The sequence below is a fragment of the Pyrgilauda ruficollis genome, unplaced genomic scaffold, assembly GCF_017590135.1.
Source record: "Pyrgilauda ruficollis isolate IOZ18807 unplaced genomic scaffold, ASM1759013v1 scaffold4, whole genome shotgun sequence".
Taxonomy (NCBI): domain Eukaryota; kingdom Metazoa; phylum Chordata; class Aves; order Passeriformes; family Passeridae; genus Pyrgilauda; species Pyrgilauda ruficollis.
In genome coordinates, this window is record NW_024525489.1 from 21,915,882 (window position 1) to 21,973,529 (window position 57,648).

A 57,648-nucleotide genomic window follows, 5' to 3' on the forward strand; every position below is an offset into this window, starting at 1 on the left:
ATCTGTTTCTCACCATGTATAAGAAAAAAATTGAAGATCACATCAAGGCTGTGCTTTCTCATAACTATGGAAAATGTAGAGCAAAATCAATTAGCATAGTATTTCTTTATGTGGCTAGAAAGGTCTTTCAGTTTAAATATATATATATACACATACATATACGGGCATATACACATACATATATTTTTTTATACATCCGTATGTATGTATGTATACACACACATGCAGACATGGAATTGTAGAATTGAAGAATGTTAAGGATTTGGAAAGGACCTAAAAGATCATCTAGTTCCAACACCCTGCCCTGGGCAGGGACACCCTCCTTTAGACCAGGTCTTGTCCAACCCAGCTTTGAACACTGTCAGGGCTTCCACAACTTCCCTGGGCAGCCTGCTCCAGTGTCTCACCACTCTCACACCAAAAAAATTCTTCCTAATATCCAACCTAAATTTCCTCTTTCAGTTTGTATCCCTTACTCTTTGTCCTATTGCTACAGCTTCTCTGGCTCCTCTGAAGTCTCCCCTTCAGGTACTGGAAGGTTGCTATGAGTTCTCCACACGATCTTCTCTGGGCTGAGCAGCCCCATCTTTCTCAACTTGTCTTCGTGTGGGAGGCACTCCAGTCCTCTTATCAGCTTCAAAGCCCTTCTCTGGACTTGCTCCAACAGTTCCGTGTCCTTCTTATATTGGGGACACCAGTATTCCAGGTGGGGTCTCACAGTATTCCACAGGCAGTATTCGAGGTGGGGTCTCACAAGAGCAGAATGGTGGGGGGAAACCTGCTGGCCACACTCCTTTTGAGGCAGCCCGGGACTCTGTGGGCTTTCAGCGCTGTGCAGCACAAAGCACAGGTAAGTGGGCACAGACACAAACCGGCACACAGACACACCTGCACACGGACACACACATACCTGTACACGGACACACACACACTTGCACACGGACACACACACACACCTGTACACGGACACACACACCTGCACATGGACACACACACCTGTACATGGACACACACACCTGCACACGGACACACACACCTGTACACGGACACACACACACACCTGCACACAGGTGAGCGGGCACAGGGGCTCAGCGCGGGGCGGGGGGACGGGACTACAACTCCCACCATGCCCCGGGGCGGGTAGGGGGCGGGGCCCATCTTGGCCCCGCCCCGCCGGTGTGGCGCGCGGTGAGGCGGGGCGGGGGGCGGCGCGCGGCAGTCGGTGTGAGGGCGGCGGAGCCGGCGGCGTCCATCAGCATCGTCTTCTGCTCCCCAGCTGCTTCTCGGCAGCTGCTCCCGCTGCTCCCCGCCTGTGGCTCGCAGCACCGGCCCGCCGCAGCCCTGCCGGTCGGAGGTGAGCGCTCTGAGGCTTCTTCCCTTGTCGCCTAGTCGGAACTATCGTCCTCCGCGCGGCCGTGAGGAGGCTGAGGCTGCCCCTTCCCCCCGCTCCCGGCCTGCCGGCGTGGGGTGCCTCTCCTGCCCGTTTCCTTCCTCCCCGCGGTGAGTATCGCGCCTGTCGCGACACAGCCCCATCCGCGCCGTCGGAGGGGTGGGGGGCCTGCCCGGGGCCTGCCCCTTCCCTGCCTTCCTCGGGCTCCTTCCTCCCCTCCCGCCGCCCTGCGCGCTTTGTACTGCGCCTCGCAGGGCTCCCTTGTTGTGGTTGTTTCTAAAATAATTCTCCGTTCTTTTTTTTTTTTTTTTTTCCCCCGGGGTTTTGGGAGTTTTTTTTTTTTGTTTTCTTTTATTTTATTTTGTCCTTTTTTTGTGTCGTTTGGGAAGTTTTTTTGTTTTCTTTTATTTTATTTTGTCCTTTTTTTTGTGTCTTTTTTTTTTTTCTGCTTAATTTTTTTTTTTTTTTTGCTTCCCACCCACCCGGAGTTGGCCCCGCTCTGGGGCTGAATGTGCTGGGGAAGCTCTTTGTCATGGAGCGGCTGCCGAGCCGTCTGCCCTCGGGAAAAACATCGCTACAAAAAAAAAAAAAAAGGAAAAAAAAAAAAAAAATCGCCCCCTACTTTAACACCCGGGTTTTTTTTAATTCGGGGGGGGATTTTTTTTTTTTTTTTTTGGCGGCGGTGGTGGTATATGTGTATTTTTTGGGGGTAAGAACGAGTTCTCCCCCCGCCTCCCCCGCCAAGTCCATTGATCGCAGCCTCCCGTGCCGGAGCGCGGAATGGGAGCAGCACGCAGGCGGGTGACAACAAAACAAAGGGGGATTTTGTTTGGCTGTTGTTAACCTGAAAGATCTTGGTGGGAAAGCTTGCTTCTTTTCCTTTGGTTTTTTTTTAATCCCTAGCTCTTCCAAATTTGATGATGTTTTACCCTGGAAAAATCTAGCTGGGCGGTGGGTAAGTTGTGTCTTTAATTTTAAGATTCTTGGGGGAATTGCAGGGTTTCTCTCCCATCCCCTCAGCCCTGGCTCTTTTGTGAACAGCCCGCCGTCCAGCGCAACTCGTGTCCGGTTTTTCTTTTCACTCTTGTTTTCACCTCGTTAAATAATAACGTTTTCAGGACGATCTAGTCCAGAAACGAGGGGGACATTTCTGCCTGCAACAGCTGTAGAGAAGATATTCAAAAGGCAGGGGAGAGAAGGAGCAGTTGTGTTTTTAGCTGAATAATTTTCCTCTGATAAAGGGTTTATTTTAAAGCAGTTAGGTTTTTATACCGGAATAATTTTTCTTGCCCCCACCTCCCTTGTTTTTGTTTTAACTGCCACCTCGAAAACTGCAGCTACTTCACCTCTGCAAAATGCAGCTTCTGGAATACATGCGAGCAAAAAGCAGTCTGGCTGTAACGCTGGTGTTTCTGGCCTTACAGGCCACCCCTTGTTGGTATTTTTTTCTGGGACTCCTCTGCCTTGAAAAAACACTACTTGGTAAGGAAAATTACAAAGCCTTTCAGCTAGCTAGAAGCTGGCGGTTTTACATCTGAAGGACGATAGGTTTATTTTTTATTTTTTTTTCATTTTGAACGCGTATGGGAGGCGGGGGGAGACCCGGGGGAAAAAAAGGCCGTTTCCGGTTTCTGTTCAGCAGCGTTTCGAATTTTTTTTCCCACAAAGAAGCAGCCAGATGACCTGTTGATGATACATCTTCAGTTGCTTTTTGTTCCAGAAGGCGCCTGTAGGTTAGTGGAGATGAACAGGCTGCCCAGATCTTCGTTTGCATGTGTTGTTTCGTGGTCTGTGTAGCTTTGTAATGTTTTAGGCCGACAATTTTGGAGTGAGTAATGTGGAGTCAAAGTTCAGACGTCTGCCCGGGACCCTTCCCCCTTTCCTCTCCACCACAGTCCTTTCCCCCATGAAAACGCATGGTTTGTTGAAAATTGAGCATTGGTAATTGGAAAATTGGGCTCTCTTGGTGCTGTGTAAGAGAAGTGTCCTAACTCTTTGAAGTCGTGTGAATGGCCTGTCAGGAAGCTTTAGGAATGCATATCGGTTGTATGTAGGTTGCTACTGGGTACCTTAAGCTTCAACATCTCCTATTTCAAATGAATTAAACATGTAGGAGCACCTACTGCTATGCTGAGTGAAGTCGTGTAACATGTGCCTCGTGAATGTTTCCATTCTTACTAAACACTGGAATGCATTTCTCAACACAGCAGGTCACTGTGCTAGTGTTCATCTTAGAAATTAACATTTTGAGTAACTACTAGTGTAATTTCAGTTAAAGAAGAATTTAATATACTGCCTTTGCTACAACCATTTTGTATTTTGGAGGCAATCTTGGTTTCTATTAAGAAATTAGGCTTGGAAAACAGGATCCTTTCACTTCAGGATTTATAGCTAGTGGCTGAGTTTGTAGTTACAAAATAGAGGATCATGTGCTTGGAGCCAGTGGTATTTACAACTCTTATTAAGCTGTAAGGAGCTAATTACAAGTATTTTTTGATATAAAATGTCTTTTTAGACAGGAGCTCTGGAATACAGGAAAGTGGAAAACCCAAAGCTGTTTGTAGATGCTAATCCATGCCCTGAGCTAAAAAAGGGAGAATGAGGGTGTTTCATAAGAAATCAGTCACCTTTAAGTGCATGCTAGTAAGTGAAATTACACAGCTGATTAGCAATTCCTGCTGGGTGCCAGTAACTGGAGGTACTTGTTGCTGCCTGGTCACTGTGCGCCTTGCTGGTTAGATTGTAAAAGTTTTGACTGAACATCAGGATGAAAAAGTCCAGCTCCTTTACCTCCTAGATATTCATTCCTTAATCTCCAGATTCACAAGCGTGCTGACAAACTGTCAAAGGAAGTGACAGCAAAGACATGGGATAGGAAGTAGGTCGAGCGCCGCTGAACGCTGCTGTGTTTCAGTGGAAAAAAAGTGAGCGTGTTTCCATCTGATCTTGTCTCTGCTCCCTTTCAGTCTACCGGTTAGCAGGATGCACCAGGAAGTGTCACACTGCTACTGTAGTTCCCCAGTCCTACTGAAATTAATATTGCATCTCCAGTCAGGCCCAGTTAGTCTACCTGGGTGAAAAGATTCATGGGGAAGAAGGTCAAATAGCAATTTAGTTATGAAAAATCGTGTCAGGCAAAACTTTAGTGGCTCTGTGCCTCTCAGGAGGTGGTGGGCAGGTCGTGGGATGCATTTCCCTGACTCTGTGCTGCTGTAGGCTCTCCAGTGGTTGCTTGAGGGTGGGCTGGGGCAATAGGGCAGCATCATGGCACGTTTTTTATGGCCTTAATGTTTTGTAATGGCAATTAGTAGTTACAAGTGGTTGTGTTTCTTCTTTAAAGTGTTTGAATGTATGTATTCAAAAGCCTGCCTTTCAAGTTAAAAAAGATGGAAGTTCTTTTTCCTGCTAGAAATCCTGAAATAAAAAAAAAGGAAGCTCTACCTGCTTCTGCCTTCTGCTAAAAGTAATAAAAACTCTTTGACAATAACTTGATTTACAGAAAAATGACAGTCTTGCACACTATGAGTGTGTTCTTTTACACGTATCCTGTATTTATATTGGTTTGAAAAGAAGCTTTTTCTTCAAGTAGGCAGAGGTTCTTGAGTGCTTTGCACGAATGAGTGCACAGCTTTTGGGCTACCTAGGTGAGCCCTATTGTGTGGCCTTCCTTTGCTGACCCATGTGACATGATTTGGAGCACCAAATGTTCCTGGCTGCTCAAAGTAACCTTTCTGGAATAACCCTGTAGTGATGAGTGATTGTGAAATAGTTGACTGAAAACTACAGGCTTTGCAGGAAAAAGCTGTTGTCCTCTGCTGGCACCCTGTGCTGGAGGTAGGTGCTCATCAGTACCAGTCCTTCTCCAGCAATGTCTCCTGGCTGGCGTGTGAGGTGAAATCTGGGGACGTGGGCTCAAGTGTGAACGAGTCAGCAGCTTGTTTGGTTGAGGCTGAGTGCAGTGCCTGAGTGGGAGTGTTTGGTTAAGGATTGATGGTATCCTCTGGAGCCTGTCATGCAGGAGCACGGCTCAGTTCAGGAACAGGTAATAAAAGTTAATCTGCTGACCTTGGTTTTAATCCATGCTGCTGGATTTAATCACAGTGACTTGAATGCCACCGATGGTACTTATGTAAATGCTGAATTTTGGGCTTGAATCTCATACTTGAGAGCAGAGTGGACTAAATCTTGCAGTGAATTTCTGGCTGTGGTTTCAGGCTTGGGAGTATCCTATAATTTTACTCTTCTAATTAAAGCTATATTGCAGTTTTTAGATTAAAAGTGGTCAAAACCTCTTACTCTGGTCCAGTAATTATATTCCTGTCAGGAAGAGGATTTGTTCAATTCACACTCACTTTCCTTGTTCACCTGAATATGTTGTAGAAGACTTGGGATATGTGTCAATGTTGGCTCAAAATGCTCTTGTTCTGCCTTGATGTTGGCTAGACAGCCATGCCAACCAGATGTTTTTCTGTGCCAGCCTTGTTTGTAAAAGTTAATTGCATAAATGTGTTTTTAGAAGGGAGAAAAGCATTCCTTGTGAGAAGTTTTTTTTAGATAGTACAGAGATATTTGGGGCAGGGAAATGCTGGTCTGGCTACATCAGGGTGTGTGCATATGTGTGAACAGCAAGGAGGGTAGTGAAAGGCTATGGTTAAAAAGGCCCAAACCAGAAATGATCTCTGGAATTATTTTTTCTTGTTATTATTAAGGGTGGTTGATAATATGAATAGCTACTAGATAATATTTTGTGGATTTATTGAGGTTTTGTGTGACTGGGATATTTGAATGTGTAGGTACTTGCAGGTTATGAGTTTGGAGTAGGTTAGTCAAGTAGGATTCTCTGGGGGATAGTTTGTTGGAGCTAGGACTTGAAGATACAAAACCAAAAAAAATACCTCAAAGCAACCAAAACCCAGAAGAGTAATAAAGCTCAAATCCCTGCCGAGCCAGAATTTTCTTTTAAGTAGACCACCATCAATGGTTTTTTTCCTTCCATTGCCAATTGATTCATCTGTCTGGATGTGCTTAGCTGCTTGTGTGTAAAGTTTGTAGTGTTTTTGTAACTATATAACCCTTTGGGTTTCATTATAAATGCTTAAAAATACTATTTTCTGAGCTGGGGTACCTCTTTTCCTTACTTTATGGACAAGGTAGGGAACAGAGATTGAATTTGAGGGCACTGATTTGGTTTTTTTGAGAAGACTGTTGAGATTTGACATTGGTGGAGCTCAAGGCCTGCAAGAATTTGTGAAGGCATAGTGAGAAGAAACTTGATGATATGATTTGTACATCTCACACTGTCCCTATTGTCTCTTCAGTGTTTCTGCTTAATTAGCTGAACCATGCAGTGAGCAACTGGAATTGTGCAGCTGTTGGGTTAGTTTGCTCCTGCCAGCTTATCCCCATGGATGGTAACCCCTTGATCTGGGCCAAAACCTTTGATATTGGCCATTGTTCTTTGGGTCAGAGCAGTCAAACTGGCATCTCTGGGTTAGGTCTAGCTTGAAACATTGCACCCAGCTGGTCATCTTTGCCCAGGAATTCATCATGATGTCTGGAACAGCTTGCAAGGCACCTGGTAGAACTGTGGGCTTTAGGAAAGGCAGCTCGTGTGCCTGTGCAGCCTGCACATGGGGCCCCCTTAAACATTAGGTCCTTTGGGACACTGTAGGACAAGGTTTAACTAGTCACAAAGTTAGACTTGGGGTTCCATATGTTTGTAGCTCCTTTCCTTGTGTCAAGATCATGCCTTTACAAAATGCCCACTTTTTCTGTTCCCAGATCCTTCTGCTTGTAGTAGTCTGGCAGTATTAAACAGTAAGGACTTGATTTTTAAAATCATACAAGCTTGGGTACTGCATCTGTATTTTCTTTGTCCTAAGACAAATCGTTCATGTTAAATGATAAGTGGTCCCTGAAGAATTTCTACTAAGAAATCTCAAGGCTCCTCTTCTCTTTAAGTGTTAGTATATATACTGAGATTTTTGTCTCATGCTACCTTGATATCCTTTCTACTTATCTGAAGCAATTGTAGTTCCATGCAATATTTTTACAAGAATAATTATTGTCTTAATCATGATTTAACACAAGTTTCAACAGGGAAAATAAGCAGTGATCCTTATGTCAGATCATGGAGCTGAACTGTTTATTTGGTATGAGGTTAGAGATAAAAATGCACAATTCATCATATATGTAGGCTTACTGTAAGTAATTTACTTACTTTTAAAGAACTTGTTGCTCATTTTGCTTTTTTAATGCACCTCTTGGGATAAACTGCTATATTCTAAAAATGTCAGTTCTGTCATTTCCCACTATTTTTTTTTCTTTGTTTGGTTTGGTTTACTTTTTTCCTGAGCCACTTCAAATACTCTGAGGAGTTCTCAATGTGGAAGAAAATAAATGCAGGTAGATATTGAGTTGCTGTGTTTAGATTGCTGTTGTACTTTAAGGTTAGCAGAAGATGACCTTGCTCTCTTGCACGGCAGTCCAGAAGTTTAAAGTGGCTTCAGCCCTTACTGATATTGGAGGTAGGGTGTGTGCTCCCTCTTGGATTTGGATCTGACTCCTTTTTGCTGGGCAACTGCCATCTTTTGAATTTAGGAATATGCTACAAAATCTTCTGATAGAAATTGGGAGAGTTTCTCCTTGTGTCGGAAACCAGAGTAGTTTACTTAATATTTGCAAAGCCAGAGTTATGTCAGTTCAGTCAATACTGCTATTTTCATCGTCATAATCAAGCTTTCATGGTAATTTGGTTTCAGATTTAGGATCTGCTTTCAGGAGTCCACAAAAAACTGTATCATGCCCACAAGTGGCATGAGCACACTGTATGTGCAGTTGAATAGTTACAAGGGGAGAAGGTAATAGTCCAGCTGTAAAACAAGTCATTGTGGTAACACCTAATTTCAGCACCCACTAATTGTTGGGGTATGTATTTATTGTACTTTCAATAAAGAGCTGGGAGACAACCAGCTTGAATGGCTTGAAACTTAGAGACAGTCAGTTAAGAACTGCTTTTTACAGGGCAAAGGTATGACAGTTCTTCAGTAGGTAGTGAAGAAAGCCAGAAGGCCCAAGAGCAGACACTTAATGTTTCATTTGTTCTTTTTCTCATGTGATGATGTTGAGACAGATTTGTGATGGTAGTGTTGACACTTCAGATAGACACTGCTTCCTGCTCCAGTCTGCTGTCCTTGTGTGTCTTAAAGTTAAAAGATTGTGTTTTAATATACATGCATACATATATATAGAAAGATATGTATAGATATGTATACATATCATATATATTTATAACTGCACTTCATACCCTGGGATTAGCAGACCAAGCCTTAGACAAATTACATTGTAATGCATATTAGTCTGAGGACAGGTGATCACCCCTTGGTGCTTAGATGACTTTCATGGCCAGCTCATCATCTCTTGACTCCTGTGGTAGGTGGATCCATCATACTGAATCTTGTTGCTTGTTTGTTTGGTTTTTTGTTTTTTTTTCTTTATTAATAAGGTAATTGCTATGCTGCTGGTAGCCCACATCAATTGTTTTAGTATTTATTAGGTGCTGCATTTGGTGGATGTGAAATACATTCCGGTTGAACTTTCTCCTTTGGTTCAGCATGAGCTGTTGCCTGTTGGGTGAGGTTTCTGTAAACTGCTCAAGGTTTTTCCTGAGAGCTGGAGTGTACCATGGTGAGAGAAACAGCTTGGTGAGGTTTTTTCTCTTGTCTATTTTGAAAGAAGTGATGTATTACTGTATTAAGACTGTCAGCCACCTGCTGAAGCTGAGGAACTCAACTTGATCATGCAGGCAAATTAATGCACAAATAGCTTTTATTTTTATCCATTTTTTTTTCTTGCACGTGTGCATATTTATGCAGTCAGTGTTGTGGCCAGTATTTTAACTTTGGCAGAGGGTTTATGAGCAGCAGATGTGAAAATAGGGTAGGTTCTTGTACCTCTTACTGCTGGCTGAGAAAGGTCAGGGTGCCCTAGTAGAAAGTGTGGGCTTATAAACCATTTGTGACTTAGATACGGCAACTACTTTTGAATTTCTGTGCCAATATATATGGGCTATTTAATTTTTTCCTCACTGAAATAAGCATTCATATATCACTCTTCTGACATGTGCACAGACAGCAAGGGGAGCCTCTGTCTCAAGAGGAGAAACGTTACAAAAAGGTTTGTTGTCTTTCCCTTACTCCCCCAACTTTGGGGAGGGGCTCATTCAAGTTGCCAATGTATAAACAGGAGCAGAGGAGCCTGATCCAAAAGGTGAGGGAAGAGTTAATGCTTATGTTAAAGCCAAGAGAGATCAGTCATAGGGAGGAGTGAACATTATCATGTTAATAATCACATGTCCGGTGTCTTTCAGTCTCTTGAGTCTTACAGTCTCCACAATAACAAGTATTGTAGGCATTCTGCTATTGTTTTACAGCTGTTAATGAGGAGGAGTAAAAGCCAGATTTATCTGGCTGCTTTATATAGTTCATAACCTCAATCACCGAGAAATAACAGCTTTAAAGATTCAGATAGTGCTTGGCTAACATGTAGAGTGAGATGGCATGAGAAGTTTCTTGCCTCACTTTGGGCCAGTGTCAAGTGTAGCATTGCCTATTTCTTCTCTTGCTGCTCCAGTTTCCCAAGGCAGGGCTGCGGCTGAGGCATAACAAAGCTGGAATTGTGCTCTGCTCTCCTGTTCAGTTAGGAAAGAGAGCAGGACTCAGGAGATGGCAGGGAGATGGTGCAGGATGTCTCCAAAGCCCCAAATGGATGTTAGGCTTGTCTCTTGTTTTTTGTCCTTATTTTAAGAAAGGTAAGGAACTCACAGGTGTGTTGATTCTTAATTTGTTATAGTTTAGAGTCTGCTACAGAAATGCAAGTAACTATTCAGCTACTAATCAAACCTCGCTCTGCTTTGAGGCATGCAAACTAATGAAGTACCAACAAATGGGAGGATGAGTGAAAAAAATGATAGTGCCGTTTCGTGAGTTTCCCGAGTTCAGGCTTCCCATTTTTCTTCTGCTTTCACTGTGTCAGATGTTCAGAAGTGTCAGCATGACTGAGGACTAGCTAGAAAGCTTACGTGAGGCAAAAACCTGATGCTGAGCAGGAAAGCACAGTGTTTTGGAATGTGGGGAGGTCTAACATCTGTTTGTAACCTTTTGTCACAAGTGGAAGGGATTATAGAATGACAAATAGTGATTCTTTGCCAATGGGCATGGGTTCCATTCAGCATTGCACAAAGCATGCCAATTAGATTTAATACAAATGTTCTCCCAGAAAGATCACCTTAATTTAATTTTTTTTCAGATGCATAAAGTAGAAATGAACTGAGGCTCTCTGTTTGTTCTTTAAAGACTAAGTACTTTATTTCTGGCTCTTGGCAGACATTGTCCACAAGTACTTCATGTTCCATTGGGCTTATGCCAAATTTAATGTACCGTGTGTACTGAAAGCATCAAAACCAGACTTACTTTAATTTTAGATTTTACAGTTACTGTTATTGATTTTTCTTAGAGATGTTCCATCCAATCTGCTATCATCTTAATTTTTTCCCCTGCATGGTTCTTTGGGGAAGAACCATGACAGTCTTTATTTGTGTGGCTAGGGAGTGTTCATGTCAGTGAGAGCTGTAGATCAGACATCTCTGCAGTGGCCAGACTCTCCATTTGTAGAAGCTAAATCAGCACACTGCGTTATTTGTGAGCTCTTTCCTGCAGTACTGGCTGATATGTTGTGACTGAGGACAGCATTAAAAGCTCTCAACCGTCTTTCAAGAAACTTGATTTTAATAAAATCCTGAGACAGGAAGCTGAACATACCAAAAATTGTGAACTTTGATTTTTCAGCACTTCCATGTTGTAGGAATAGAAAGAAGCCTGACAGAAAGACCTTGGACCCCAAAAAGACAAAAAAGGGATGAGATAGGGGAGAGAAGCAGAGCACAAGTAGGAATTGTGGTAGGTAGACAAAGAGAGGAAGGAAATAACTGAGGGAAAGAATAGGATCAAGTGCAAAACTGCCAACCAGTATGGGCTGGAGCATTTGTAGTGCTACAGTCCTTAGGTCTCTGGTCTTAGGTCTGCTGATCCCTGCCTGACAGCTGTGTCTGCTGGCCTCAAATTTTGGCTGTTCATCTTTTTATTTTCAACCCTCAAGGCCAAGTAGCTATGCATAAGCATGGCTTCTGGCCAGGTGGCTCACAGCACTGAGTGGAACAGGATTCCTCTCCATTGTGTTGATGTGGAGCAGCATGGCATTTCGTGAAGCCTGGGTTTTCCCTTTTACTCCTCCTGCTGAGGCTGCTTTTATTAAGTGGCAGTCTGGTCTGGTTTCTGCTTTGCAACTTTTAACAACTCTAGCAGAGGGTAAAGCTGCTCAGTGCTTCAGAGACCTACATCTGAGTGGGGAGTCTCTCTTGATAGAGACTTAAAATTGCAATGCATTCTGCATTCCCTGTTAATAATCCTTGTAGTTAAAGTATGTGGGAATTCCAAGTTAGTTTGTATTGTAAGCTTAACCATGGCAGTTGGTGGTTTTCTTAGACCTCACTCTTATGCTGAAGTACTGAGCATGGTTTTAAGTCAGGTGTCTAGTTCTCCAGCCATAGTTTGTATTTCAGACTTCACTTCATCTCAGAGATGCTGATTAGTCTTTGGGAATGTTACTAAAGCTTTGACAATCTTCAGATATTATCTCAGGATCTTCAAACACTGTATTTTGTGACCTATACCTGTCTTCTCATTCCACTCCATGTACTGGAGTCTCTGTTGGGAGCTGTTCAGTTTCTGCAGGTTATCTTTGCCAGGCAGTGTCAGAAGATGCTTTCTCATCATGCAACCAAGGACCAATTCGGAAGAATTGCTGGTGGAAGAGTTTTCCAACTGGACCATAACCTGTGTTAATGTTGGTGTATCCCAGGTTGTATTGTAGCAACTGATTATGGAGGTACCTTGCATTAATGTGAGCAGACAAAATACTGCCCTGTGAAAAAGAGTACAGGAAATGACTAAGCCTTGGTGAAGACAGAACTATAGGTTGTTCCAAGTGTGTTTTTGTAACTGAGGCAGAATCTTAATTTTTTTTCATTTGTTGCTCTTACTGTACTTGTTTTCAAGCTTAGTTTTACAACATCCTTCATATAAGCTTAGTTTTAACTCCATATGCATGCTAATAAGATTATTGCTGTACTAAGCAGTCTTTTACTGATGAATATAGCTTCTGCTGCTTAAAAGAACAAAAGTTGAATAGGAGTATACAGAAAACAATGTTAGCTCTAGTTATAAAAGGGAGTAAATTTTCCTTGTTTTTAAAGATTTAACACAGCTTTTAAGTACTGCTCAGAAATAAATTCTCATTTCCTGTTACCTCACTATTAATTCGTCCATGCATTTAAAAATACACAATTTTACTATTTTTATGGAAATGAACACAGTCATATGGAAGGTGGTCCCAACTCTTGGTTCCTGTCATCTGTTCAGGTGCAGTCCTCCCTGAATAAATCCAGTTGAGAAGTAGTTTGGAGGGTGGGTTTGTGGAAATCATGGTTGTGCAGAACCTTGTGCCATGTAGCTGCCGGGCCACAGGCAGGCCTGCTGCTTTTGCAGGCAGCAGTGCTTTATGCCACCTTAAAATTGTTTAACTGCAGAATGTGCTCCTGCTATATGTTAGCAACTGAGTTCAGGCATTCCTGCAGTCATGGAAATAGGTGATAAATAACAGCTCTGTGATGCAAGGCTTCTGTCTTTGCATGCAAAGCTCATGCCTCTGTGCTAGTGGCCAGGTTTGTCAATGAAGAGAAGAATTTGGAAGGGAACTCTGGAGTTTATCTGGTCCAACTCCCCTTACTCTAAGTAGTTTGAAGTTAAAGCCAGCCCTTTCATCCCTTTATTTTGCATGGTTTTGAATAACACACAGCCAGGGTGTCTGCTGACAGCACTTGTCTAATGCTTACCTGCAACTGGCAGTCTTCTGTAAATGTAAAACTGTGACTTATCCAATGTAATTCCATAACATTCTTAAATTTCAGTAAATTGTGAGCGCACCAACTGGCAACTGAATTCCATCAATGTTGAAGAACTGAGCGTTTGAGTTGCTTTGCTCTAGGAGTACTGACTGGAGAGAAGGGTGTATGCTGTGTTCAAAGACAGGTTTATTCCAGGAGACACTGAGCCAGCCTCTAGGAAACCAATCTTTACAGTGGCTGTGAGTGACAGGTAGATCTCCTACCTGTGCCTCTGCCAGCTGACAGTTCTCAATTGCTGATGTGGATGGGGCTTAACCATGTGGTCTCACTCTGGCTTTCTCTCGCAGTGTTGAAAATCGTTGTCCTGTCTGCACTAGCAGCTAACTGAGCTCAGCTCATTGCTGACAGCCACCATCATCAACAGGTCCCTTTCCCTCTGCGCGTGAGGCTTTTGATTATGTATCGTAAATCCAAGTGGAAGCGCGGGTACAATCTCGAGGGGCTTGGACACGGTGAGTTTGCATCTGCACAGTTGTTCTACAAGAACAAACTTTTTTACTTGCACATGAACTTCTTTTTAAATTTTTTATCTAGAGAATTTGGTAGCTACTTCTAGAATTTCTTTCAAATAGCTTTTATTTACTTCTGGGAGATTTTGATTGAGATAAGCTGCTAAAAGTACAAGTGTAGAACAATACAAACTACTTCTATTGTCTTGCTGTAACTGTCTGTAAAGGTATTTGTTCTCTAATCACTATATTTTTTTAAAAGAAGTGGAAAAGAGTGCTTTAAGTAGTTCATTGGATAATATCTCTCTAGCGCAACCATAGCTTTTATAAAAGGCAGGTAATTATGTTAGTGACATGCCTTCTAAACTGTGCCAAATTTACTTTCTCATGCCCTAATGTTGGATTTCCACCTAAGGATATTTCCAGAGGCTCTGATACAATATTTAGTGCCTGATGAGAGTGATGCCTTCTCATCTCTCTGGACTGTGCACACACATAGCTCCCCCTCCCCAGATCTGAGCTATGCAGTCCTTGGCCTGTCTTTACTCCAGACCTGCTGACCAGAGTTTTTCCATGAGCTGAGTTTTCTCACTAACTCAAGAGAAACAAATTAATTGTGGGAGTTTCCTTAGAGGTTCAGGGAGCAGTGCCTTAAGTTTTGTTATTAGACTGACTGTAGATCCTTCTGATGTGGTAGACTTAAAATTCTTGCATTGCTTTCTGTACCTTTGTATCTGTGGCTTGTTCTTTTTCCTTGGCCCTCTGGTTTGAGGACAACAGCTGCTGCCTTCTCTCAGTATTGCTTGAACCAAAGTAGTAATGTGTTGTGAGAACATCAGCTTCACCTTGCTTAGACCAGTTTTCAAGTGGAGTTAATGTTAGTGAAATTGAGAGTACAAAGGCTGTGATTAATAGTGAGAGGACTTTTGGCATATAACTTTGAAAGTGTTTATAGTTTTATTTTACATCTCAGGGGATTGGTGCAAATAGGCATGAGATGCTAATCATAATATTTTTCATGATCAAAGCTATCAGTACTTCAGTGGCTGCTATTTCTGTTTCAACTGCCAAAGTCCTGAAACTAGTTATGAGCAGTCAGTATTGGTGGTTAACAGCCTGAAACATTTGAGGTATGGGAAATACCACTTCATTATTCAACATGAGTTTGCTGACTTGAATTCATGCTGCATATTTATTTTAGTTTCTGATCAGCCCTGTATTTAACTGTGCCTCTTGATTTTCTGTCAAGTTTCTATCATGAGTGAATTCTCAGTCCAAAATTCCTTAACTCTGTCAGTATGTTTCAAGGGGAATCTCAAGAGGTAGTGCAGTATGGTCTAGACCTTTAAAAGTAATGTAGCTGTTACAGCTTTGTTTTATAAACTTGAGAGTCTTGTTGGAAAATGCATTAGGAAGAAGTTTCTATCTAATGAAACATGGTGGTCAGAGAGGACTTGCTGTGTTCAAGTACTTGTACATAGGCCAAAAACACTCAGAAAAACTCTAGGAAGAGCTGTGAAAGAGTGTTGAAGCTGGAGGGTACCTGGCATTTAAGTGCTTCATCTCTTCAGAGAAGCAGTACACAAATACTGTACCTGACAGTGAACATTGTCTCTGATGGCAGTGTAATTATTTTAAAGGTCTGGGGCTTATCCAGAATCAGAGTGGTGAATTAAATTACATGTCCAGCCAAGATTTGCTCTAGTACAGTCTTGCATAGGTAAGCTGATAGTGATCTTGCTTATGCTGCTGAATTCAGTTGCCTTCAGTGCAGCTGAATCCACTTAGCTGCATAATTGGACTCAAGTATCAGGTTTGGTGAAGCGACCTCTTCAATTTCTTAATTTCTTTTCCTTACTTAGCATGCCTTTTCTTTTTTTTTTTTTTTTTGGGAACAGTGTGCTTAGAAACAAAGTCAGTCAGTACAATTGATCATCTGCTAATCAAATGAGCTACAAATCTCAGTTTTATTTTTGTGAAACATTGGGAAGGTTTAATATAGTAATGAAAACAGAGAGCTAAGTCTGCTGCTTTGTTACTATGACGGGCAATAATCCTTCCTTGCTCACCAGTACCTTGCCTGTTCCAGCCATGCCATGATGTAGTTTTATTTTTTTAACAATGGCTTTATTTAGATTATCCTTTTAACTAATGGTTTTGGCACGCTTTAAAAAGGCACTTAAGGAAGAGTATCTTATTGCAAAATTCTAATCTGGGCTAAACTTACAGGCTGCAAGTATTTTTACTTTTAAAAATTTAATTAGAGAATCTTCATTTGTGACAATAAAAATCATGTTTGGAGCATGTTGAGTTTGCAGGCAGTTACCTGAAAGGCTGAATTTCTGTCAAAGGATTTGGTCTTCTGTATGCTGGAGCTGGTTTAGATTACTCTGTGCATTTGTGGTCGAGCAGAGATTTCATGTTGCTTTCAATTAACAAGAAAGCTTTTCTTATGATCTTTGATTTCAGTTGGCTGCAACTTCTCTGGGAGTTTTGACTGTAGTATTTCAATGCTCCTTTGTGTTAGGCCTTCTGTTATCTCTACTTAACTTTTGTGTTCTGGACCTTTTATCTTGCTGCTCGTAGTGGTATTGTTTTGGGGGTGAGAATTGCAGCCTTTCTTTTTCTTATACAATTTTTATGGTTTAGGTAGACTTCTGTATTAAAAGTTCAGGAATAAGCACTGTGCTATGTCTTTGGAAAACAAATCAAATGTATTAATAGTATTATTAAAATAATTAGTAAGTAATGTGTGAGGGTTTTCATATTGCTGAATGAGGGAGGATGACTGGAAGACACAGGACAAGCTATGAAAAGAAATCCTAAACTTGCACCCCCTTGTGTTAGGCTCAGTCCTCTTTCTAAAAAGAAGGACCTAGAACAAGTAGAACATACAGTCAGTCCTGCAGCTGGGCTTTGGCAAATCCTAGTGCAGCAAATGTGAGGATGCTTAGTTGTAAGTTTTAATAGCAGAAGGAGTAAAATTCAGGTCTCTGTCACAAAATGGGGAATGTGCAGTTGTTCCCAGAAGTGGTGCTTTGCTCCAGGGGCACCAAGCTCTAACTCACAGTTCTTGTTGGGCAAGTTTCAGGGCTGAAACTTTGTGTCAACAGGTACACGTCTGCATTTTGTCCATAATATTTACATCAGTCTTTTGAGTAAATGAAAAAAGTATATCTTATTTCTGATATGAGAGAGCTGCCATAACTGTTAGATTTTAAGCTTAGGCCACAAATTGGTTTTGAAGTGAATACTCTTATAGAAAATATGTTTTTTGTTCTTACCTATTTTTATTGTTGTTGGGTTTTTAAAAATTTTTATGCAATTTAAATTAAGTGCCTCCCTTCTTACAAGGAAAAAAAGCCTCAGCTTGGAAGTGATTACTAAAATAAAAACGCTTTACCTCAGAAACTAATAAAATTACTGCAGCTGGTATACTCCTCATGTTGGTTTTGTAACATTGTACAGTGTTGATAACATGTCAGAGCGGCTGACCTTGCATCTTTTTGTTCTAGCAGTCATGTTTGCGCGCAAGGAAAACTATTGTAAAATTGAGCAGAGCAAGCTTCTGACAGTGCTCTAGTTATTTGTATGGTTCAGGGTTTATTTTGGGGACATTTAATCCACATGCTTCCATCAGTGAAATGCTAAAAGTGCAGAATGACTTCAGTGTGCTAAAAAGTTGTCCTACAACAGTGGCTGCTAATCCAGAGAAAGTGTTTTCTTTCCTTTATGTTTAGAGAATATCTGTTCTGCACCTGGGGTTGGTGGTGTTGGAGGGAGACTGAGCATGTTTGAAAACTTGTTCTGCCACTAAGTTGCATTGAGGCAACACACAGTAAGTGCTAAAGGCAGCTCTGATCAGCCTGACTAACTTGTAGTTTTCATCAAAACTCACCTGACACTTCATAGAGTCATGCTGGGTGTCTGGTGTTGAATTGGCTCCAGTGACTTTGCCGTATTTGAAGTTCTTTAGATTTTTTTAGTATTTCTGTTGAGTAGTTAATTACATAGATGATATTCCTTAAATGTTTGAGGGGTTTTTTGGTTGTTTTGTTTTACTTTGAATTGGCGTTGGTCCAGAAGCTTGAATGTATCAGACATCTCTGACGAATCTGGGTAGTGTTTTCTTAACTTGTGTTAAGGTAGTCCATGACATTTCATTACCTCTGAGTCTTCTGTCCTACAAAGGGCTGGCAGGAGGCGTCACTAAGCACAAGAGTAACAGATGACATGCAGCAAATTGAATTTCTACAAACCTCTATGAATAGGTGTGAACGAGGCACCGCTGAGCTGTGAGTTGCTATTAGCAGTTGAAACAATGTTCACAAACAATATCAGTCCAGACAGGCCAATCTACCCCGAAAAGCGGAACGAATCGGTCTGCACTGAATGGCTGACTGAAAAGGGGCAAGTGAAATGGCTCCTCCAGACTAGACTGTTACTGTTAGCTCTCCTGTGCTGGAAAAACAGGGCCTAAGGTTTCCTAACATACAGGCAGTGTTAAAGTGGAGGCTTCTCTTAATCTCTTTCCCAAGGTTCAGAAAGGAATAAATCTGTCCTATATTAACCAGTCAATGTGGTTAATAAATAAGTGGTGCTGTAAATCATGTGAAATTTATTTCCAAACTCTTTAAAGTTAGTGCTGTGTTATGAATCGTCTGGTACTGTTCAAAAGTCACTTGGTTGTGGTGCTGTCAAAACTGCTGCTTTTTGTGGCTATGCTCTTTTCAGTGTATTTGCCCAACAGTGTTTCCTATTTCCTGAATGGAAAAATTCTTCTTTGAGAGAAAACAAGTAATTCTTTGCACAAAGCCTGCTTCTCAAGGCATGCAGGTACAAAGTGCAAACCAGAGGTCATTACTAGAAGTGAGTTTGCAAGTGTGAAGATATTTCTGCATGTCAGAAAAATGCCTGAATGAGAAAGAAATGTAGATTTTATTTCATGCTTGTGTAACTTCAAATCTAGCACCATCTTTAACTGTTCAACCTTTTTTTTTTTTGCTTTGGAGGCTTCTCCAGGTAGCTTTGAAATATGAGCTGGTAAGTACAGAGAGCCAGAGTCCTGGCCAAGATAGAGCTTTAAGCATGGGGTTTTTTTAGTGTTTTGGGGGATTTTTTGTTTTTTGGGGTTTTTTTCCAGAAGGAATTGTTGAGCTGTTTTGCTTGAACATTTTAAGTCAAGTAAATAAACTGTCATTAGCTGGTGAGAAATATGCTGAACTTGTGTTCTCAAACCTCAGTTTTAAGAGTCTTAATTTCTAGGCCAAATTTTGAAGGTTTATATTCACACAGAATTCTGTTGTAGAATTCTTTTGGATCAAGGAAGAACATTTTTTGCCTTCAGGAACACTTTCTTTGCTGGTAGAATTACAGAGTCAAAGTGCTGCCTTGCTAATATAATTGCATTAGAGTTTGCTATGTGATGTAGCATCACTGAGAATGCTGGGGCAGTCCATGAAACTACAGCTGAACTTTTTAACACTGCCTCACAATGGGTGCATCACTTTGGCAGTTGCTGGAAAAATGTTCTGCCACAGTGCCTGTCACTACGCCTGTTCTCGACCAATCTACAGTTACTTTTTCTTCATCTGCTAAATTTTGTCTGACATATGCTGAGTAGACAAGAAGCAATACAGATTCCAAATGACTGGCTCTTTTGAAAACAAGCAGACCACTCTCTTAGTACCAAAATGCCTTTGCTTATCTTTTATGACCCACACTCTTGGGAACATTTCTTCTTCCAGTTGTAATTGAAGGCTGTACTAGCTTAAAGTTCCCATATTGAGCTAGATACCTTCCCTTATGTAAAAGTAACATTTTTCTTTGGACATAGAACATTGAAAATTTGAAAATAGTGATAACCTTGAAAACCTGCAACTGTAAGTCAAATGTGAAACATGATGATTTCCTTAGCTCTTAATTAAAACCTGACCTTATGGTCAGACCAAAGTCCCTTGGGTCCCTATAGAAATAATACATCTCAGTCTCCATGGTTGAGGTATTCTGTCCTGGGCTTTTTTTGCTGGGAATATACTTGGCACAATAATAATAAACATTGCATGTGACAAGAGTCAAGTTCTCCCAGTAACTCTAAAGAAGTAACTGTATTTCTATCTCGGCCAAGGAGTAGAATTTAGGGATGGTATCTCTAGCACTGAACTGCTACTATTTGGGAATGACCTTTTTTTTTGTTAGGTGTTAGTGCCTGCATAGAGGTAAAGTGCAGCTGCCTGTTTATTTTTATAAGCAATAAACCTCTTACCCAAATTGGATTAGAAGTGTAGGAAGTAAAGTATTGTGCCTGTATGTGCTAAATCATGCATTGCCTGTGAGATTAGAAAGGAAAGAAAAAGATCTGATCAGCTGGCATGGGATTTTTTTTCACTGAGCAGTAACAAACTGTGAACAGGCGGGGGGTCCGACACCAGAAGGTACTGGAACTGTACTGTTTGAATTCCTGGCTGTAAGAGGTGATGCACATGAGAACTAAAGTGTGCAGAAAGTTTTGTGTTTATGTATAAATGCAAGTTGTATTAGCATAAGAGTTGGTTCACCTTAGCTTTTAAGGGGCAGCTTTTAATGTATCAGGACATATTTCATTATTCCTCTATTAGAAACCTATTGCATGTGACAAGTAATCAATTCTTGCTCTCTTGGGTTACTGCCTAAAGTAACATTTGTTCTGTACCTGAGCTCATAAAACAGTATTTAAAGTATTCCTAAAAAGATGTCCTTGACAGTCAGAAGTACAGGAAGCAGAGGTGCTGAACCCCCTGTGTTTGTACCGAGCTCTGACCTCTCCTAGCAGGCCACTGTGCAAACCTGACCCTTGGCTTGCAGAGAGGAGGCAGCCCTCTGACTGCTCTCCCGAGGAATACAGGTCATATGCTTTCATGTGCACATGCTGGAGGTGATGTGTTTAGAAAGGACCAAGTTTTTTACCTTGTGTAAAGACTGTCTAAAGTTTGAAGTGTGGGGGAAGAATATAGTAAGATGGCTATGCTTAATAGCAGTGATTTGCAAAATATTCAGGTATGAACTACAGACTTGGAACATTGTTGTGCAGAAGTGAGGGGAGCTGTTTTGAAGTTGTCCAGCCCTTTTTTTACCAGAATCACACAGGGACTGCAGTCAAAATGGGGAGTGTCAAGAGTTTAGTAAGTGTGGTTAGGAATTTAGGATAAATCAGAGGGCTGTTGGATAGATTTGACTTTTTGCTTCATGATCTCTTTGAGGGTAAATATGTTTGTCTTCTTGTAAGAGATCCATTTATGTGATGCAGACATCGATTAGAAACTGTACTGAATAGTTTTTAAACTTTGTCTCTTTTAAGATAATTTTGTGAGTGTGGGGATACAGCTAGTTATAGCTGAATTTCTGTAACTGAATACTTTTCCTGGTTTTTTTGCTAATCTGAATGAATAATCTAACATGACATGTTTTTCATCACTGAGATAAAGGTGCTTTTCAGAACTGATGGTGTTACTACTTCTAGCAACTGTCTTAGAATTCTCTGTACAAGTCCATGCTCAAATGATCTGGCTTTGTGGGAATGAAAAATTTCAGGTAATGCAGGTTCAGCTAGTTCTGCTATAACCTTAAAGGCTTTGCAAGTATAAAAATTGTGTCTTGGAAATTAATTCAAATTGGGACTCCCTTTTTTTATTTAGAGGAAACCATAATACCTGAAGCTCAGTGAATCTGTGTTCTGATGCTGAAAGTTTGCTGAACAACATCTAAAAAATTCTTTAAGAAAGTGATTGTGCATAGCCAAGATTAATTGAACCAGAAATGATCCTAGAGAACTTAAAGAGAAATCTCTTACAATAGCTTTTTCCAGGTACCTGGGAAATTAAAGTTTACTGTCTTGGAAAGAAGCCTGGTGCAGCTACATCTCTATGGCTCTGACTTGGCAGATGACTTGCATCAGTTTGACCTTTTGGAAACAAATGTTCTTTCTTCAGAATGAGGCTTTGTCTGTCATTCTTTCAGTCTTGAATTTTTAGGAATTCGGCGCATCTTCAGGTGGTACTTGAAGCCAGGTGAAGAACCATCTGTCCTGGTTTCAGCTGGAATTGAGTTAATTATTGTAGCAGCTGGTACAGTGCTGTGTTGTGTTTAGGGTGAGAATAGTTTTAATGCACTGATGTTTTGCTGAGCAGTGCTTACTTTGAATCAAGGACTTTACAGGGTTCCGTGTTCTGCCAGCCAGGAGCTGCTCAAGAAGCTGGGAGGGAGCATGGCCAAGACAGGTGACCCAAACTGGCAAAGAGATTTCCATAGTGGACATCATGCCCAGGATTATAAACTTGGGGGAGTTGGCTGGGAGGGGCTGGCTGCTGCTCATGGATGATCTGGCATCAATCAGTGGAGTGGTGAGCAATTGTGCATCACTTTCTTGGGTTTCCTTTATTTCTCCTTTTATGGTGTCTCCCTTTTCCTTACTATGTTTTGTTTTAATTTATTTCAGTTACTTAATTGTTGTTATTGCAACCTGAGTGTTTTACCTTTTTCCCCCTGACTCTCCTGCGTTTCTCACAAGCCAGGGGAGGTGTGAGCAAGCTGCAGGGTACTTGGTGACTGGCTGGGGTTGGTTAAACCACAGTATTGTTTTAAGAGCAGCTTAATTCCCAGACGTCTTACTTGGGCAACAGTTGCTGTGTTGAATTGCTCATTGGGACCCATTTCTCTTGCGGAGTACTTTCCTGGTGTAGTTGAGGAACAGGCTCACAAAAATGTAAGGGTGGAACAGGACTTCATAAGAAATACTCATTAGGTTTGTCTGATGGCAAAGTGTGACTCCTGTGATGTGAAATGCCTCTGTGCAGTGTGGTGACTTGTTGCCACGCTGTAACTAGGCTACTTCGGTCACAAATTGCTCCACAGTTGCTTAAGGATCACCGTGGCTGGATGAGCAACATTTTACAGTTGACAAATCTGTTTGAAGGAGAATTTGTTGTGCCTTAAGAATTCAAGATTCTATTTAGATCTTTTACCCAGCTGTCCTGCAATTCTAATTAACCTCTCCTACCCCTTCTAGACGTTGTCAGTGTAAAAGAGTTCATAAAGTACCATCTACCCTTCATGTCACAGAAACTTGAGATGCAGAAAAGGGTTCTTATCTGGAAGCTGTAGCTATAACAATGAACCTTTGTTTTCTTGGCCCTTGTAAGAACTTTCTTACTTCTTGCCATAAGCCACCACATAGTAGTGCAGGGGATTAGGTCACTTCCTTCCCTTCTCCTCTTCCTGCAGATTATTTGATTAGCATTTCTATTGTATACTCTAAATAGCATGTTCTTGGCTTCAGGCTGGTCCCCCCCTCTATAATCTCTTTAAAACACTGTAGTATGACTTTTTATTAGCAGCGTGACATGGGAACTCCTTGCACAGAGATTACATGTGACGTAACACAATAAAAGATTAATGAGGCTGGTAAGTCAGTAATCTCTTCCCTGCTTTCTTCCCTCATGCACCTGAGATTAGGCTTCTGGGAACCCCCTAATAGTGCTAATGCCTTAGAATACGTGAAATATTTTTCTTATTTGGATATCATTGGCTTTGATCAGAGTTCAGCCCCTGACTTCATGGGATACTGAGTTCAGGTTGTGTATAGTGTATGTTCAACATTCAGCATTGAGTGTACAAATATACCTCCCCCATGGGATCATTACATGTCCTGGTCTTCCACCAGGTGTTTTGCTCCCTTTTCTCAGTGCTTCCTTTCCTTCAGTCTGTTTTTATATAGCCTGTGTGCAGTAATTTCAAGCTCTTATGCTGTGTGGGGTTTTTAGTTCACTCCTTGCCTATTTTATTGAATAAAATTATCAAGAGGTTGTTCAGAATGTCAGTCTGGAAACATAGTAGTAATATACTGATAAGGTTAACTCCAGCAGGAAGAGTTTGCCATTCAGGCTTCTTGCCAGTCTGGACACCAGTGTTGCCTGCTGCCCCTATGTGTAAGGCTGTCTTTTTAGCTGGAACAGCTAGAAATGCATTCCTCATCAGAGCTCATGTTGAATGTCATGTGAAATCACGTAATTGTATCAAACTGTACAGCAACTGTTTGTGAGTCAGATAGAAGAACATGACGATAGAGCCCTTTATTTCTTTAACAACTTCAAAGAAAGAACCTCCCCTGCAGTTCAGCATCACTTCATGAAATTAGCAGTGATATCTTGGGCTACAGATTGCATTGTTTTAGTCTGGCATGGTATCTGTACTCCAGGAGAAATCAGATAGCTTGCCTAGCGACAGCATGCTCTAGGCATTTCATTTCAGTCCTCAAGGCATGGTGTAGTTCTTGTGATTCTGTGAAAATCATTAAACCCTCCTCATTATAAAAGTGAGGGGCAGTGCTGACACAAGAACAGCTGAGTAGAGCATGGCTGTGAGTAAACACAGTCAGTGAGACAAAGTGGTTCAAGCTCTGTTGGGTGAGATTCAGAGGCAGCCGCATAGAAGTGTGCCTAGGGGCAAAATAAACCCTCAAAAAACCTGGATTAAGATGGGGCAGGAGTAGCTATAAAAAGGCCATTGTGTGGTGTTGCCTGATTGCTCCAGAGGGTCTCTAATATGAAGACAAGTAAGGATTGTTATCTGCAGGATCTTGTTGGGGTGGTAGAAAGCAAATCCACCTGCAGCTGCTTCTTAGGTAACTGCAGCATAAAGTAATCTACAGATTTATTAACCTGAACACTGAACAGCTGCATATGTAAAAGAATGTCTGGGAATAAAGGAGTTCTAGAAGCAAATTAGTCTTCAAATACGGCTTTTCAGGATGTTTTGAAACAGTACAACTCCAGTTTTACAACGTGTGTGAGAAAAGTAATGCAGCCTAGAAGTGGTCATACAAATGTAACTAATCACTATGGTTAAATACCTGAATACAGAACACCTTTTGTACTCTTGGTGCCATATCTGTGTGTTAAGTGATACTAATGCAGTCCTGATGTGGTTTTCTTTTTTTTTTTTTTTTTTTTTTTTTTTTTTAAAGCAAAATCGCAAAAGCAACTCTTTGCCTCGATTGAAACAGCATTCAAGCTGCCAACTTTTTATAGGCTGGGACAAAACTTGAAAGTGATGAGGGAGGTGGGGTGGTGTGACTCCTCCACCCTAGTAAAAATTGCCATTTTAAGGATCTGTGCAGTACCAGTGAATAAGCTGTGTTTGTGTGCCAGTGATATGAGGCTGTTGATTTTTGGCAGGGAGGAGGATTCCCTTAGAACCTAAATCTCAGGATCAGGCTTGATGTGTTTCTCTTGAGATGGATGCAGAAGGTCCCTATCCCCTCATTTGCACTGGTGTAATGGGGTTACAGAATAAAAACACAAAGAGGTAAGCAAAATTATTTGGGTTGAAATAGTTGGAGAAATGTGTGTGGTTTTGGTTTTCCCTTAGCCCCTTGCCAGTTTAGTAATCTGATAGCTGTGATAATGACCATACCATTTCAGAGCAGTGTTCAGTCCTGTGGTTTTTTTGACAACCAGAAGTGTGGAAACAAGGGAGCACCTGTACATCAGTGTTTCTCCAGGCACTTTCCAGTGTTCAGCAGCAGTGGCTCAACCACTTCTGTGGAGCAAGGTGGTATCTTTGTGCTTAGTAACCTATGATAGGAGGGGAAAAAAGTATCTTTGAGCCTATGTATAGTTTTATTATCCAGAATAACCTATGGCAAGGTGTTCTGCAGCTAAATTTTCTGGGTAGGTGACAAGATCCTGTAACAGGACAGCTGTACTGTATTACTTAGGGGAAAGTTTGCTGTAGAGTCAGGTTGAGAAGAGAGAAAACACAGATGCATTCACCTTGTTCTCAGCAGTAAAGCTGACTTGTGTGGAACTGCAGCTTATGTTGTGTTATGGCATCATGAACAGAAAAGCTGTTTTGACAGTTCTTAGGTTTGAGTGTTACCCAGTGGCTGTCCTGTAAGGTGACCTGGGGAAGAGTTCTGTTAAAAGAATAACAGAGCAGATAAACCAACTTTAAAACATTGACAGATCAGTCCATAAAATTGTGTTTAAAAGATTGAGGTTGTGAGCCTGGGAAGGAGCAGCAGAAACAGGAGCAGCAACAGTCACGTGTACAACATGGAGATGTGAAATGTCAGGCTCTATCTACATTGCTTGAGCCAGGGTAACCATCTACCCCTTCCTCACCCACTACAGCTGTGATGTAAAACTTGATGTAAAGGTTAAGCTGCTGTGTCATACCGTGATTGCAGCAGCCTCACAGCATTTGCATGATCAATTCCACGAGGTAACTTGGAAGCTGTGGTAACTTGATCACCACTTTATGGCTCAGACATTTAAATTATCCCACCCACTGGCTTGATGCAGTGATTTTGGTGTTGGTGGAATGAGAAATGAGCTCATAACCTGGTCTGGCACATGCAGATTTGCCTTTCTAAATGTGCATCCTACAGGATTGAGCTGTTTTAGAATCATTGGCCATGACAGTCCAGTACACGCAGGTGGCATCTGCAGATGTGTCATGTGTCCAGTCCTACAGTATTAGTGAAAAGAGAGATAGAAATGCCTGAAGAGTTTCTGCTGGTATAATTCTCAGTGTATTAAGAAATTACTCTTTGTGTGGGAGGTGAGGAAAGCTAGCTGGGCTAATAAATTATGATTAAAAAAAAAAAAAGAAAAGGTATAGCATGCATGGGTACAGTTATGTAAGAGAAGGAAATAAATCAGTGTTTCTCTGAGAACCTCATCCGCAGAGCTGCCAGGCAATTGGGCTGCAGTATTGTTCTCAACACACCCTCAGCTTCCTTTTTTCCTTTTTGGGGCCAGGGATGGATGAATTGATGGAGCAGGAGCAGGATGCTGGTTCTGCCTCCAGCCAATGCTGTGTGGTGCTGCTGCGGTGTTTACCCAGCTTACGCAAGGCAGAGCCGGCCCCTCTTGAGGCAGGAGGCGCTTCCCACGGCTGAAGTAAAAGCACACAGAGCAGTCACTCAGTCTGGCAGTTGCTGGGGCTTTAAAGGAGTTGGTGGATTTCGGCTGATTTTTAACAAGATCGGAGGATTGGGTTTTTTCTTCTCCACTGTGTAGGAATACTGAGAGGACACAAATATCCTGGTAAGTGCTCTGCATGCCGTCACTTTTCCCGTTTACTGTGGTATTGTTTCGGTCTTTCTTCTAAAAGTATCCTCAGTGGCACTGGTTTTCAGTGATGCAGTGAAAAGGAAATCTGAGAGTAGGCAGTGTGTCTGCAGGCTCCCCTTCCACCTCAAAGAGGCAGAGACATTCAAAGTGCACAGCATAGTAAGTGCTGTTTGATCATAAGAAGTGTCAGTCACTTCTCATTTTTAGGGTGCGTTAAAACTGCCATTACCTAACAAAATCGTACCAAGGACAATTTCTCATGGAGCTGTTGAATATTTGTTGTCTAAACTGAGAAAAAGTCTTTAAAGGTAACTGTAACACCTGTTTTTGTAAGCTGATATAGATGCTATGTGACAAGGCTGTAGTGTAATACAAACAGCTATTTAGCAGATACTTTGGTACATGAACTGCCTTATCAGGAAGTCAGAGGCTCATAAAAAGAAGAACTGTAATGTTTGGGCATGTAGAACAAGAACTCATTGTGGTTTTTTGCAAGCCCAGGCTCCTCAGCCATATATTCCAGTACAGGTGCATCAGACGGTAGATTTTCCTGGACTTGAAAAGCTCTATTGCTTTGTGTAAGAATAAGATGCCTCTGCTTTGGTCTAAACTTTTAGGAAATTTTACTCTTGTGGCTGACTCTAAGTGAAAGTTGGGACTGCCTTTTTTTTTTCCTTACGGTAATACTGTGTAATTAGTCTGAAGCAGTTGAGAAGGATAATGTTAAAGGTTTCTAACAGTAGAGTTCTCTGCAGCAGAACTATACTTCTGTACTAGTATTGTACGAAGTTTTTTCTTTTCTGTTTGTGCTTTTGCAAGGCACTCTGAAGATACCAATAGGTATGCTGTGACTAATGAGCACCTGATATTTTCCCAGCATATCTCCTTGTAGTATTATTTTAGGGCTTTTTCATACGGGTTACAGATTATTTATAAACTTCATTTGATAATCTGAGTGAAATTAAAATAAAATCAAAACTTTTTTTTTTGTGTAGTTTGTACTCACAGGCAAAGTGCAGGTGCAGCCAGAACTTCATGGAGAAAGCTGCAAATTAATTTTCTGAAGCAGCTTGTGTGAGTAACTCTGGCAGGAAGTTCAGCTGATGGAGCAAGGACAAGCTGTGGTGTTTGACCCTCGTGCCGGAGGGTCCGAGCCCCGTGCAAGGCTCTGCGCGTTGTCGCTGCTGTATCCCAAAGGGGCAAGGGGGTTCAGGCTGCGTGTAAATGGAGCGGCTTAACTGGTGAAGAACTTTCTCAGCTAATTAAGGATACAGATAATGTTGCAGTGACAGCTTTAAAATAGACAGCTTGTGCTAAAAGACAAATGTTTTTGGCTTCCCACACGCAGTCTGAATTACATCATTTATAACCCGTAGGAGGTTATCGTGGTTTCCTCAGGGGAGGATCAGCTGTTACTTTTCATAACTGAAAAAAATTCTGCACTATTTCTTTTTCCAAGGGAATATTTTCAGAATTGGTTTTTGTCAGTCTGTTGGAGTAGATCATTATTGATTACATAAATCTTCCAGGTTTAATACACCCAACCACATTCTCATGTCATCAACGGCAGTTCAGAGTAAGGGAACTGAAGTTAGCAGAGTCTGACTGAAATGAGATCCCTGTGCTTAGATGGATTTTTTCAGTCTTCTGAAAAAGAATGCTATTTTTGAGTAGTATCATAAAGTACAGATTTTCATATAGGTGCCTATAATAAAAGTCCTATTCTAAAACACTTCCCTTGTTCGTTGAACAAGGTTGCTTGTCCTCAAGGCGCTGTTCCTGTCTATCCTGAAATTGCTGAGAGCTTCTCAGACCTGCTTCTGAGGCTGGAACAGAACTTGAAGCAGAATGCTAGATACCAATTCAACCAAAACTGCTGTTTCTTAGACTGGACAAAATTAGCTGTGGCCTTAGAGCAAAACAGTAGATTTTCTCTTGTCTATCAAGTTAATGCCTCTTTCAGAGTGTCCACAGACAATGGGCTTTTGTGTATATGTGCTCTGACTTGCATGCCTTATTTCCAGGATGACCAGCTCACTAATGGCAGGTGTCCATGGTAAAAAGATGCTTTCATTCTGTTTGTGACAATGAAAAACTCCTCTATTGAGATTTTACAGATGTTCTCAAGGCATAGTAGTAGATAGCTGTTGGTTTATGGTTTATTGGTTTATGCTTTATGTCCTGTGCAGGATCAGCTGCTTGCTCATTTCAGAGCTTGGCCTCGTTGTCTTGTTTTTGATATCTTGTTTTTGTCTTGCTTTCATATCATAAAACACCTGTGTGCCTATAGTGGATGACTAAGCTTATTCTGAGTTACAAAAGAAAAGGTGTACAGTATAGACTAAGGAAATAATAAGCCATACTAAAGCAAAAGGCTGGACTGATACTCCACACTCCCAAGGCTTATTCTTGGGGATTTTACTGCTGAAAAACTCCCTTTTCTAGAAATAAGAAATTTAATTTTCCTTCCTAACAAAGGTAGTGTGTGGCTATTGATCTAAAGTGATAGGCATTTAAATTGCACTAACAGATGCATCACTATGCTTTCCTTTGCATCTGTAGTGAAGGATGCAAGCTGTACACAGAATGTGGCTAATCTCAAAAGTGGAGTCTAAAACCTGCTGATGGTAAAATTGCAGGTGTGTGTGGGAAGGAAACGTGAGCTTGTTTTTAACTGAAAACTGGGAGAAGTGTTAAAACTGGTAGATAAACACATATTCTTTTTACCCAGTGATCACTTCAGTAAAAACTATTTTAATACAAGCTTGCAAAACTATTTATAGGAAAAACAGTTAAAGGAGAATAACTTTCCAGTGGTGAACGTTACTTCACCCGTCACGTAGAAGAAAGTGATTTCTCAACCTTTGTCTCAGCTTTTAGAAACCTAGTGATGCAAGGACCTGATTCCTTGTTGCTTGCACCAGCGCGGATCAGTAACATTATTGATACTGTTTGTGAAGCCTGGCAAGCTGGGCTTGGTGGGAACACATACTCAAACAAGCAGTCAGTCTGCTGGGAATTACTGTGGGGTTTGGGTGGGGTTGTTTTTGGGGTTTTTTTTGTGGGTAGGGTTTTTGGTTTTTTGGGGGTTTGGTGCTTTTTTTGTTGGTGATGGTTTTGGTTGGTGCTGCTTTTTTTTTTTTTTATTTTCCCTTCTCTCTGATTGCTTATTGCCTTCTCCTTCCATGCTTGCGAATATCTTCATCTTGAGAGACTAGTGTTCTGTACAGTTTGTTTGTGTCTCTCAGTGACTTAACTTTAATATTCTGGTTGTTTAAATCTGGAAATCAAGATTTTTTTTTTTCCTTTGAAGTGGTGAGATGTAACCATATAAGAGAATATGCAGTGCTGAAATACTGTATGTGTATTCAGAGGATTTTGGTTTCTGATCTTGCAGTTGCAGGGGACTTGCCTAGTGGAAACTGGAGTGATAAAGAGCTTAAATGTGTAAGTGAATATTGGCAAACTTGGGTCCTACTTGTGTATTCTCAGGTATTGTCACTCTATTCTATGTGAATTGTTTGTTTGCAGTATGGGGTTTTAAATCCAAATAAAGCTGTAGACACTAACGTGTACATCTTGAGGATAAGGACAAAATCTTGTTTCATTGGCAATGGAATTACTTATAATATGTGTCTAGCTGGTCAAAAGTGCACTTCAAGTGCATATTCCAGTTGCTTGATAGAATTGTGTGGACTTCCTAAAATTAATTGTATTCCTGGAATAATTTAGGTTGGAAGATTGTCTGGTTCAGTCCCTGGACTCAAAATGGGACTGGACTGCCTTTGGTCAGCCTGTTCAGAGCCACATGCAGCTGATTTCCAAGGATGGAGATCCCATAGGCTCTGTGGATTGCAGGTTTTTCCCTCCCATAATAGCTAATCAGGACTCTCTGTGTTGTAGCTTGTTTGTTGCCTCTTGTTCTGCCACTGCATCCCTGTCAAAAGGACTAGATTCCATTTTGTCCCCATTCCCTCTGGTTTAGCACAGAATTTCTCAGGGAAAAGCTGTATGTGAGAATTGTAAGGGTAGTCAGTGCAGAACTGCATATAGTAAAAAAAATTAAAACATCAATAGATAAAATGTCTTGTGCTTTATTTCTAAAAGCAAAAAAAAAAAAAAATTCCAAACCTTAAAATATGTAGATATAGAATATAAATATAACAATATAAAAAGGGAGGAGGAAATTCCCAATTTTTTGCCTCTGAATCAGCATATTTTTATTTTAATATATTCATTGACAGAGGACTTCTTTCTATACTGTGTAAGTGCTTTTCTATGCAGTATTTTAGAAAAGGGCTAGTCTGGCACTAGCTACAGTTGCTAGCAGCCTATAATGCTGGCTCTGTGTTTAGAAAATGACGGTAATTTATTACAAAGAGACTTTTATTCTAGTATTTTTAGCTTTCAGCCGAGTGTTTAATGAATCTCTGCCTGGGCTCATTGAATTTATGTTCTCCCCTCCCCCGCCCCATTTTAACCATTAAGATATTGCTATTCTTGCTGCAATTCCAGAAGCCGTACTTGGTCGACAAAATAGCAAACTTAATTCACAAGGTGCTGTGCCTTACTGCAAACAAAATCTGAAGACTTGCTGAAGCAATTAAAGACTAGTTGTGAGTGAGTCTCGTGACCAGGAAGGGCAGCTGAATGGTTGCAGATGCCTGGTTAAGCTAGAGCTGATAGTTCAAAACCAACCAAAATTCATCTGTCTCTGTCCCCCGTGGAAACTGATGTGCTCAAGGAAAGTGAGCTCTTAGCCTCACCTACTCTGAAGTGTTGTTTGGGAGGTCTTCCAGGGGACAGCCTGGATGCAGGGACCAGTGTTTGCATGAGACAGGAGAGACTTCTACTGGAATGGAGTCAGAAATCTGTGACTTGCTTTTCAGCTATAGCAGTCTTTGCCTTCTGTGGCTTTAGTGAGTACTAGAGAGCAGGAAGGCTTGTCAGAAACCAGACTTAACGTTACTCAAATTTTAAATGCTTTTCTCAGTTCAGTTGTTGTCACTTCCCAGTCTTTCAAAACAGTTGCACGTGATAGTATTGAGCATTGAACTTTCTGCTGCCCCCAGAGGAGCTAGTGATGAGAATAAAAATGTTCATGAGTTCTTCCTGTTCCAGTTTCCTATTTCTGATACTGAAGAATTTTAACTGGTACCCATTGTGGTTTGGGGTAACTGCAAACAGTTGTGCTTGCCTTTAGCCATGCAAGTTGCTTTACTCTCAAAATCTTTTCAAAACCATAATACAGGACTGTGAAAAGGTAAGCATTTTCAGGCTTTGGTCTCTTCTCTTTGGCAGAAGCAGAGATCTTGAACATAAAATGTTTGCTGCTGCCAGTTCTATGATTTTTGGAAAAATACTGGATGAGATGGAATCTTGTAATTGACATCTTATCTCATATATATATATATATAATATAAACCTTATCAGTGTTGAGTGTTCTTGGAGGAGTTTAGAAGAATCTGTTGTTCAGAGTTTTCTCCAGTGAAGCCTGTTCCACTGATGTCTGGAAATGCTGCTGCAAGAAGCAGCAAAAATGTAATTTGCCTGTATTTTGTTCAAACAGTTGTTTCTTTAGCTATATACACTGGCCCTTCAGAGCCAATTTTTCTTTTTAATTAAGTACTCTAGAAATAAAAACTGGTCAGATTGTACTACAAGAGAAGGCCCATTATATATATTTTGGTGGATACTTTTCTTCTACTCAACAGTTTTCCTTCAAGTAAGTTCTTCACTCAGCTTTAAATGATTCATAAGCCTGCTCTATTTCAGGAGTGGAGATGTTATCCCATGGCAGATTAGACTCATCTCCAGTGAGACAGCACTTGAGTTTTATTCACAGACATGAAATTTCCCTTGGACTGATCTTCAGGACCTCACTGGAAGGATATAATTGGTCTTTGTTATTTCTGGGAACAAAAATATTTTCCCTTTGGGTACAGTGCACCAGGCCAATCACACTGGATGAGAAGTAGTGTGTATGTTGGACTGATTATTTTTTTAGGAGTACTGAATCTTGTATGTACTTGAGTTGAAGTAATCTGGGGGTGTAGTAGTTGTGAAAGTGGTGTGTGAAGCTCATAAAGGTTCTAAGATGTATTTGAAAAAAAATGAAGTTCCAACATTTCAGCCAGACTTTTGAAAGGGGATGAGCAAGCTGTATTATTAATGATGGCTCTCGATTTCTAACGCTCAAACCTTCTTAAGTTTAATAAGAAGTAGATTTCCATCACATGCAAAGTAAACTTGAGTGGATTTCTTTAAATGTAAAGCAAAAGAAAATGTTTTAAGGAGGAACTGAGCAATAGCTGGGGGACATCTTTCCTTGTACTGAGATTTTCTGTATGACTCCTTGTATTGCTGAAGTCTGTCCCTGGGAACTCCTGACCCCTTTTATCGTTTCTGCACAGTTCTCTGTTCACTTGTGCAGGTAGCACATTAGAGTCTCCTTTAACTGTTCACGGGTTATTTTCATGAGGCTTTGAAGTTGACTCAGACTGAGACATGTATCTTTTTAGTTTTCCATTAAAATTGTTCCCTTGGATGAATAGAAGAAGAGGAGAAGCTGTACCAAACCTGTTCTTGTACTAATGGCTAAAGTTATTTTAAATGTTTGCCATCCCACTTTCTCTAAGTGAAAGGATTAGCTCTTTAACACTGTAATATGGAGTTACACTATTTAAATCTTTGGTTACTGTGGCATGGTGTTTCCTAGTTCTATGCTGTTTCCTTACAGGCACTGCTGTAGTTTCATGGCAGTAAAACTACACTACTACTATTTCTTGTGAGTTGTTAAATGTGAAGGCAGAGGACAACTGCTGGCCAAGATTAAATTAGTTGTTTGTGAAGAAGACTGAATTGCAGGGGAGAGGCTGTTGAGGAGATCAATATTCAAGTAGAAAATAGGTTAATCATATGGGGAGGAGATGAGAAGATGAGCTCTTTCAGAAGACACCTATACAAGCAAGTATAATGCAAGAATATCTTAAAACAAGAAATGCTGAAGTTGATTGTAAAAATTCTTCATAGAAGATATATCTTCATTTTTATATACAGATAAATTGTGAAGATTTATACTAATTTCAAAAGTAGAAACAGTTCAGAAGGGAAATGTGTCTAAAGAACTGAGCACTATTAAATACTAGGATCTTTATTCACTATTAATGTCAGAAAAGCAGCCCTGAGCTGTGTTCACAGGCACGCAGTTTGAGTGTGGTGCTCCAAAGTGGGGTGTGATGCCGGGAGGTAAGGAGGTTACATTAACAACAGTTAATGTTGTGGGGCTCTCTTTATCAAATGCAGCAATCTCCATTTCAATGTGTTGTGACTACTGACATCATTTAAGGTCATGTTTTCCTGTGATCAGTTTGCTTTGAGGTCTTCATTTTAGTATTCCAAAGGCAAAACTTAAAACAGTGAGTAGCCTCACCATCCCAGGGAGTTACTGCTACACTTGGGTCAGCAGTCCAGAAGGGCTTTGAGCAAACTTGTATTCCTTGACTGTCTCCTGTGCCACCGCCACTGTGTGACGGAGGGAGACTGCTGGATCAGTAAAATGCACTTTCAGCACCAGCTGAGTGATGGGTACCCTAAGGCACAGACCAGGACAGCTGCTGAGTGAAAGTGCTCACTGCTTTCCAGGCAGCAGAAAGTGCTGGTGTCGCTGTTCTGGAGATGGGACACAGACACTTCACAGCAGTGTTGTGCAAATCAGGTTTGTTGCAATGCACTCATCTATCAGTGGGTTAGGGTACTGTTGTGATAATATTGTGTGTGCTAGCCACAAAGACAGGCTGCAGTTAACTTGTTTCAAGCACTATGAAATCTACAGTACCCAGACTTGGGGAAAAAAAAAAAAGAGATTTGGAAAATAATGAGAAATTAAAGGAGAAATTAAAGATTTCTATTTACTCTTCTGGTTGTCTTCTGCAGGCATCATAGCAAATGCTTTGAGACAGTGTGATGTCTTCGTCTGTATTAGTGAGAAGCCTTCCCAAATATGTGGAATAGTGTGAAGGAGCAAACTTGAGTTTTTAGAGCACTGTGAGCTGATTGCAGATGGCAATCAATGTATGCATGCTGAATAGGAACTTGCAGATTTGAGAACATGTTGAAGGCCAGGCTTCTCTGTGAAGGAGCAAAGACTGGGAGAGAAGGTCAGTAAAGGGATCTTTGCATCAGCTCCTGAACAAATGGGAGCAGGCTGTCAAGCACTGCCACATCTTTTTCTCTATTCTTATGACATAACATGGGGATAGATAATATCTGTATGATGACATCTTTTCTGCTAATAACCATGGTCTAGTCAAGGTAGAAGAAAGTGGAGATACAGCATGTAGTTATGATCAAAGTTGATGACACGATTCAAAAAGTGCTGTGTGGGTCAAAAAGTGCATTTGCACAGAAGGCAGAATGTTAACCATCAGTACTAAAAAAGATTAGCAGCTCTTTGAGTTGGTATGAAAACTCACCTGGAAGCACCAAGGGAATGTTCCTATTCCTATTAAAGAAAGCCTCAAACAGGCTCTCATCAGCTTTATTCTTTATCAAGCAAGTGCTCTGCTGGGTAGGATTTCTCTAGAGGAAGGTCAGAGATGAGCTGCATAGGTCAAAAGTGTCTGGAAATGCTACTAATGAGAAGCTGTAAAAAATATTATATGAACTGTTCCTCAAAGCAGAAGTCTGAGTAAAAAATGCACTTCAGGACTGTTTTCATTAGGAGTTACATGGAATTCTCTCAGGAAACCTCCTTCAAACAGGTGTTTATATCACTTCTCTCTCTGGCTAAGCATGAGCGATCACACTGCACACCCTAAACTTTTATGGTAGGCTTGATATCAAATTGTCATACAACTTCCTTCCATCTGCAAATCCAGAAACTTCTTAGGAAGCTCTGAATTAGACAATTCACATGAAAACTTTTGCCTGTCTAGCTAATGGGCTAGTCTTGCTTTGTGGGTTTTTTTTCCTTTAAATTTAATGCCTATCTGGCATTATCTATTTCTCAACAGCTGAATGAAATATAATAAATTAAGCAATGTATCATATATTCTAAAAATTAGCATGGAGGAAAACAAGTGTGGATGTTTTAAGGCCATAGTGAAATTTTCTAAATGCATTTTTTTTGTGATCTGGCACTTCTTCAAGGCAATTCAACCTTAATTCATGTGGTTTTATATATGTGTTTTAAAAAATTATTTCAGGCAAAATCAAAACATGGAAAACACAAAATATTGTACCTGCAGTATTAGATTGGTGTGCAAGTTTGTGTAATGGGAGTGGAATATTTTCTCTTACACTTAATTTTGGTTTTATTTTTACAGGAAATAATGAAAAAAGTGTGCCACAACTCTTGATCAGAGACCTGAAGTTTGAGAAGTCATTAGCTAAGCTCATGTTTTCTCCTGATCAAGAAAATCATCCATCAAAAGCACCAGTCAAATATGGTGAATTGATTGTATTGGGGTAAGTGTTTGTGTGTAAGAGTCTGAGGATTTTCTGTGCTGTAATCCTGTGGACATGTTTCAGTACTGTGTTAATCAATTCTTGGATTTAAATGTGATTAATTGAAAATCTGTAGTTAGTAATGCTATACTAATTGAGACTACTTGGTGCTTAGAATGAAAGGGTCTGTATCTCATGAGAAACTAAGTAACACAGGAATGATGGACTTTGTTCTTTTTCTGTGCTTTTTGATAGGTACAATGGGTCTCTCCCAAATGGAGATAGAGGGAGAAGGAAAAGTAGATTTGCTTTATTTAAAAGGCCCAAGGCAAATGGGGTGAAACCCAGCACTGTGCACATTGCCTGTACCCCTCAAGCAGCAAAGGTAAGCTCCATTTCTCCCTTCAATTCTGTCTGATTTTTCCTTGTAAAGGAGAAATCTTCTTTCTCCATATAAAGAGCTGCTAGGAAATTATTTAAACAGCATAAATATCTGGCTGTGAAAATAATGGTTTGTGTTTATCCAAAGTTTTTTAGTACCTGTCAGGGTTAGCAAGAAACAATTTAGCAAAGAAGATTCTGTGCGTAGTCCTTGCCGTAGCCAGAAAAAAAAATTAGTTTTGAAACATGAATGTTCTGGGCACAGGCTAGTCATCCGTTCTAGACTTTGGTTTTGTGCTCACTTTGCTTTAGGACTAACTGTTTCACGTGCACTGACTTGTAAATGATCCTTGCCAAAGCTCCACGTGCACTTGGTGCTCCATCCAGTGGATAGGAGTTCCCCAGGGATCAGGACAGGTGGGTTTTGCAGGGTATGTTCCATAGGGCTTGTAATCAGAGCTCCCATTAAGAAGCAGAAAAGGAAGGGCTTAGGCCCTGAAGTTGAACTATATTTCAACAGTGTATGTCAAAACTAATACATCATAGCTAAGGTATTACCATGCAATATTGTGGCTATTCAAGTGTGTGTGCAATTGTGTTCAGTAACTAATGGAGCATTTCTACTAAAACAGTGGAATTTGAGGATGCTTAGTGGTTGTTTAGGATCTGCCAGTGACAAGATCACAAACACAGTGAAACAAACACAGTAGTGTTAAGTGTTTGACTCCCAGAATACCTTGATACTTAAGGATCTTGACCGTAAATTCAGGGAATGAATGTATGTAAAGTATTCTGAAATCAGAAGCATTTTTCTACTAAAATTCTTGTAGCAGAGATACATTCATAGTAGATCTATGAAAAGAACATTTAATTTTGCAAATTCTCTATGGTCTGGTAAGTGCTGATTAGCAGCGCTTTTAGAAGTGTTGGTTAGTTCCCTAGAAGGTAATTGCAGAATGAACATCTAGACTAACAAACTGTAACCTTCGCTACAACTTCTGCAACCTGTGTTGAGTTTCTCCATTTTACCCTATTTACCACCACTTTTTCATCTATGTATCTTAAATCAGTCATTACTGATTTTAGTATTAACTCAAATCCTGTTTTTAGAATGAAGTTCCTAGGTTTTTGTCCTCACTTCGCTGTTGGCCAAGTTCACTCTGAGATGGCCATGACGGTGTTACATTCAGTTTTAGCCTTTGCATTTGGTTATTTTGTCCTTTTGTGTTCAGGCCAGTGTTGCTTTAACACAAAACATGACTAATAATATGCCCTGGTTATGTTTATTTAGTTGCAGCATGTGGTGAAGAGACCAGTTTGGTCTGTTGCTGAATCAATCCTGCAGCTTTTTTTTAGTGGCCAGGACTGGGTTTTGTGAAGTTTAACTGCAGGTGTGTCATTAACAACCATCTGCCTTAATGCCTTAATTAGCAGAAGAGTCTGGTGTTATATATATATATATAGAGTCTGTTTTGCTGCTGTATACTGTAGAATTATTGTGCACGGGTTCAATAACATTTGGCATTTTTCCATAGGCAATAAGTAATAAGGACCAACACAGCATATCTTACACTTTGTCTCGGGCCCAGACAGTAGTAGTTGAATATACTCATGACAGCAACACAGATATGTTCCAGGTATGTGAAGTAAATGTGTAAGTGTGTTCTCATTTTTGGTAGTTTCAAACAAGGCATCCTCTCAGCAGGCTTTTTCTCTCAGACCCAAAAGTTTGTGTGTCAGTTTTTGCACTCACCATTCAGAGCAATTTATTCAGTTCATTCCCAAAGCCATCCTGTGAACAAGGCTGTGTGTTTGTACATCTTCTAGACTTGGGCCAAGGTGAAAGTTGGGGGGTTTTGTGACTAATGCACAAGATTATGGTTTTACTTTTGCTAGTCTGCAAGTCACATAATCTGTCTCCTAGTCCCTCCTTGCAAAATGAAGAATAAAGGGCAACTTTCTCTTCAAGCACTTAGAACTTTGCTTCTGGCATTTACAAAGGGATTTGGGATCAACCAGTTGGAGACAGGGTAGAAGAAATACAGTGTGGAAATACAGGAAAGCTTTTGGCGCAACTAATACAAAAAGTACTCTGAACTTTTTTAAGCAAACCCAGAAATGTCTAAAGCACTAGGAGATGTGAAGAGAGGAGCCTTCAGTGCTGATGCTGGCAGTTCAAAACAACTTTGCTGCAGTTCCTGTGTGTATGAGAAGGGACCACAAACACATCTGCAGCTGTGGTGTGCCCTCATATCTTTTAATTGTTTCCTGTTTTTCTCAAAAGGAAGGGGTTTGTTTTGGGGTTCTTTTTAATGTGTGCTTTGTTCTCTCTGATTCCCACACTGTGATCTTGCATAGCTTCCCCCCCCCCCTCGTTGTTGTCACTAGTTCATGGCAAGGAGTTTTGCTGTCACAGCATTTAGCTGTGACGCCACTCAGGATCTAAGGAGGTGGGAGGTGTTGGGAAGTGGTGGAGGAAGCTGCTTTGCAACTGCAAATACAACAGAGCAAAAGGACTGTAATGAAATCACTGCAGCATAAGCTATTGTTTGTGTGAGTGTTCTCTCTTCAGGCATGCTCTGGCATGTGTGCTGCCCTGAAATTGCCCCTGGCAGTCCCTGTGTACTCATGGGTTATCCTGCCTAAGAAGAAGTAGAAAAATAGATTCTGACAAAGCAGTTTTAGTCTCATGAAAGCTCTCCAGTCCTCACCAAAAAAGCACCTCAAGCTTTTGGGTCTCTTGCTCAGCAGTTAATCGGTCTTAATATAATCACCTATTTTCAAAGAACCTGAGAGTTCTGGAAATGAGTGAGTAGTAGTGTGTAAGGGGGCTTTAAACCCAGCTATATGGATATTTGGGAAAAGGTTATTACTTTTCCTCTTTGCAAGGAAAAGTACAAGATTAGTTGACTAGAAAAGCAGAGATACCTATGCAGTTTCATCAAACTCAGTACAGTTGTGTGGGACTGCAAGACTCGCAGTTCCCTGCAGCCAGAAAAGGAGGCACAGCTACCAGCAAAACCTGATGGTAGACAGATGTTACATTCTTGTGTTCTGAGTGTGTAAATGTAGCCCCTCTCTGCCACAACAGCCTGGTCCCTGGTCTTTCACAAAAGGTTTGCTGCTTCTCAGTGCCCACCTGAACTGAAGAGACAACTCACATAATCTGATTTTCATACATCTATACCTTGACTTAGTCTGGCACTGTTCAGAATGTTCTGGACATACAAAGTGACTGCTTGTCACTGTTCTCTGGCTGTTTTGGTGTTCCTGCAGCTGGTCTGCTTGACCTGAGTGTAACCTCTCTGATGAAAAGGCCTTCAATGGGGAATGATCTCAGAACTGACTTAATTACATCATTTTATTTCTCCTTCCTTCATTTGGCTGTACCCAGCTTTCAGAATAACTTTGATCATTTGGAGACAGAAAAATTAATCAATTCAGATGAGGCTTTAGAAACCTAAATTGATAGACTAGTGGACAGGAATGCTTTAAACTGTAATGTCATGATTTTTGTATCATTGCTTTTAATTGCTTTGAATTTGAATAGTCCTAGACCCAGAGACAAACTTCTGACCAGTTGTTTGGTTTTTTTTCCTCAATGCTTTTCCAGATTGGTCGGTCAACAGAGAGTCCTATAGACTTTGTAGTAACAGATACAGTTCCTGGGAGTCAGAGTAATTCGGATACACAGTCTGTGCAGAGCACAATATCAAGGTTTGCCTGCAGGATCATATGTGAACGTAACCCTCCCTTTACAGCAAGAATATATGCTGCAGGATTTGACTCCTCAAAAAACATTTTTCTTGGGGTAAGGGAATTCTTTTTCTTTTTTCCACTAAAAGTTCAGTGCAGGCTTATTTTTTAAACTAATTCATAACTCTAGCCAAATTAAAGGTTCTCATTGGTGCAATTTATTTTAGGAGAAGGCTGCAAAGTGGAAGACATCAGATGGACAAATGGATGGACTAACAACAAATGGAGTTCTTGTTATGCATCCTCGTAATGGATTCACAGAAGACTCCAAGCCAGGGGTGTGGAGAGAGATTTCTGTGTGTGGGAATGTGTTCAGCCTCCGTGAAACCAGATCAGCTCAACAGAGGGGAAAAATGGTGAGAGGAGTGACCAGTGTTTTATGTAACCTGTTTAAAATGGTGCCTCCGTAAAGGGTATAGTTTGGGCATAGAGCTGGAATCTGCTGGAATTCCACGTAGTTGTCACCTCTGCAATTAGTTACACTGCCTCTTATGTGTCTGTCTGTGTGCACAAATGTGTCTTGCTCAGCCTGAATAACTGACTGAGTTTATCTGCAAACTAATACTTAATTGCACATCTAGGCTGCTCTCCTAAACTGATACTTCTACAAGTATTTTCCCGATTCTCCCTTGTGAATTTTTGCTTTTCCCACTTTTCCTTTTTTTGTAGAATAATGAAGAATAGTTATAATTTTATTGGATATTCATTTCCGTGTTCACATTCTGAGTTTGCCCTCTTCCTCTTGTTTCCAAAGCACTGGTAACATTTCCAGGAGATACTTGGGTTCGATATGATTTGGGATGTCTCAGCAGAAAGAAATGCTACATTTTAAGCAGGATATTTAGCTGGAAGTGCTAATGGGATGAAGGGAAAGTTATGTGTAAAGAGGAGTTTTAAGAAAAGTCTAAAATATGATGGAGGACTAAAACAGTCTGGTGCTACTCCTTGAGGCATTTCAAGTAACATAGTGCTGTAGGGATGGAATAGGGAGTTGTTAAGATGGGAGGGGAGCTTTTCTTGACTCAACGTGGTCTATTTTATTGCACACTTTAATCTAAGATGTTGGGGTGGGGTTTTTCCAAAAAAAGGAGGGCAGAGAGACGCTGATACTGGGCTCTCTATGGGTGTCTTGTGGACAGTCAGAAGCTGCTTGAAACTTTGATGGATCTTCCAGGCAGATGAGTATTGTGGAAGTGCACATTGTTACTCTTCGGAGACCCTTAGGTGACAGCTCTCCATGTCTGTGTCCATGTCAAGGTTGAGAACGAGACGAACCAGCTGCAGGACGGCTCCCTGATCGACCTGTGCGGGGCGACGCTGCTGTGGCGCACGGCCGAGGGGCTCGCGCGCACGCCGACCGTCAAGCACCTGGAGGCTCTGAGGCAGGAGATCAACGCAGCGAGGCCCCAGTGCCCCGTGGGCTTCAACACCCTGGCCTTCCCCAGCATGAAGAGAAAAGATGTTGTAGACGAAAAGCAGCCGTGGGTGTACCTGAACTGCGGCCACGTGCACGGCTACCACAACTGGGGGAACAAAGAGGAGAGGGACGGCAAGGACCGCGAGTGCCCCATGTGCCGCTCCGTCGGCCCCTACGTGCCTCTGTGGCTCGGGTGTGAAGCGGGATTTTATGTGGATGCCGGACCTCCAACTCATGCATTCAGCCCGTGTGGACACGTGTGCTCAGAAAAGACAACTGCATATTGGTCCCAAATTCCTCTTCCTCACGGTACTCACACTTTTCACGCAGCCTGTCCCTTCTGTGCGCATCAGCTGGCTGGTGAGCAGGGTTACATCAGGCTCATTTTCCAAGGGCCTCTCGACTAACACAGGTGTTCCCAAGGACTGCAGTAAACTGATAAGCTAAGCGATTCTCATTTTTAAACCAACTGTTTTTTCGTATTCTCTGGGCTTTGCTGGTTTGCATTAAGATGAAGAATTTTTTGGTTTTTTTGTTACAACAGCTAAATCCCTCTTTATTGAGAAAAGTCTGAAAATAGAAGAAATGGGGGGAGAAGGGGGAGACCTCCTGCTTTTTTTGGTTAATAACTACTTCTGAAGAGGTGGAGGAAGTGTTGTAGAGTGAACTCCAATGCCTTCAGTTTAATGGTTTTTCAATCACATGCCCACAGTGTTTGAAAGGTGTTTCATTTTTTTTGTATATGGAGGGTAAATAGTTCAAAGAACATTAGTTTACAGCTTGGATGCAAACATTGTAAAATATAACATGTATATTAACTCTTTTCTATTTATCTTTATTATTGAAAATATTTAGAATGTTTAGAGAGTAGCATGGTCATAGTGTGTTACATCCAGCAATTGGATGTGTAGAGTAGTTCTGGATGGAGAAGATCGTGGGATGAAAATGGTAGAAAAATCTTTTAATCTAAAATACTGAGTTCTTAGAATAGTTAAAATGCTTTTTAAACAAAGCTAATGCAAATTATGGTGGCATAAAGTTGTGCATTAACCGTGTTGAAAGGTAGCTAAGAAGGATTTCTTAAATTGTCTTTTTGGTAGGACTGTACTTAAGATCTGGTTATGAGGAGAATATTTACCAGACTCTTCGAATATGCAACTTAGTCTAGATTAAGGATTTTTTTCTCCCTTCACGCTAACACTTCTCTTTATTTAGCATTAGTGACATTTGTGAGGGTTTTTCCAATGTTAAACATGAACAGACCAGAAAGATGAGGCTTGTTCTGTTAAACATGAACAGACCAGAAAGACGAGGCTTGTTCTGTTCTTTACTGTTTGGGGGTGGGGAGCAGGGACAGGGGGAGAGGTGGATGCACCCGGGCACGTGTGTGGGGAGCAGTTTGTCACTTGGCCACAGTCCCAGCCTGAGAGGGGTTTGTCAGCTGGATGCTCAGCCTTCCACCTGCTGACTGCTGGGGGGGCCTCAGGCCTGGCCTTTGCCCCTCTGCCAGGTGCAGGTGCTCATCTGGGCCACACGTGGAACAGAGGTGGAGCCCGGCAGCCAGGGGATGTGTCCCTGCATCCTCGGGCAGCTGGGAACAGCTGGCAGTCTGTTGGGAGAGCTGGGGCTGGGCTGGGCTCAGGCCCTCAGTGTGAGGTGCTGCTGTGGGCTCTGCTTACTCTGGTCTCTGTCTGCTCTCCTCTTCCTCCCCCTCCTTCCCCTCTGTATCCACCAGAAAACACCGGTGTACAACATGCAGCTCTGCTGCCAGCCCACTGTGCTTCATGGCAACCTGACCTTTTTAGCATTGATTTGAGCTTTTTTGGCCAGCTTCATATTTTTTTTAAATATGTACTGTATAATTGACAGTAAGAAAATTTCTGTACTTTATAGCAAAGCTTTAGCTTTCATTTTTCTTTTGAAGCTGTTCTAAAATTTTCTTTGTTTAAAGAGACCTGTGTTGCTTAGATGTCATGCATTACTTACTTTGACTGTCAATTATTTCTCCATTTTTAAAAAAGAAATTATATATATTGTTTGGTTCACTCAGGAAATGCATGTGTCAGGAAACCTGTACTATAAGTTCAGTTAGCTGTCATGTACAAGTAACTGCTGTTACTCCCTTTCCATAGAAATATAACTGATTTTGACATTTTCCAGATTATATGCATTAAGTAATGAAACTTATGCAGCAAGAAATCCCTGTATTGTAGTTGTTCTAATCATCTTATTCAAACTATAGTATACTGTAGTTTTAATTTTTATTTGCAAATTAATTTATTTAAACTACGTGAGTAAACACTTTTCAAAAACAGAAATTCTGGGATTGTGGCTTTGTTTCCAAGAGATGGGAAAGGACTGGGCATGGCCCTTCTGTTCTGGGACACCTCAGGTGTCCCTCTATTCTGCACATATGGATTAAGAGCAGAGAAGCAGCAGCTGTAAAGACTTTGGACGTTTTCCCTGGTAATGGCTTGGAATGGCTCCTTTCAGATGTGTCCTCTCAATGTGTTTTATATTTAACTCTGTGTTAAAGGTGAGATTGCTGTTTAAATGACACAGTTAAATGAGTAAGTTACAAACACTGAAATGTAAGCAAAAACTGAACTAAATTTTAGAATTACAAGAGTTCTTGATTCTGTCTTCCACAAAATGTAATTGACATTTCTCTGGTCCTGATCTTGTTGAACATGAAAACATGAAAAACCAGAAAAGAACATGATGAAAGCTACAAAGCAGTATGAGTAACACAGAGCTGAACTGTGAGCACAGATGGAGCACGGGATGGTAGGAGGAATATGGGAAGTGGTGTTGGAGGCCCAGCTGGAAGCTGATGCAGAGCCAGGGGTGCAGTTGGGTACATGCACACCTAACTGCAGAGGGGAAGAAGAGAGGGTCATGCCCAACATGCAGCCCTTGTTAAAGCTCTGCTCCATTTAAGATGATACATTATGCTTACACTGTACTTCTCTACCCCACTCCTCACCCCCACCAAAAAAGATACCCCAGACAAAGGTATCTGAGCGGAAGTGGCTGTGTCTCTGGGGAGTGTTAGGCTAAGGTCACTCTTCAGTCTGCCCCGCATTCTGCCTGTTTGTACTTTTCTTCACCCAAACTGGGTTTGTTTAATCCCATTTTTAGAAGGGTCGAACATGAGCATTCAGGCACTTGAGACAGGGAAATCCCACTGTCAGAGGCATCATAGCAATGGTTGAGTAGTTTGAGGAGCAAGTTCCATCACCAACAACAGCATCTCTAACTCTGGTACCCTGTTTGAGTTCCCCCAGACTTCTGTTCTTTCATAAATGATTGCAGTAGTCCTCTGTAAATGGCAAAGTGAATTTCACATTAAAAGTACTCAAATGGATTACTGAAGCACTCTGAACTTTAAGGCAAATCCTTTTGAACAAATTTTGGTGCTGCAAAAAAACTTGGCACCTTGCTGGCTTTAAGAAAATCACAGCTCCACTTGTGACAGCCTAAAGCAGCCCCTTGCAGCTGCAAAGACCAGCCCAGGTGAGATCTGTGGCCTTCACCTGCTTTTAAAGATCTGCTGGACTGACAAGAAGCATTGGTGATGCAAGCAGCAGATGGGACAGGACTGTTCCCTGGGATACCACTGCAGGTATAAGGAACTGATAAGGGAATTAATGGGAAAATGACATTAAGTGTAGGTACTTTTCTAGCCTTAAAGTTCAGTGAAGCTCTGCAGAAGTGCCTTTGGAAATGAGCAGCCAGTGTTCTGGTTTGTATGTGGCTGCCCTAAACTGGGCAGTGTAATGTGTAAAGCAGGTGATTTAATGAACTAATTTGCTTTTCAGCTGTAGGAGATTGCATGGATTTAACACCGCCAGAAAGCAGCAGCTGGCTAATAAAGCCCTTTTGTTGTTTTGTTTTGTTTTGTTTTTGTTTTTCCCCAAAGCAGAAGTGGGGCAGCACAGGGTGCTGGCAGGGGCATAGACAGGGAGGTTGCTGTGGCTGTCCTGGGGAGAACAGAGTGCTCTGGTTCCTTTGCTGACTTGCCCACTGGGTTGGAGCAGCCCCATGAGTGCCTGGTGTGGCCCTGAGCAGTGAGGGGCAGGCTGGGGATGAACCTTCCCATCCCAGCTGTGTTGGGCTTGTTACACCTGCAGGAATGAGTTTGATCTTCTGGAAGGTTTAATGTGAAGTCACCTCAGGAGACTCCTGTGTTGGAAGGTGCTCTGCAAATCCCATAATGATCCTGCCATGACGTGCTTGATCTCCTTCTGAAGTGACACTTTCCAGGCTCAATTCTAAAAATACATTTCCAGTTTTGCAATATAAATCTACCCTGATGCATGCTGTCTTTCTGCCTGGATTAGGCCAGGTTGCTGTTGAATTAGACCAGATTTTGTGGTTCTTGTCTTGGCTCATCCCTTTCTGTAAAAACACTGGTGGAGCTGGTCTATTTTTAATTGTAGCACTTGGCTTTAACATAAGGGCTGTGATCATCCTAGAAATGCAGTTTCTAAGGCTCTTTTGTGACTGTAGCAGATCGCTTGTACCCGCACTGTTGTGCATACTGTAAAGAAGATCTGGGAAGGCATCTCTGCAGGAGCTGTGATGGCTCCTGTGACTTGGACCAGGGCAAATGTGGCCACTGCAGGGGCAGCAGCAGTCCTGCCCCTTCCCAGGTGCTGCTTTCAGGGCAGCAGCAGGAGCTCAGGCTCCTGTTTCCTCGTGGAGAACAGCTCTACATCACTGTGCTGTTGGGAGGCAGTATCCTCCTCCTCCTGTGTTCCAGTGGGGAAACACCAATGGGTGCTACTGCAGCAGGAGCAGCCAGCTCCTTCAGCTCTGCTGGTTCTTGGTCTGGTTCCATCTCTGAAAGCAAAAGGGGGCAGATTTAAAGAGCAGAAGAAAGGGGCTTTTATTCCCTCAAGCCGCAGGTGCTTCTGTGGGAGCAGCCATGCCAAACCCAGCCTCTGGGAACTGCAGCAGGGTTGGTGGCCTCAGGCACGCATGAGGCTGGGATCAGTGCAGCCTTAGGGAATGGCATTAGCTGTTAACCCCAATGCCTGAATCTTTATGTTCCTGCCTTGGACCCCCCTGAGCTGCTGCTTCCCATCCTCCCTGTGCCTCCCAGCCCTGGCAATACAGCCCATTCCACAGTCACAGTGAGCAGGTGCCAGCAGAAGCTGGTCCTGTTTGCCTTGCCCAGCACCAAGCCCTTGTGGGATCAGGAATGCATTGCCTGGGGCTGCATTCCTCGAGGCTAAGCTCCAGGGAAGATGAGTAACCAGAGGCAAAGTGCCAGCTCTGGCAGTCAGGAGCTCCCTGCCCACTCCCTGCCACTCTTGGGTATGCTGCTATTGTGTCCAGCTCCCAGTCCTCATCCTACTGCCCCTCTTGCAGGGCTGGCAGGAGGGGATAGGAAACAGCATCAACATCACTGTTTGCTGGCTGTGGTGTTGGCCTGGCTCTGCTGGTGAGGATATGTTTGTGACAGCAGCGAAGCACCAGCAAATCCTGGGTTCTGCCAGCCCTGCAGAGAGCCCATTGCTCCAGTGCAGGGGGCCGAGATATTTCATGGGAGTACGAATGACCTCAAGATCAACTCAAAGAAGGACTTTCCTGCTGCAAAGGCAACTTCTCTGCAATTTGGCAACACATGCAATATTGTAATGTTTTTATTTTGATTTAGGGTCACTAAACAGCTCTGAGGCAGGAGTAAATTATTAATCTGCTCTGACTTCCTTCCTCTACCTTGTCTACATCTGTAGTACCAGTTCTGTGCTGAGATCGCCATTGGAGATCTGCTGCCTTCCAGAAAAACAATGAGAGTGGAGTTCTTTGGAGTTTGAACACATGCCAGGATGGTCTATTTTTCGTTTTTGTAGTAGAAAGGTCTCCTGAAAAGGCTTCCCCTCTTCCAGCCCTGGCATGGCACATGGACTCTTGAGGATTCACAGAGCATAAGCGGCACAGAGAGAGAAAGGAGGACATGATAGTTCATGTTGTCAGTCAGATTTAAGTGTGGTTAAATACAATTAAACCAGTGGGAAAAGCTTCTTTATGTCTGTTTTCTTTGCTACTCACTCCCAAGATTACCTGTCTGCTTATTTATACAATTGTCTTGACCCTTATATTTGTTTCTGCTTCAACATCCCCCAAAGAAAAAAAATTAAATTAACTTTTCTCTGCAAATATTTTATCTGAAAGTTTCTATGTCATGTTTGCTGTGATCATGCCTTTCCTTAAGTGATTCTATTAAAATATGTGAATTTTAATGCACTGAACCATGTTGGCTGGACCCAGGCCCCGCAAAATGTATTTTGAGGCTTTTTTTTGGTCACCTAGTTTTCAGCCTAGATAGGGTTTCCCTTCAGTCTGTCCTGGAAAATGCTGGAAAACAAGCTGGTCAATGATGAGGGAAGAGCAATGGCTTTCCTAGGCTCTTGGGAAACAGCTCACGAAAATTGAGTCTTGTGTAAAGGCTGTCTCTAGGCTAAAGGGATCCACTTCTTTCCCTGGATCATGTTCTGATTCCAAGTGCCTCCCACTTCCCAGCTCTCTGTAAAATAACTTTTTAATATCATCTTACAATTGGGATCTACCCATAATTCCCTTTGGTTGGCTGCAGTTTAGGAGCTGGATGAACATGAAGCCTTCAGTGCTTCCATATCTACATCTCTCCAAAATAATATTTTTAGCTGATCCCAGAAGATTTGAAACAAAACAAATGCATGCAGCGATATTCTAAACTTGCCTGGATGCAAAGCTAAAAACTGCAGCTTGCTGTCATGTGCTTGATGAAAGGAATTGAGTCAACTCATCCTTTCCAAAAATCCCATGCTTGCTTTTTTTTTTTTCTTCTTTTTTTTTTTTCTTTTTCTCTGTTGTGTGGGAGGAAGAGAGAATTAGTTATTCAGTGAAATGAGGACAATTAAAAGCAAATGCAGCTTCCAGCGATGCCATCATCTGTTCAGTTTGCCCTGAGCAACACAGAGGCAGCCTGGCTTCTTAATTGGCCCCTTTCCCTTCCGTCCTGTACTTCCCATTGGCACAGGAGCTGGTGGCAGTTTCCAAAGTCTCCATAGGTCTGTGATGCAGGTATGCCCATTGTAGCTTTGCCTGGACAATCCCCTGAGCTGTGACCTCAGAGGGGCTGGAAGGCTCTAAACTGCCATGGATTGAGGGGTCATGATTGAGGCAGCTCTCCTACCCAGCTTGCCTTTCCCTGGAGTGTTGCGCTGTAGTGGGGACATGTCCATGGATCCCAGCCCAGGATGAAGCTGTGGTGTCACCGTTGACCAGTGCCTGAGATGGGTCACAGGGATATGGGCCTTCCCACAGCCTGTGGTCACAGTGGCCACCAGGACACAGCTGGGCCCAGGCCCTGCACAGCAAAGCTGTTGGAGCTTGCTTCCCTTTTGAAAGGGAGCTAAAGCAATCAGCAGGCCTTTAAACACCATCTAACCACCCAGGGCATGGATGTTTAATGCTTTTTCACTTATTCACATCAAAAATGGATCCAGAGAAGCTTTCCTGAGGAGGCAGGATCAGCAGTGCCAATGACCTCAGCTCCACCATCGCTGCAGGGGCTTTCAGTGTTACTCAGCGATTTTTGCCAGCGTCACTCGTTATCACTTGGAAATCTCACTCCACCTGTTCTGGAGCAGGAGCAGCAGAAGGTGTGTTCAGGCACCTTTGGGCAATGATGAATCATGCTCATGGCAAAGTCCTTGGCAGCTCCTGGCTGCTGACTGCCAGGGAAAGCTGTCACCAGAGCAGGCTAAATGCCTACACAAAAGTGGGGTTTGCCTGGAGCCTCTGCCAGCACTAAAGAAAAAAAACCCAAACAACAACCCATCCCCTTGGGCCCTACATCAATATTGCCAAATACACATTATTCATACTGTGGAGAGTTTTTCATACTGTAGAGGCCTGGGATTACTGTTCTCACAACAACATCAATATATTTATAGCCCATGTGTGTCTGCATTTTGTTACACTTTTAACTTCATAGGCTAATGGTTAATAAAGCTAGGCTCTATTTATGCTCCTGCAGCAAAAAATATATTGAATAGTGTCATGCAAAAGTTTAGAATCTGTTGGCCCCAAACAATCTTTCAGACTGTAATTTAGGGGCTCATTCACAGACTAGAAGGATAAAAGTGGTAGTCTGAGGTTGGCTTCCCCAGGGCACTGCAAAGGAAGAGCAGAACAGCTATAGGAGACCCCAGGATGGGGCATATTTAACCCACCTTTGCTCTTGATACTCAAACCAAAAAAAAAAAAACACCCAACAAACCACAACAACCAATAAGAGTTTCCAGGTTTTTGCAAGTTTTTTGCAAGTTTGAGATGCAAGTTTCTTTGCACTAGCTGATTAAAAAATATGTTGTTCATCATGTAACCACAGATCCATGCAATGTCCTCTCCTTCATTCGTCTGCCCTGTGGCAGGGTGGTTCTACCCAAATACTTCTTTCAAGTGTTTAACTTGCTTACTCTTTCAAAATCTGCAGTAATGGAGACTCCACTGTGCATCCAGGCAGCCTGGTCCATGGCTCAGTTATAGAACTCATAAACTCAGATCTACTCTAAAACTGTAGAACTCATAAACTTGTATCTACTAAAGTAAACTGAAGAGCAAGTTGGGACCAAATATCTACCTACTGTTTGGGGTTTGCTTTCTTAAAGAAAAAGAAACAACTCAATGCAAAAGCTTTCATATTCCAGCACTTCTACAGAGTTTGGAAATAAAACAAAAAACAACTTCCTGCAAAACGTATCGATCGGCACCTTCCCCTGTGTGACACTGAATGAACTTGTCCAACAAATAGACCTGGAAGGAAAAAAAAAAAAGGAGGAAAGGTGCCTACAAAGCTGTAAACCTCTGATATTCATTTTATTAAAATTTAATGAGGCACTATGAATAATGAATGCAGCCAGGAAGATGGGAGAACAGCAGTGGAATGGCCTTGAGACTCCTCGTTAGCCAGATTTCTCTACAGAGCTGGGAAAGAAGAGGGCAGCTTTCAAAGGATGAGAGGGCTCATGTGAGGGACAGCTGGAAGCAGCAGTCTGCAGCAGGCTCTGTGGGCTGCCTACATTGGTGGAAGAGTATCTTAAGTGGTTTTTTCATTGAAAGCTGAACTGGGGGTGAGTTGTACGCATGTCCTGTAAGGAAAAGATGCTCCTGAATTCCAATGCCTTGAGTACAGTGTGGGGAACTGGAGTCATTTCCTCACTGATGGCGATTTCCTGTGTGAAGTTAACTCTGTCTCCCTGGGTCTCCCATCCCATGCGGTATTATCTGCACAGAAATCCAGTCCTAGCTCTCCAGGAGCTGATCAACCACCATGGCAGTGGCTGATGTGACACACAGAGCTCGGGACGTGATGGATGTTACACCTTGAGCATAAGCAACTGCACTGCCTGTTCTGCTCACAGCAACACTGTCTGGACCATTTCCTTTGGTGGCTGCGTTACCCAGCGTGATTCAAGGGGAGATGCAGCACATCCGTGACTTCCCTTTCCCAGTTGCCAGGCCAGCTGCCTTATCAAAGAGAGGAATGGAGCTGATTAGACATGGCCTGTTTTGTTGTTTTTTTTTTTTTTTTAAGCCCCTAGCAGTTGCTTTAAGGCTTATGTGGGTCTTTAAGATTAATTAATGCTGTATTTGGATGTCCCCCTAACTATTGCTAAGAGGTTCTCTGTCTTGTGGGACATTTTCTGTTCTCTGGAGTTTATAGTGTCATTCAACTGACAACAATTTGATCTGTTTCTTGAAGGTTCCAGAGTAAAATTTTACTTGGCCCTGCTGAGTCTGGATTCCTCTCATCTCTCTTAGCTGTTGTTTAAGCTCTTCTCTTCCTCATCTGGCCTGTATTTCCTGTCTCTGGTTCTTACTATGAAGCGTGTTAATAAGCATCTGGATGCCATTAACATGTTTTGTGAGAACAGAAGCAGGGTAAAAAGTAGAAATTGAAAGCAGAGCCTATGTAGAAGTAAATCTGTGTTCTTTTGTGTTTCCATCAGGAGCAATCTCCCAGAAGAAAATATCTTTGCATCTTTCTCATGTTTGTGAAACAGACCCCTAGGCCTGACTAATCCCAGTCAGGTAGGTATAAAAACACAGTTTGGACAAGGGAGTTGCTATGTGGCAATAAGAAATGCTTCCAAGGATCCAGAAGGTATTAGAAAGAGCTTGGCTATGGTCATCTCAAAAACCCCTGTCCCAGTAAGCATTCCTCTTCTGGCACAAGAAGAGTGCTGATCACTTTCCCCCTTACTTTTCAGGGCTGGGTGAATCCACAGAGCATATCTGAGTCTCTTTTGAAAAGTCACCAGCAGATGAAGTAATTTGAGGCCTCACCCACACCACAGTTTATTCAGCCAGATGCGTAGGTCTCTTAACAGAGGTGCTTTTTAATACAGCATGTCAAGTGCTGAGAAATATCACTTTGATTTTGACATACTCCCCACCAAGGATGATGTGTTTTCTGTTATGTGTTGTTGTCAAGGTGAAGAAATTAATTAGCATGGATTTTTAATTGCTTCAGTGTTGAACTCTGATATAAGCTGGAAGGGAAACATCATTCTAGATGAATAAAGAGGTGGTGCAAGAGCTGATCACCCTCTGGTGAGAAGCCAATCTCTCCAAATGCAAGGAGGAGATTTCAGTGTTGCTTCTATCTCTAGCTGCATTGAATCAGTTGCTGGTTCCTACAGAGGCTTCTGCTGGCGCTAGCAGACACCAGGGGACAAGAAAAGACACGATTGTCTGAAATCCAGGTACTCCTCATTTCTGGAAGTCTGGGGAAAGGCTGCCATCTGCTGTAATGCAAAGCGGTTGCTGGAAATACGTTTGACTTTAATCCCAGCAGTCGCGTTGAAGCTGAGATGAGCTCAGAGTAGGAGCAAAGTAAAACAAGCAAAGACAAACTGTGCCCTTAAAGACCTGATGATGCTTTTCACACAGATCCCTCTCCTAATAATGGCTGTTACCTAGCACGCGCTTAGAGGGAAAAAAATCTTCCCTGTGGACCTGCTTTAATCCCTGGGATTTCCAGTCCAGGTCAAAGACAGGACTGAGGCACTATTCAGAAAGCTGCTGGCTGGGCCAGCCTGCAGTGAGGGTGCCGCTTCCTCAGTTTAATCTGGCACCCTTGTCATTCCACAGCCTCAGTTGCAGAGTTTTAAAATGCAGAAAGGTGCATGGTTTTACCTTCAGCAGTATGTGTGTGACACCTACACTAGCTACTAGTGAACTTGGCTGTACCCTCCACCCACAGGTCTTGCAACCTAGACAAGAACAAAGTCTAAAAACATCGACAACTCAGGGCCTTTATCTCTGATCTTTAAAATAAAACAGGTACTGAGCCCTGTGGTATCTAGAATCAAATTCTTCTCTTTAAAAGTCGCTAAGATGCCAGCCCTACTCCCTCAGTACCAACATGGTCCATTTTTTCTGCACTTTTAAATTTTTTTTTCCAACCATCACTTGCTTTGAAACTGCATGTTTTGACTCACAAGTAATCTCAGAAACAAGAGCTTTTCATTTGCCTGAGGTGCTGCTTGGACTAGATTGTTTTCCATGCCACTTTCCTGAAAGCATCCCTCTAGAATTCCTCCTTTTGTAATGTTGGAGTGGTCGTGGCTGGATTGAAAGGGAGCAGTGCACATAACAAGCTAGCCTGGAAAGCTGACATAAAGAAAGCCAGAGCTCCTGATGACTCAGGTATTGATGTACTCCATCAGAATAAACTGCTATCTGATAAAATGGGCTCCCTCCAGATACAGAAGAAAGAGCTTTTAATTTTACACGGCATCTTTACTGGAGACTGAGAGAACCAAGAACTGTGTGAAATGCAGCCACATCTGCAACATGTCTAAGGTGCTGAGGAATGCCTTGGAGCCAGGAGGAGCTCTGCTACCTGTGCAGACAAGGAGGAATACATGCCAGGGCATTCAGGAGCAACAGGAGAGACTTGGCATCCCAGTTTTATGGGCTGTCCTTATGTTATGACAGTGTCTTGATGGAGTCTATTAAGAAACTGTCCTAGAAAGAGCCATGTGAAGGGGTGGCCCTTGAGGTGGGCCAGTCAGAGGTCTGAACCTGAGCTCCACCAGTTAGCATTTGGTTAACATGATAAAAATAATCTTCAAAACTGTCATCTGTGTTAATTTTGAGAGTCAGTTGCCCTATAAAACTGGCATCCCATTCTGCATGTTCCTAAGCTCATGTCTTGAAAGGTTTCTCATGGCACTGAGCACCACGCTCCACTTAAACAAGGCCTGGAAATATGTTCCCTGCTACTGGCATGAAATATTCAGTCTTAATATCCCTTCACATCACTTGAGACAAGAAGAGCAGAAACTCTCCATCTGCCTTCTCTGCAGTGTTCATTATTTTACATATTTCTTTTATATCCCTTGCTTCCTCCAAGGAGAGCTTTTCCTCGAAGTTTGGTTGTTCCTATCATTGTTTAATGCTGCCCTTTTAGAGACAAGATTACCCACTGCACTCAGAGTTCCTGGGGGACCTGCCCCTCTAATTACATTTAATCACTATTTTCCCTCCCATTCCCTATGGATTGCAGTACCTTCAGTTTTTAGCTGAGCAAAGGTTTTCTATGGAAAACTGAAAGCTAGCGGTACCAGGATCCTGTAATCAAAGACCTTCTAAAACACTGACATCTCAAGAAAGGAGGTCAGGTATTCCTAGAGATGACCCAGCTTTTACAATAGTTGGCTGCTAGTTCTGCCATTGAGCAGTAATAAGCATTTCCTTAATTTTCTAATGTCTCTTGTATCTGAGAAAACTTTGAGCCACTTTGTTCTTTTTACTGTTTGTTTTCTACAGCACAAAACTCACTGTTTCCCATTTCTTTTCCAGGAAGACTCCACCGAAAACTCCTGAGCTGGCGTGAGTGTAGGAAAAAACCCTGTCGTATTTCTGTTGTTTTATAAGAATGCCAGTTTAACTCACATAGATGAAAAAGCAGCAGTAGAAAGATTTTCCTGGCTAAAGCTACTTGGGGTTGGAGTTTTTCCCTGGGAGAGCCTTTGTGGAACTATGTCCTGTGTGCCCAGGGTAAGGGTGTTTGTCGGGCTGAGTCACGCTGCCCTGCAGAGCTGACGTGGCCCTTGGCAATCAATAGGAAGCACAGATATCTGAAATGCTCCCATAAAAGCAGACTTTGTGGACTTAAGCTGTACGTGAGGAGGTAGACTGACAACAGATCAAGTGAACTATGGTTGGCTGACTCACAATTTCCTCACCTCACCAGCTCTGCTGGTGAAGCGACGACGGCTGTACTTACCCACAGAGCGATTCAGGCTGCGAACACCACAGTTCACAAGCCCAGCCACGCCACGTGCCTTGGGGAGCTTGGGCTGCTTTAAAGCAGCCTTTCTCCTCAAAGTCTCCAGAAATCACCCACTGAGTCTCCTAAGGTCTGGAGGAGAGGAGGTTTCTCAGGCTGGACTGGCGTTGTCACTGCCATCACGGGGTTTAGCAGTCAGAAAAGGAAGCAGCAGGAAGCAACCTCGTGGCTGTCATCTTTTCCTGCTGATCCACAAAGATGATGCAGCTCTAGTTTATTTTTCCCAAGGGGAACAGAGGGCTTTGCTGTTAATACAAAATGCAGCAGAACAGTAACAACATTTAGCTCAGACATAATGTCAATGAAACATAAGGTAGAAAATCAAACAGTTTGTTATGTTCCCTGCATGAGCAGATAACATGACTCGTATCATTGCAAGTGGAAAACATTAAAGTCATGGGAGGGTGCATGGCTCAAATGTCATGTTGAGGGTATGGCTTTCCCCTGCATCTCTGACACAATTAATTACTGGCTTTGAAAGTACCTCTCTGGTGCAAGAGAAACATAGACCTGAGGTTTTCAGCTAGATCAGGGCTTCCTGGGCAAATGTCAACTGAGGGGTAAGCCAGCTCTACGTAAAGGTCATTTCATGCTAAGCAACCGATGCAAAATTTCTTCTTAAAGCTGCTCTGACCAATTCAGTGAGATGAACCCAGTGGGATAGCTCCTGACTCAGTGAAGATGCTGCAAGAACTGTGTTGTGAACCTCAGCAGCTGAGCACTGAGGTCTGTCCTGCACAGCTGGACTTGGCTCTGGCTCAGTTTGCTGACCAGGGCTGGACACATTTCAGCAGTGAGTGGATCAACCCATGATTCATACAAGGGAGGCATGGAAAATTGTATCCATGCTGCAGGACTCACCTTCAGCCTCAGGCTGACCCATAGGGGTAAAGAGAGGAAAATTGGTTTACCACTAAGCCTGTAGGAAGGGCTTTCCCCTCAAAACCAGTGTCTGTAGTTAATAATCACATGCAGCTGCTTCTCTGCTGGGGATTCCCTTTCCTTTTGCCTTCCACTCTCTTCCCATCCCCTCCCATCTGTTTCTTTGCTAGTTGAAAGAGGTTATGTAGATACTCTCAGGTCCAATTCCAGAAGGTCAGACTACTGAAAGCAAACTGTGAACTCTGGGCAAATCCAAACTTTCCATCTCAGTTGTGAGTGGTTGCAGGAGCCGTGGAGACACCCCCAGCCAGCTGGCAGCAATGCCTAGGCAGGAATGCCATCTCAAACCACACAGCCGAGGACTTTTGTCTGGCTCAACAGCAAGTAACATAAAGCAGAACCCTGGGGAGGACAGGGCTAACACCACCTTCCTCCTACGGCCTCTCCAATTTCCTTACCTTTATCCATGTGACTAAATTCTGCAAACTCAGTCCTTCTGCAGTCTGGATCAATACACAGCAATCAGTTTTACATTATGTTCATGATCTCTTTGCTCACTTTATTGCTGCTGTGTCATATTGTAGGGATTAGGAGTCAGGCAGACTCCAACTAATGTGATCCCCAAGGGGAAAAAAACCTAGAAAAACCCCAAGACACCATGTTTTACCCATGAGGAGTGTCTCAGCACAGCGGAGGTTGTAAGGCACAAAGAGATTTCTTTGCCGGGTAGGGGAAAATATGCTATGAAAATATTGTGAGTGACATTTACAGGTTGCTGGAGGGCAATCCCCACTGGCTTCCTAACAAGCATTTAATATTTAACATAGTTGTGTTTTTTGACTGTTTTTGCTGTTCTAGCTTCCAATGAAGTCTGTTTGAGCTGTGCTAATATTAACTCCAGAAAGCCAAGGATGGAATTCTGAAGTGTGAGAAGGTAGATCTTGATTTTCTAAAGCATGTCTATGAAAGGTACAATGGATGGCCACTGACACTGAAGCCCACAGTTATGAAGTAACAGTAATATTAAACTAGTCTTTCTTTCTGGTAGTGTCACGTTTTTAGCTCTTTAAACTCAACTTTTTAAAGGGTGAGCACTAGTCAGGTCAGACACTTCTCTCAAGGAAGTCATCAAGGAGTCCCTGATCCTGGTGATATTCATTTGGGATTTACTGCCTGAGTCTGCAGAACAAATTGTACCGAACAAACCTCTGCCAACCTTGACCACCAAGGAGCAGAACAACATCTTCAGCCCAGTCTGGGGCCAGCACCAGACACAAACACGAGTCAGTGAGCTGCAAGCACAGGCATGAACCCGTGTAACCCATGGATTTCCACACTCGTGCCCGTAGCCACATGCCTGTGTTATTAAATACAGCCGGAATGGCTGCTGTTAATTAATCAGAGTTTCCCTGTGTTTTGTTGACTGGCACAGCGC

The 57,648-nt window shown here is 42.1% G+C and overlaps 1 protein-coding gene across 3 annotated transcripts; it reads left to right on the forward strand.

Annotated features, from left to right (window-relative positions):
- Nucleotides 1–1,212: 1,212 nt before the first annotated feature.
- On the forward strand, nucleotides 1,213–44,600 carry PELI1 (pellino E3 ubiquitin protein ligase 1). Of its 3 annotated transcripts, XM_041477071.1 has the most exons (8): nucleotides 25,089–25,201; nucleotides 26,659–26,946; nucleotides 36,300–36,441; nucleotides 36,676–36,805; nucleotides 38,337–38,438; nucleotides 40,415–40,612; nucleotides 40,725–40,913; nucleotides 41,815–44,600. In XM_041477071.1, the coding sequence occupies exons 3-8, from the start codon at nucleotides 36,371–36,373 to the stop codon at nucleotides 42,379–42,381; spliced, it is 1,257 nt and encodes a 418-aa protein (XP_041333005.1). In that variant the 5' UTR covers nucleotides 25,089–25,201; nucleotides 26,659–26,946; nucleotides 36,300–36,370; the 3' UTR covers nucleotides 42,382–44,600. The 3 variants fall into 3 exon arrangements, with proteins under 3 accessions (XP_041333004.1, XP_041333003.1, XP_041333005.1); XM_041477070.1 differs by lacking the exons at nucleotides 25,089–25,201; nucleotides 26,659–26,946 and adding an exon at nucleotides 1,213–1,500; XM_041477069.1 differs by lacking the exons at nucleotides 25,089–25,201; nucleotides 26,659–26,946 and adding an exon at nucleotides 13,844–13,864.
- The last annotated feature ends 13,048 nt before the right edge of the window (nucleotides 44,601–57,648 follow it).

Bases quoted from the DNA above. Each gene is read 5' to 3' on its own strand.
- PELI1 (XM_041477070.1), top strand. From the start codon at position 36,371: ATGTTTTCTCCTGATCAAGAAAATCATCCATCAAAAGCACCAGTCAAA. The intron at 36,806-38,336 runs GTAAGCTCCATT...ATTTTTCCATAG, and splicing joins GTACCCCTCAAGCAGCAAAG to GCAATAAGTAATAAGGACCA. The intron at 38,439-40,414 runs GTATGTGAAGTA...ATGCTTTTCCAG, and splicing joins GCAACACAGATATGTTCCAG to ATTGGTCGGTCAACAGAGAG.